Source organism: Anas platyrhynchos, chromosome 2, assembly GCF_047663525.1.
Source record: "Anas platyrhynchos isolate ZD024472 breed Pekin duck chromosome 2, IASCAAS_PekinDuck_T2T, whole genome shotgun sequence".
Lineage (NCBI taxonomy): Eukaryota > Metazoa > Chordata > Aves > Anseriformes > Anatidae > Anas > Anas platyrhynchos.
In genome coordinates this window covers 48261130-48333218 of record NC_092588.1, presented here as the reverse complement: position 1 = coordinate 48333218, position 72089 = coordinate 48261130, and positions in this window count along the sequence as shown.

Genomic DNA, 72089 nt, shown 5'->3' with positions numbered 1-72089 from the left:
TGCAGCCGCTCCAGCTCCTGTGGCCGTGTCAGAGAAACGAGCTGTAGCAGTGCAAGTTGACCCTGCAGAGGGTATTCCAATCCCTGTGGCAGACCCTGTAACAAAGTCAGAGAAACGAGCAGTAGCAGTGCAAGCTGCCCCTGTAGAGAAGGTGAAAATATGGTACAGAAATTCAAGTCGTTTAGAACGCAGAGAGTCTTCTGCCAATCCAGGTAAGGCTTCTGCCAAAACTAAGTATAGAGATGACGAAGATGATGACGACGCTGGGCCATCAAGGATTCAGGAGGAGGAAGATGAGGATGCCGAAAGAGCAACAGTAACTACGCGAAGCCTAAACGAGCGCGAGCTACGAGATGTGCGAAAAGATTTTGGTCGCTGTATAGGTGAGCAGCTTGTCACCTGGCTGCTCCGGTGCTGGGACTCTGGAGCCAATTGTGTGGAATTAGACGGCAGGGAAGCCAGACGGTTGGGATCCCTTGCTCGAGACGCCGGCATTGACAAAGCAATTGCAGATGGAGCACGACCCACCAGCCTCTGGAGGCGTCTCCTCTCAGCTGTGAGGGAAAGGTATCCCTTCAAGGAAGATATTTTATGTGTACCAGGCAAGTGGACCACTATGGAGAAGGGAATCCAGTACCTGAGGGAATTAGCCGTACGGGAAGTGATTTATGAGGATCCAGACCAGACACAAACATCCAAAGATCCAGATGGAGTCAAGTGTACACGACCCATGTGGCGGAAGTTTGTACGGAGTGCACCATCATCATATGCCAGCTCATTGGCAGTAATGGCCTGGAAAGAGGATGAGGAACCCACAGTGGATGAAGCGGCTAAACAACTCCGGCAGTACGAAGAAAGTCTCTCCTCTTCCTTACAGGCCTGCGTCTCAGCTGTGGAGAAACTGTCTGAAGAGGTCCACCAACTTAAAGAGAATCTATCTTCCCCCCAACCTGAACCAACCAGTGTCCAACGACCAAAAGAGAACACTTGGGAGAAACTTTCTGAAAAGGTTCACCAACTTGAAGAGAGATTATTCTCCTCTGTACCTGTACAAAGCAGTGTCTCAGCTGTCAGGGGTAGGCGTTCACCCACACAAGGAAGACGATATGGTGGGTACTCACCCCGTGCCACCCTGTGGTTTTACTTACGAGACCATGGAGAGGACATGAGAAAATGGGATGGAAAATCTACTGCGACCCTAGAGGCACGGGTACGTGAGTTGCAAAAGAAAACAATCAGGAAAAAGGGATTCTCTGAAAAGTTTGCTGCTCCAACTTCCAGCAGACAGTCCTTCAAACACAGAAACGAAGAAGATTCTGACCAGGATTAGGGGGGCCCTGCCTCCAGCCAGGGGGAGGAAAGGGACAATCGAGTTTATTGGACTGTGTGGATTCGATGGCCTGGCACGTCACACGCACAGAAGTATAAGGCTTTAGTAGACACTGGTGCACAATGTACTATAATGCCATCGAGCTATAAAGGACCAGAGCCCATCTATATTTGTGGAGTGACAGGGGGATCTCAGCAGTTGACTGTATTGGAGGCTGAAGTGAGTCTGACTGGGAATGAGTGGGAAAAGCACCGCATTGTGACTGGTCCGGATGCTCCATGTATCCTTGGCATAGACTATCTTAGAAGAGGATATTGCAAGGACCCAAAAGGGTTCCGGTGGGCTTTTGGTATAGCTGCCTTAGAGACAGAGGGCATTAAACAATTATCTACCTTGCCTGGTCTCTCAGAGGACCCCTCTGTTGTGGGGTTGCTGAGGGTCGAAGAACAGCAAGTGCCAATCGCTACCACAACTGTGCACCGGCGGCAATATCGCACTAACCGAGACTCCCTGATTCCCATCCATAAGCTAATTCGTCAATTGGAGAGCCAAGGAGTGATCAGCAAGACCCATTCACCTTTCAATAGCCCCATATGGCCAGTGCGAAAGTCTAATGGCGAGTGGAGACTAACAGTGGACTATCGTGGCCTGAACGAAGTCACGCCACCACTGAGTGCTGCAGTGCCGGACATGCTGGAACTTCAGTATGAACTTGAGTCAAAGGCAGCCAAGTGGTACGCCACAATTGATATCGCTAATGCATTTTTCTCCATCCCTCTAGCAGCAGAGTGCAGGCCACAATTTGCCTTCACTTGGAGGGGAGTTCAATATACTTGGAATCGGCTGCCCCAGGGGTGGAAACACAGCCCTACCATTTGCCATGGACTGATCCAATCTGCGCTAGAGCAGGGGGAAGCTCCTGAACACCTGCAGTACATCGATGACATTATTGTGTGGGGTGACACAGCAGAGGAAGTTTTCGAGAAAGGGAAGAAAATAGTCCAAATCCTTCTGAAAGCCGGTTTTGCCATAAAACAGAATAAAGTCAAAGGACCTGCACGAGAGATCCAGTTTTTAGGAATAAAATGGCAAGATGGACGTCGTCAAATCCCAATGGATGTGATCAACAAAATAACAGCTATGTCTCCACCAACTAACAAAAAAGAAACACAGACTTTCCTAGGTGTTGTGGGGTTTTGGAGAATGCACATCCCAAATTACAGTCTGATTGTAAACCCGCTCTACCAAGTAACCCGTAAGAAGAATGAGTTTGAATGGGGCCCTGAACAACGACAAGCCTTTGAACAAATCAAGCAGGAAATAGTCCATGCAGTAGCCCTTGGGCCAGTTCGAACAGGACCAGATGTAAAGAATGTGCTCTACACTGCAGCCGGGGAGAACGGCCCCACCTGGAGCCTCTGGCAGAAAGAACCTGGGGAAACTCGAGGTCGGCCCCTGGGGTTTTGGAGTCGGGGATACAGAGGATCTGAGGCCCGCTATACTCCAACTGAAAAGGAGATATTGGCAGCATATGAAGGAGTTCGATCTGCTTCGGAGGTGGTCGGTACTGAAGCGCAACTCCTCCTAGCACCCCGATTGCCAGTACTAGGCTGGATGTTCAAGGGAAGGGTCCCCTCTACGCATCATGCAACTGATGCTACATGGAGCAAGTGGGTTGCATTGATTACTCAGCGGGCTCGAATAGGAAACCCCAGTCGCCCAGGAATATTGGAAGTGATCATGGACTGGCCAGAAGGCAAATACTTTGGGATATCATCAGAGGAGGAGGTGGGTCGTGCTGAAGAAGCCCCGTTGTACAACCAGTTACCAGAGAATGAAAAGAAATATGCCCTGTTCACTGATGGGTCCTGTCGTATTGTGGGGAAGCATCGAAGATGGAAGGCTGCTGTATGGAGTCCTACGCGACGAGTTGCAGAAGCTGCTGAGGGAGAAGGTGAATCAAGTCAGTTTGCAGAAGTGAAAGCCATTCAGCTGGCTTTAGACATTGCTGAACGAGAAAAATGGCCAGTTCTCTATCTCTACACCGATTCATGGATGGTAGCAAATGCCCTGTGGGGATGGTTACAGCAATGGAAGCAAAACAACTGGCAGCGTAGGGGCAAACCCATCTGGGCTGCTGCATTGTGGCAAGATATTGCTGCTCGGGTAGAGAACCTGGCTGTGAAAGTACGCCACGTAGATGCTCATGTGCCCAAGAATCGGGCTACTGAAGAACATCAAAACAACCAGCAGGTAGATCAGGCTGCTAAGATTGAAGTAGCTCAGGTGGACCTGGATTGGCAGCATAAAGGTGAATTATTTATAGCCCGATGGGCCCATGACACCTCAGGCCATCAAGGTAGAGATGCAACATACAGATGGGCTCGTGATCGAGGGGTGGACTTGACCATGGACGCTATAGCACAGGTTATTCATGACTGTGAAACATGTGCTGCAATCAAGCAAGCCAAACGGTCAAAGCCTCTTTGGTATGGAGGACGGTGGCTGAAATATAAATATGGAGAGGCCTGGCAGATTGATTACATCACACTCCCTCAAACTCGTAATGGCAAGCGCCACGTACTTACAATGGTGGAAGCAACCACCGGATGGCTGGAAACATACCCGGTGCCTCATGCCACCGCCCGGAATACCATCCTGGGCCTTGAAAAGCAAGTCCTATGGCGACATGGCACCCCAGAAAGAATAGAGTCAGACAATGGGACTCACTTCCGAAACAACCTTATAGACACTTGGGCCAAAGAACATGGTATTGAATGGGTGTATCACATCCCCTATCATGCACCAGCCTCCGGGAAAGTTGAACGATACAATGGCCTGTTAAAGACTACATTGAAAGCAATGGGCGCTGGGACGTTCAAAAACTGGGATACGCATTTGGCAAAGGCCACCTGGTTAGTCAATACTAGGGGATCTACCAACCGAGCTGGACCTGCCCAATCAAACCTGTTACGTACTGTAGATGGGGATAAAGTTCCTGTAGTGCATGTAAAAAATATGCTAGGTAAAACAGTCTGGGCTACTCCTGCCTCAGGAAAAGGCAAACCTATTCGTGGAATTGTTTTCGCTCAGGGACCTGGATACACTTGGTGGGTGATGCAAAAGAACGGAGAGGTCCGGTGTGTACCTCAAGGAGATTTAATACTGGGTGAGAATAGCCCATGAACTGAATTGTACCATGTTAATTAGTATATTATACTGTATGTTATCACTACCATGATTACTATAGGTGACTAATTAGAATGTATGGAAAAGAGTGTAACCTGAGCATGACATAAATGGTATGGAATAAGGGGTGGATAGATGTCCTGGTTTCAGTTAGAACAGAATTAATTTTCTTCCTAGTAGCTGGTGGAATGCTGTGTTTTGGCTTAGGATGAGAAGAGTGCTGATAACACCCCGATGCTTTAATTGTTGCAGAGCAGTGCTTATACTAAGCCAAGGACATCTCAGCCTTTTGCTCTGTCCTGCCAACGGGCAGGCTGGGGGTGCAGTAAGAGCTGGGAGGGGACAGACCCAGGACAGGTGACCCAAACTAGCCAAAGGGGTATTCCATACCATCTGACGTCATGCTAAACAATATATAGGGGTGGCTAGCCGGGGGGAGGGGGCCGGACTGCTCGGGGTTAGGCTGGGCATCGGTCAGCGAGTGGTGAGCAATTGCATTGTGCATCACTTGTTTGTACATACTATTATTACTTTCCTATTATCATCATTGTATTATTATTGTTATTATTTTTATTATTATTTTGTTATTATTATTTTCCTGTCTTATTAAACTGTCTTTATCTCAACTCACGGGCTTCACTTTCCATTTCTCTCCCCCGTCCCGGAGAGGGAGGGGGGAGGGTGAGCGAACGGCTGCGTGGTGTTTAGCTGCCGGCCGGGTTAAACCACAACACCAAGCCAGGACTCATACCCCTGGGTCGGTATGAGTCCCAGATCAGGATTGCCATGGTCAATTACAGACCTGGCTTTGGGACATCAGGAGCTGTGGTTGCTGGGGGCCGAAGGCAGAGTCTCAACCAAAATCTCCCAGGGACTGGGACTGTCTCCTAACATACTTTGTATGCTGCTCACACAGAAATGCAGTTAATGTTCTTTGTGTGAACAAACATTCTTGCTCAAGGTGCTCATTCATTCCTGATTTTATGAATCAAGTTAAATGGAGAAGACACAACTAAATCTACTAGCAGCACATTTACACATCCTTTTACTACAGCTTTTGAGTGCTTGCCAGTTTTTGATTTATTCATCCTCACAATTAAATTTTGGAGGTAGGAATCACAGAATCACAGAACCAATACATGTTAATTGTATTATACTTCCTAAAAAAGACATGGAGAGATAATGAGGACTTAGGTACCTATACTTCATCCTTAGATACTTAAAGCCATGTTTTAGCTGCTGCCAACCCTGGAAATAACTATTTTTCTCAGGTATATAAAATATCACCTTACAGTATTTACATAGTCAACAAGAACCTATATTATCTGTTCCATGAAATAAACCATGTGGTTTAGTTATTTATTTATAATGAGTCATCTAAGCCTAGAAAAGGCCAAAATCCTAATATAATAGATGTAGCAAGTAATGGTATTACTGCTCCCTTCTGCATACCTCAAATGTGGATCTGATGTGGAAACAGATCTGAATCTACCCCTCCCATCTTCATAGACACAGATTTTTGTCTCTAAGCTCTGCAATAACTTGTGTATGAAATTACTGTTAATGGAAGGATTCTGACTATTGGTTATTCTTGTAATTTCCTTTCTGTATCCCAAGGAACTATTTTAGTTTACTATGTACTGAATTAACTTCAGAAAGAGAGAATACTTCCCTAAAGTGAAGGATCCCTGTGAGCAATAATTACAGATTCAAATCTAGTAAAAAAAAGTGAAACTTCTATATAGGTATTTGAAGGGGAGTGTGTGTATAAAATAAAACATTTCAACTACTAGTGGTTATTAAAATTACTTCCTTTTCTTACTGCCATGTCTCTCGTAAAGGGAAGGAATGAGTTGGTGGCAGAATCTGACTCCAGGAAAGGGCTTGTGGTTTTGAGTCACAGGTTCAGCGTGGTGCCCAAGTCTCCTTTCTCAGCTATGTTAAGTGCGTGCGTGTTTGTATGTTTGGGTGTTGTTTTGTTTGTTTGCTTGTTGTTTTTGTTTGTTTTTATTTGTTTGTTTCATGAAATCCAGTTCAGCAGTCCTTACCTTTACCACTGTTTTGTAGGAAGCTGATAGGGAGTTTTCCTACTTCTTAACATGTAGTTCAAATGCTGTTTTAGAACACAGACTCTCTCCATTTACTGTATAGGACGTGTGCGTAGACTAGCTTATTAAATTATCTGCCTAAATTTGTGAAGTAAATCACTTGTGCATCTAAATGACTTGAGAGGCATCAGGAAATTTGCTATAGACAGCAATGACTCATAGAAGTTGAATATTTACCCAGATAATATTAAAAAAAGTTTAGAAACTTCTACTCTAAAAATGATTTTAAAAATATGTATATTACATAGTTCAGGGATAAAGATAGCATATTTATTTAAATTTTGCACTTATGACTTTCTGTGATGAATTTCAGTGGGTCAATAAGATAGCAAAGCATGATGCTTCACAGGAAACAGAGACTGAACTCTGCTCAAATAGAGATACATGTATGAAACACTTGAACTCTAACACCCAATATGAAGTCTATTTGAAGCTCCCGTTTTCAGAACTGGATGCTTCTGTATGTGTGGGTGGTCATGGAGCCATGTAATTGTTCTTCTCATATAACTGAACCATATCACATGGTAAGGGAAGAGAGGAAAAAAAGAGGGAAGCCATCATGCAAGTAGCTGTTCTTGGTAAACATTGCCCTTGACAAAATCTCTCTGCTTCAGGTGGCTGTTTTAGCCACATGCTACTGTTTGTTTCATGAGTAAAACCTATTTTAATTTTGACTTTTGTCATCTGTTTTCCTTGGGTGTAATTTCTATCTCTAGCCTGAACTAAAAATCCCTCATTCCTACCTAAAAAAAAAAGTTGGTTTGCCACTCCAGGTACTTGACCTTTATTTGAGCTTTGTTCCTGCCAGGTCCAGGAAGCCCAGATCAGCCAAGCCCTAATTAGCTATTGAGAACAGAAGCCTTATTGAAAAAGTATTTAGCTCTGTGAAAAAACAGTTATGATATACTGAAGGTCTCTGAATCTCTAATGAGAATTAACAAATATGACTGGTATGTTTTTTGTTTTGTTTTGCTTTCCCTTCTCCTTAAATTGAGTAACCACATATTTTGAGATGCTATCTCTTCGGGAAAAGTTCCAGGCAAATTATCTATTTCTTGGAAGCAGGAAAGCACACAGAGGGAGAGTGCCATTGGCAGCATGCCTTCTCCTTGAAGTAACTGTATGGCAGCTTGGCCTGGCACAAATCTCAAAAAAGAAGGAAATGGTCAGACTTACATATCATTGTACACAAACACAAGTACTGAAAATGTGCTTTGTCAGTAGGTAGATAACTGTGGTTCAAATAATTCCTTACTAAACAAGAGCTGCTTGACTGCATCATTAGAGAGCAACAGAGTGAAATAGAGTGAAATTTCTTAGTTTGGAGACTAAAAGGGATCTTTTTTTTTTTTTTTTTTTTTTTTTTTTGTGTGTGTGTGTGTCTCAATTTAAAGTTTATATGTAAGTACTGAAAGGACATTTAAGTACTATTTTGTTTTCTTTTCTTTTTAATTTTGAGGATAAACAGTTTTGAATCTGGTCCCTTAGATTTCAGAATGAAATTGAAATATAAAAAAAAAAAATGTGTAAGGACGCAATTATATTTGTTTGTTTGTTTTTACAGAGGAAAACAATATAGACTTTGATGCAAAATACAGTCAACATGTATCTCAAGACTAATTTGAACCACAAGACACAGGTTGTTTTCTCTTCCAGTTCAGTCATGGAAAGAAGGCTTTGAATTCATACAGTTATAATTACTTTGGCAAGGATATAAATCTGCCTAAATGCTGTAGTTTAATACTGTGGCTTTACTTACTTCTCAGAGGATTAATTATACTACAAACATTTGCTTATAAAATATGTTATTAAGATGAAAATAGGGTGACAGCAATATTTTAAAATATAATAAAAATATGTTTTTTAATTTTCTTCTGTGGAAAACAGGTTACTTTTTTAAAGGTATTTAAAAAGCATAAAATATAATTCAAAACAAATACAATGAACCTGGATAAACAGTTACGCAGCAAAGGTACTTGTCTATCATTCATTTTCCAACCCTTCTATGGATATTTATTGGTGACTAAACCTATGAGTGTTTTTCTACATTTGCTGTCTTTAATATAGTCACCAGTTAATAAACAGAACTCTAAATAGGATCTTCTGAACAGGCCTTTTGTATGTAACTGATTTTGATTATGGAAATTTCTAAAACAATTTCTAAATACTATGATGAACTGTAGAAAAATATAGTGCCAGCAGCTTTGGTAGTGGTCTTTGCAGAATATGCTGTGTTGGCCACCAAAAGCAAGCTTAGGAACTGGGAAATGACAACCTTACTAGGTGAAATGAGTATTGCTGAAAAAGTAGAGATAAATACACTTACTTTATTCTTCCTTTTCTGTTTTAATGTAGCTTTTATTTTGCACATACACAGAGATGATAAGCAAGAGCATATGCTGAAAGAAACATACTTGTTTCACTGTGAGTAGGGAGGATGTGATGTTGCATATTTTTCTATAGGGAGTGAATGTTTGGATAGATTTAGCTAAGGTCAGCCTATCTTGTGGCCTTTATTTCAGTGGTTTTTTTAGCTTTCCAGCTTCTCTTCTTGTTCTATAACTTTTCTAATTTAGGACTTCTACTCATTTCTTTCTCATTTCTTATGCAGATGAATGTGGCTGCATATGTATCTGCACAAGAAATTTTACTATGTAAGAGACCAACTTTCTAGGAAGAGCCAAGTACCAAATCTGGCCCTAGAAATTTTGAGAAGAAGGTACAAAGAAGCCAAGAGCATCTTCTCTGTTTGGCACTCTTCAGCCCCTTATTTTTCTTGCTTTTCCTCTCTCTTCAGAAGCTGACTTGGAGCTACAGTAAAAAGTGAAGGGATTTAAGAACAATATACTTAAACCACAGCTGCCTCCTAAATTTTTTAGGATTTGTATTAACATCTTTCATTTCAAATTAGGAAATGAGGAGAAAAATAAAAACTAACAGAAAATAATGAACTAAGTTAATTCAAATTTTGATTTATTTTTTTTTTTTAGAAAAATTTCCCAGTAAATACAGTGTAAAACTAACTGTTTGAATACTGATATGTCAATTGAACAAATATTTAGAGAAATACAGAGAACATTCCTGTTATCAAATAATGGGGACCATGACCAAAAACCAAGGTTCTGAGTTAGATACTGCTCTCAGAGGCTCTCATTATCAAAAAAATTCTTCAGAGCTTATCTCTGTTTGCTCTACCTAGTCTGTGCAATGGACATGAATTGAGCATGAGTCTGTCATCACAATGTTATTCATAACAGGGGGGCATTGATATAATATGTAGTATACAAAAGTTTGTATGTGTATTTATAAGGGGTTCAATGACCTGTCCATTAATTTGCCTTCATTTAAATGTCTTTATTTTCTGCAAGGTATTCAAAGTTTAAATCCTACAGCAGCTGAGAAGTGGGTGACATGCAATGTCAAAAAACAATCAAAAGTAACACAGAGATCAGTGAGCCTAGATAATTAAAACTTGAAAGGATAAATGTTATTAGTATATTTATGATTTAAAGACAGATGGTGCAGATACGAGGTGAGAGAGATTGGAAAAACACAGTTGTCAAGAAATGTCTCTATTTTGGTTAATAAGACATTCAGAATGGCAAGTGCTATTGCAGAGCTCTGTTTAATTACACAAGAAATATAGAAGTTAGGTAAGGTTTAGTTTTTGCACACACGGGCCCTCAGCTCTCTCCACAGGGGTCTGGAGATAGATGCTTTCTCTTCCTTGGTGCAGTTGCTTGTCCAGTCTCTCCTCCTAATCTGCATCAGAATTTGAAACTAAAGAGTGATCCACTTGCATTCATTTGCTTAAAAGTAAGCTTTCCTCTCCAAACTGCATGCCCATGAAGGCATTTCTGGCAGTAATGGCAGGAAAAGGAAACTGCTGCTGACTGCTCTGGAGTGTTATTTTGGTCCTTGGATCACTTCATTTGGTTTCTGTTGTGTCTTAAAGCTGGTGCATTGCCTAGAATTGTCATTCCTTTTGTTCTAGACTCAAAGCTGTCATTTCTACAGTGCTGGGTGGTAGTACAAATACTTAAAATATCTCTATATTTGGATCTTTAAAAATATGTCCTTTTAACCTCATGATAGTACGGGAATCTAAGTAATGGGAGAGGTTCAGCTTTGCATGGTTCAGTAGGAATTTGGTCTTTAAGATTAAAGATAAAGGTTCCGTTCTGAATCTAAGTAGTAGATTATTTTTGATTATATTTCACTGTTACTGATCTTCAAAATCATTGTCATATTTATTTTCTTAGACAGCTGAGCAACTCTATCATTTCAACATCCAGTAGTCAAAACCCTTGGACTAGGTATGTGAGAGCTTTTAGCCAGCCTGATAAAATGTTGAAACTGTTTTTATATCCACAAATATTTATATTGTATTAAGTTTATTTGACTGGAATAAAACCAACTGTAGTCCAGAAACTTGATCACTAATATGAGAGACATATGAAAGCAGAGTAGCAGTGGGAAAATGCTGTTAGGAAGTACCTGATAATGTACATTATAATTAGATATATCATATGGAGAACCCCAGTTGGTTAGGAGGCTGGCAGCAGATAAAGTTATAGAATAATGTGTTTGTATTATTTGTGGCACACATATAATTAAGGATTATTAAAATTAAAGAAGGATTAACACTTTAATTGAGATTGTGACAGAGATTCAGGTTACCAAAGTCTATTGAAATTATATAGCTAAAACGTATTACATTTATTTTTCTGTTATTCAAAATTATTTTATAAGCAAATTGCATTTCATATTTGAGCAGCTTACTAGTACAGTAAAAATGTTTTATGATTTTATTGTTTTTGCATGTACATAGAAGTCAAATCTCAGAGCTCTACATGTATTTCTATGGCTAAATTATCCTGTATAGTATTAAATAATCCATATTCATAAGCAACAAAATGAAAATATTTTTATGAAAAATTAACAAAACTCTTTGCACAAAATCTTTGGCTGTTATGAATAGACTGTTCACATTTCTCCATATAATTCAATATTTAATTTACATTTTTAATGATTTTATCCTAAAGGAATGAACAAATTGTTATACGGGGCAGTATTTTCTGTTGAAAACCTGTGCTGTTTCAGGTAGTGTGCACAAATATGATGCTTATATACATATCATAGAATCACAGAATGGTTTAGGTTGGAAGGGACCCTAAAGATCATCTAATTCCAATCCTGCCATGGGTAGAGACACTAGATACACTAGACCATGTTGCTCAAATCCCCATCCAATCTGGTCTTGAACACTTCCAGGGATGGGGCATCCACAGCTTTTCAATATGACTATTCATAAGACATACCAATTAAAAAAAAAAAAAAAAAAGATGAAAAAAGATGAAAAAAAGATGAAAAATAAAAAAAAAGATCAGTGAACTCCGTTGAATAATCCATATCATAGTGAATAGGAAATAGTGAATTTGCAAATAGATCACATGTTAACTCACACCTGAGTGGTGTTTGTGCATATATAGAGGTTTTTAAATGCTTATTTAGAATGATCATTCTGTCCCATCTGGTTTGCTTGCCTATTGGTACATGAAATAAAAAGTGTCTGGATTCTTTGCAATGGCATCCCTAGAGGTTACTCAAAACGGCAAAACAATGTCAACAATAGTTAATAAATTAATGATAGTGCAATAGTAATTAGTCTTAATATTTTCCCCAAACACATCACTAAGAATGTCATGTGCACAGCTTGAATTAATTATGTTGTCTACTCAGATCTATGAGATGTTTTGATGCTCAACCAAGCTTTAGTCATGCTACACTCTCGCTACTAAACAATATACGTCTGCGATTTATTTCATTGTTGTCTGATTAATATAATATAACAAGTGAGAATGCTTGATCACATTCATGATATATATCAGGGCTGCATCTCCATATAGGCAAACAGCATTCCAGCAGTAATGTAAGGCATATACGAAATGCATGTGATCTATTATGTAATTCACTATCCTGCAAATATCAACAGACGTTGAGCTTTTTTTTTTTTTTATTTAATCCACCTAAACTATAAACAAATGATCTAATATTTAATATGATCACTGGCAGATTTGAATCTGAAACTTGCAATTAAAATTCCAAAATACACAGAAGAATCGTCCCAGACAAAACAAATAGGCATGCAATTCTTGTCAGTAGTTTGACTAGGAAAGTGGGTTTCATGTAATATATTTTTTTAATCAAAAGAGAATATCCCCAGCCCTCCTCCCCCTCCCCCCCAAGAAACAATCAAAAACCAAACAAAACTAAACAAAATTAAACTAACCAACCAAACAAGACTGTATTCAGAATTACTCAGACCATGTATTGGAAATGTCAGCCTGTCTTGTCTGGGTAGAGCAAGGACATTTCTACCACGTGTAGTCTCTGAAGTATATGCAGCAGTTGTGCACAAATTCAGTGGAAATAAAACAGTTTTTGTTTTGTCTAACAATTTGACATTTTCTGTAAATTTGCATCATTAATAACCTAATTAGACTGAGTAGAATACACTAGTTTATACACTTTGTAAACAGAATATTTAACCTAAGTACTATCCAAGGTTACAATTCATTAATGTCTTTTAGCTAAGGTTATTCATCTGCTTCACAAGACTATGAACTAAAGGCAAAAAGGAGGTAAAGATTCTCTCATCTTGACCTGGAACCCTAAATCTTTTCCATGCCTGGAGAAGACAATTTCTGTAAGTGTTAAAAATTTTCTGCAGACAATTCCCATGATTGCCCGTCTCTCTATTGCTTGACATGTATGGCACTGTTGAAATCTTGACAGAAAAGGGAAACTCCATAAACCTAATTAGCTGCGGGACTTGCAAATAGAATTATGTCTGAAGGAAACACATAGGCAAGTGATCTTGTGCTGCCTGTAGTGCAACTGGCCATGTTTACCAGCTGCTGTCCAGAAGCCATCTAGTCATTAACACAGCTCTGCTGAATCAAGATGTTTAGTTTGGGCACAAGGCCATACTAAAATGCATCTATAGCTTCCAGACCACAGCTGGCTTGTGTCTGTGAGCTCAGAGAGCTGGCAGAAGAACTCTCAAATGTCTTAGGCAAATGTGTGGGGTAGATTTATGTGTGTTTCTCTGGACCCTGCAGAGGAGACAGGCATCCTGTTAGATAAGCATATAATGCTTAACCCCAACTAAAACACAGTAGGGGAGAAAAATACAACCTCTTAGGTCAGTTCTGATCACTTTAAGGCCTAGTCTGAAATCCCTCAATTCCTTGGGTGATTCATATTCCTCACTCCAATTTAGAGGGCAAAGTTGTATGTGAACAGGGTCTCTTGGCTCTTTTGCTTGAATTCAATAAGGGTTCAACTTACGGGTGGGCTAATTGCAGAGAAAACCAAGCTCATTCAATTATGTAAAATTTAGAGTTGCTGGTGTAGTTTTTTAAGTGTTTCACACAAAGTGGGACAGCTTTACTTAGAGATAATTAATAGGTACTGATTTGGAATAGCTGTAGCGTTTAATAATCTGCAGCTTTCTTCATATAATGTGCAAGAGTTGCAGACAGGAATTTAATGGAAGATGGTAGAAATTTACCTGTAATCTGTCTATGTTAGTATACAGAATACCCAACCTTCCTTTAATTTTAATGAAACAAAATACTGTGTAAAATTTTAGGAGCAATATTAAGAAGAAGAAACATTCAGCCATTATTTATTTGCCTGCCATAGGTTTGTATAGCTGAGTAGTAAATCTGTTTCTTTTCATTATGCCAACTCTAGTTGAGTATCCAGGGTTAAATCCTGCAATAGATGTTTTAACCTATATTCAGCATTTGGCCCTAAGGCTCTCATGCAAATTTTCAGTATTTTGAGAACTGAAAGTTCAATGTGGCTTTTATTAAACAATTTAATAGCAAATACCTACAGGAATGTTTGCCTTAGAACACTTCAATAAAGAAAGCTCTCTAGCAGCCACTGTGACAGGCCCAATTCTACAAAGTCTTTAAACTGGTAACCATGCCATTCCTGTTGGCTTTCATAACATAAGGCCAGCACGACCAACTCTTTTGTGAAATTGTCCTTGAATATAAAGTACCTGACACTTCTGACGTGCAAACTGTTCTATGGAGCTTAATACCCTGCAGCACCACTTAAACCTTGAGAGCTGTTATTCTTCTAATGTCTTTCCCACCATCAGGAAACTGTCCTAAACATGACAGTGTGGCTGATTCCATAAATTTAAAATGCATTTGAAACACAGTAGTTTGGGCCAAAATATAATAGTGAATGCTGAATGTACATGGAGGAAAAAAATATATTTACTTTTGTTTAATTGTTAAAAAATGGAAAAAAAAGAAAAAAGAACCATAGCTTAACACAAAAATGATGTTGGGTGCTGTTTGGTCACAGACTCCAGGTGCTGTTGCAAAGTGATTTAAAGGTATTTCAGACAAAAGGGTATATTGGCATCTGGTTGCACATTTACACCTAAGAGAAAGGGAAGTGTTAGCAAAACAAAAATTGCTTAGCTTCACATTATGCAGCTTTACTAAAAAATATTTCACTGGCATGAATCCAAGCAGTCCTTTTCTTCTACGACATGCATTTTTAACTTTTTAGACATGGGGCAGTCATCTATTTATGCTAAGCAGACATGACACTGAGAGACCACCATCCTCTGTTTATAAAATGTATTGTTAATTAAGCATCTGTTAAAGCAGGAAATGTGCAGGAAGAAATTGAAGAGTTCTGGTTAGAAGAAAGTGATTTTTTCCTTTCTGTCATAGTGTGTGGTGGTTGTCTGCTCTTGATCAAGTAGATAAGGCCAGCAGGTTCCAATAAAACAGACATTTTAAAAAAATATTAATCCTGGAATCCTAAAAGACTAGATTCTAAAGTTTTTATTTCAAGACATGCAAAAGCTTGGGTAAAGTCTGCCTGTCAGGTTTAAGTGGTGGTGGTGGAGGAAAAATAGAATCTGGCTCAAGCTTTGTATCTGCAGCCCCGAGTAATGAGATTGGCAAAAGGGGTAGTCCAGCCACTAAAGAAAAAGAGTCCATGTTTCTTTATGTAAATTTGAGCTATGTCTTCTTGATGCAGGGTGTGAATAGACACCATGTGTCAGTGCTGCAGTTTATAGCTGACTTTTGTAAAAGTCTGTAGTTCAGGGGAAATGGACATTCATAACCCTGTGCATACAGGTGAAACTGTCCCAGAATCCCAAAATAGTGCAATTGGATTGTAAATCTACAAAGTAAAACTTTAACTGAATATTCAGGGTTAGAAGAATAATTTATGATACAAATAAAGTTAATAACTGAGTTTTTATTCATGGAAAAAAAAACATGTACTATATTGTAGGAAAAATAATATTTTACTATTTACTTATATGAAGTGTGAAGTTACATGCATATTTGGACAATTTTTTTATGAGCATACAATTTGGCTGCACAATTCTACAGGAAAGATAGGATTACTAAACTCTAGGAGGATAAGCACACTGTTTTTTCATACTGAAAGAAATTTCTGTCAAACGGTAAAGTGTAGCCTGGCTACAAAATTTGTATATAGAGAAATATATAATTGCAGATCCCTAGAGATAGATTAGTTTAATTGGCAAATTGGTTTAATTCACTCATAATACTTTTGATTTTCTGTTTCCTCGGGGAAACAAATTTGATAAGAGATATACCTGTCCATGGGGACAGGTGAACTTGGGACAAACAGCATATCCATAAATGAAATAAGCCAGTCCTTGGTGGGTTCAATAACTCAAATAATAATTCAAACAAAATGCTTGCTGGACTCATATTTAGAATTTTAGTTTCAGCTGAAAACTGTTATGCAACAGGGACTTAGTTAATATGTAATTTTTCCATAGTTTGGAGTTTAATAATGTGATTGCTCTTCAAGGTGCGAAATTTATTGATGTTTTCAGAATAGCTGAAGTTGGAAGGGACTTCTGTATATCATCTAGTCCAACCCATGATTCTTCACTAAGTGGTTATGGAAACAGCAGGCAAGCAGGAAGCAATGGTTTGTTATACAAATGCAATAGAAATATTAGTTCTATTTGAGAGTAGAAAATTGACAAATCACTTGAAGTATCAATTTGCAATAATCCTATTTCTTAAAAGTGATAAATGATAAGTAAGCAAAGTTTGAATGATAAAAAAGCACAGCTCTCTACAAGAGTAAAATCCATCTTCTAATAGAGGAAAAGGAAATAGGTAGCTTTAAGAGATTTTTGTGTCACAAGAGAAGTTGTAAATTGTAAGAGAGGAAAGGCTAATAGTCCAGATTAGCCAAGATCATGAGGCCCATCAGATAGCTGTGAATTGATAAGCATAGTCTAGAACTGTGTTTTCTTTTATTGGGCTTTTACAGGAAACAAATTTCTCTTACAGGAAATAACATCATTAGAACCAAACTCTTTTATATTGTATCCAGATGAATATTTAAAACATCTCAGTAACCTGACAACATGTAGTGTTATTCCCAGGGCAGTAGAGCAAGGTCAGCTCAAATTGATGAGAAAAATAAGCTTAAATTAACTTGGAAAAATTTGCCTGAAGAGATTACAGAGAGATCACACAATGCCTTCCAGCAATACATTGTATGTTGTAAAGGAGGGTTGGGACTTGGGGAAGAAGAGAGAAGCACCAAGCTTCTGTTGCTTTATCCAAGCAACACAATTGGACCTCAGAGAGGATGAGTCTACAATATGCTGGCTGTGTCTGTGTGTGGCACATCCAGCAACAGCTGTTACAGGTGCAACTACTGCCAGATGACACTATGGTCTAAGGAAATTAGATGAATCGGGTAGGGGAATTACTGCAGGAGGGAAGCAAAACCGAGCAGCAGGAGAGGAGCTGTTTCTATACCCTGTTCCAGGAATAAATATTGTTGTTAATGAGCTCATTCCTATGTCAGTATTCCAGGGAATTAAGTGCTAATCCACCAGCAATTGACCTTCAACTGCACAATATTTTTGTATATTTTTATTTTGAGAATTGTGATACATTCTCGGAGAGAGACAACTATGCCCGGTCTGAGTGCCATTCTCTGCCCCTCCCCATTGCCTGCTTCTGTGTGCTGAGCAGAGAGATTTTTACAAATTTGAGTGTGTAATGGATAGGCCAGTCAGGTAAAGATGGCCTAAATGGACCACTCCAAACCCTCACAGCCAGTGGCTCATTTACATGGGAACATGTAGATTAGCAGTGAATTTGTGTGTATTATTATGTACTTTTTCAGGTGCAATGGGGCTCACACAATGATAGACTCTGAAGAACATTCCGTGCCTGGAGTGCTGTAAATAACAACTCAGTTTGTACCCTTTATAGTTTATGCTGTAACTCCCTCCTGTGATTTTAAGAAAAGTCTGCAGATGAAATCTGGACCCTTATGAAATGCATGATCATTTGCCCATTGGCTGTGGTGAGGTCAGGTTTTCATCTCTGAAGTCTGAAAAATTAGTTGCAATAAAGGAAAAAAAAATAAAATTATTCTCATTGATTTTAAATCTAGATGTGAGTTTAATTATAACATTATTTTACAAATCTGTTTGTACAAGCATTCAATTATATATCTTTAATGTTACCACTCCTCTCTCTACTATAAAATAATTCAAAATTTAACTTTTTTTTTGGGGGGGGGGGGGGGGCTGGGGTGTGTGATGATCAGATTATATCTTGCAACAAAGTGTACTGAGAAGAGTTAGCAATATGAGAAAGAACACCTCCACTATATTAGATGTGGAATCAGTTTAGGAACTGAAATCTAGTTAACAATTAACCAAGGTAACTATTCCTTATGGTAGCAAAGGACTTTAACATAAGTAGTTTTCCTTAAATAAAAAGTATCTTTTCTCAGTTCAAATATGAATGCAGATAAGCTATTTCCTTTACTGCCCCCCACAAAATCTGGAAAGGAACTTATCTTTTATTTGATCAGTGGGGAGAAAATCTATACCTAAGAGAATGTACATTACAAGTTGTTCTTCAGGTTGCAGATAGCAAGAGAGTAGAATTTGCAATTCAGCTACATTCATCAAGATTTTTTCTTTCTTTTCTGGGTGTTATTGTTAAATACATTGATTAATGACTAGGAGCATAACATGCTGCTAGTTTGTTTTCACGTATTCTTTATATTCTGTCAGCTATAGCTTAAATTATTCAGATTCCCAAATGCTAACATTCTCATATATTTACTCCAAATCCCCAGAGAGAATAACCTTTTCTCTCTCTTTTTCTCTCTCTCTCTTTTTTTTTTTTTTTCCCTCTTTGAATAAAATCATGTTGTTCTTAATTTAGTTTACTAAAGACTGTAGTTTGAATGATTCAAGAAGCAAACTCCAGTGACTGGTGGAAAATTATGTATTTGATGAGAGGTTGTCATGTGAAGTTTACTGTCTGACTGAAAAAGAGGCCATAAGGAATACCATGATGTTCGCTTGGCAGGCCTGTTTTCAAAAGATTTCCTTTGTATCTTAACTGAATGAAATCTAACTTCCAATAACATGATTATTTTATTCAAAAGAGAAACAGAACTTAACCACTACTTGAAAGTGGGAGAAATCAAAAGTCTGCCTCTTCATACCTATTACTAAAACCAGTAAGTACTGATTTTCCAAGCAAAGTAATCATTAGAACGAAAAATTATAAATAAACATCTAGGGAAGCTCCTGGATTATTTGTTTGTGCAAAATCTGAATCCTTTGAGATGTTTATATAGAGAAGCTAAACTGACAATATTAAGCTTGTGCATGGATTTCAACACTAGTAGGCCTTAGAAGAGAATCAGTATTAAGGAACTTTATCAGCTTTACTGGGAAGCCTTTGGTAAACCATGGAGATGTTTTAGCACTTCTGACTAAAATCTGATGGGAAAGCAGCATCTGGTGTGAGTCGGCCTACAGCATAGAACCATCTGTAAGTAATTCTAAGGTAGAATCAGTAAAGCTCATAAAGATGGAAACTGCAGGGATAAATGAATATGTTTTTTGTTCTAAAATTTACAACAGTCAAAACTTTGGACCTGTGAATGGCAAGAATCAGGGTAACTAAAGGGGAATAGTTTAGAACTAAGTATAAGCAGATCTTTACTCTCAGTTTTCAGGCTGCAAATGTTTTTGCCAAGAACACTGCAAATTCAGCATAACATACATCTGAAGAAACTGGTTTTTTTTGTTGTTGTTGTTTTTTTCGTTTTTTTTTTTTTTTTTTTTCAGCAGAGATTAGTCACCTTGTGGCTTTAATTGTTCTCAATTTTATAAGTACCATACTTCGATTTATTACAGCAACATTACGGTTGTTTTACAGCATATTTTTCTATTTACTGTTTGACATTTAAGCCTTATACACCAGAAACCAAAGATATTATAAAACCTTTAATCACATTTCTGAGTTTTATTAATATTGCAAACATGGGTGATGATTTATCAAGGACTGGGGAAAGAAGACCCCAATATTTGTATTCAAATAGCAGCTTTAGAAGTTCCCTAGGTAGAGGGTTTCTGAAAAAAGCAATGAGGTGGAGAGAGTGTTTCTGAGTGGTGTGGACACATTCAAGATAAAATGGAAGTTACACTTTCATTTGGAAATGATTTATTCTCTCTGAATGTCACTTCAGTCAAATTCATCTCTGTGATTATCTTCAATACCTTGAAATAAATGCTCACAAGTCAGTTTTTCTTAGGTATGTGTGCCTGTGCTCCTACAGACCATTGAAACATGGTAAGTTCTAGAGCAAGCCCAACGCACACCTCAATGTGATTGCAAATCAGTTGTATAAATCCAATCCCTCCTCCATGTCAGTTCCATTACAAAAGTAGGGTACACCAACACAGCTTTAGTCAAACTTTTCAGCAGAACTTTGGCAGAACTTCCCCAAACATAACCATAGCCATTTTTCCTTGATGTCCACATATCCAGCAGATCCCTCAAAGCAGATTATTAGCGTCTCTAGCAAAACGTTATTGAAATTGGTGGGACTGACAGACACATTTCCAAGCTAATAATGCTGCATATTATAGGTTATATTTCACAGCTGACTTATCAGCTCTAGTAAATTTGAGGATTGCTACATTTTTGCCTGTCAGATGAGCCATACTGACTAACACAGCATTAGTTAGCCCATCCTTCACCCAAAAGTGTAGGTAAAATGTGCCAATCTGAGTGCAAGGTGACTCCATGCAACTTCCAACCTAGTGAGTTTTCTTTTCTTTTCCCATGGGCTACATATGTGTGCATAATTTAACATGCATTGGATAATGCACAGAGACATTCTTTGCCTTGGACTTGAAGCTGCTGTTGTCAAATTAAATATCTAGTGAGAATGCAAAAGCATAAATTTTAGAGTAGTTTGTTTGTTTGCTTGCAAGACAACAGTTTTCTAGTGCTAATTAATAATAAAACAGCTCCCTGATGTATTCGTTTACAGACTATATTTAGTTAATCTCATGGTTTTTAGCCAGTTAAAATGAGATATGTTCATATATACTAGTATTCAGGAATATACCTTGCAATACGCTTCTTCTTTCAGATATAACTATTTCAAACAAAAAGACAAGTCTTTTTTAGCATTTTGTTAAAATATGATCATTCTCTAATAGGAATGCTTTGAAGTCAAGCGTTTATGCTTAGTTAGATTTACAAATGTCTAACAAAAATACGTTACTTCCCAAGATGTATGTTATGCTTCAACAAAATGATTAGTTATGAAATTGTGCATTAATAAAAACAGTTGGTTCTCTTTGTAGCTCAACTCCCTTTGCCCTCATTCTATACACAATAATGTCAAATAGATCTCTGCAGTACTCTTGAAAGACTATAACTATGTTATAACCATAATATGTGAATTTATATTATGCATGAAAGGTCATAGCCTATGAGGAAGTCAGTTTCTTTTCATGCATGTTGTCCTTAAGAGTTAGCACTTACGGAAGTGGGGCAAAAGGAAAAAAAAATAGACACTGCAAGGAGTGTGATCTAAAACCTTTATCCCATAAAAAGTATGTGTATAATAGGACATTTGGTGAATAATGAAAAACATACATAAAAGATTCTCATAGATCAAGGAAAATGCGAATTCCAACACCAAATAGTGGCCTGGATCTCATAACCCCCCCCAGAAAAATAAAAAATGTGTCATACCTATAAGAGATTGCCCATGTCAGACATCAGAATTTATCTCTTTCTTTAGTAGAGTAAGAGGTGGAAACACTTAACTTTTCATCTCTTGTTCAAAATATGTTATCATTAGAACATCTTGGAACTTGGAGAGAAATAACAGACCCTGGTAGGACAGTAATTTAAATATTCTGGCATGTTGCATATGGTGTGATTTTAAGAGAAGTATTACTCCTTCTGATTTGATATGTCAGCTAAAAATTCTGTACCATGGACATTTCCAGTTTGGAAGTTATAACTGAATATGCTGGTTTTTGATAGTGTTGTCTGTTTAGTAGCAATTATTTTACAACTATTCTTAGTTTCCCCAAGCTCTGAATGAATAAAAAAAAATAATTAAAAAATGCAGAATTTCTGTCCACTGTCACAGGAATTCGGTTCAGGCAATTTTTCAGGGTCAGATCCCCAGAGGTAGTTCTTACTGCCTGTTACTTCCTAAAAGTATGCTTTACCCTTTGTTATTTACAAACTTTTGCAAAACAGCACAGAAGAAACCCTAGATTAATATGGCTCTTTCATTTACCTTTACTTTGGCAGTGACATGAGTCTGTGTTTGGAATGGGGTGTAGTGCTATTTAAAAATTATTTGAAGTTTTGTTTATAATTATTTTTAATTACAGGGCAGAAGTTACATTCTTATACAACTACAAGTACTCCTTATCCTACTGAATCTTAAAATAACTTCCTTCCCAGATACAGTTTAAAGACCTACAGGTTTTACAGATCTCATTGAATTACGTGCATGCTTTAATGTCATCCAGAAATGTCAACCAATGTGATTTTGTTGCAGAGAGGTTTTGTAGCAGCACAGCTGCTTCTTCACAGGCTGGGAAGAAACTTTGCCAGAGGACATCCAGAGATGTGATTTTTTTGAACAATGTTCAGCCTAGAGAAAATCTGTGCAGAAGCCTGGAGAAGCCTTCCTGGCAGAAGATATCCAGGTCAAAACATTCATGTAGGCACTAAAGTGTCAGGGCAGTTGCAACTCCTTGAAAGATTATTCAAGTCTCAATTGAACTATCTGAGTGATCAAGCCTATATGTTTCCAGTTATCTTGTAAGAAGAAGCCATACTGAGGTTCTAAGACTGCAGTAGGACTTGAAACCTTGTTTACAGTGTCTTGGAGAAGACTGGGTGATAATATCTATTACCCTTACCTGATGATGATTTGGTGTTTAACAGAGAAGAGCAGGTTGTTTGCTTTGGGCAGCTCTGCAAAATAGGAACTTACTGTGGTCTGTGGACTTGCCATAGTCTAGAAACCAACTAGAATGCAGGAGCCAGCCAGGAAGGAGCTGGTGAAAATGTTACTTCTAGAGCCCACCTGTGGTAAAGCTCAGGAGTAAGTGCTGGCATTTAGTGGAAGACATACACTGATTCAAGCAGCTTGATTAACCTTCCTCTAGTTTCTCTATAGATATCATCATACTGCTACAACTAGCAGTGACTCTCAGGCTCAACCTCATTTGCCCAAATACTGTTGCCCTGAAAATGAGGTTTCTTTCAATACATTATCTCCTCCCAATGGGGACTCTTATCTAGATCAGCAGACTTTTGAACTTCCACAGCTTCCCCTCACCTTCTGGAAATAACTGGTCTTCACTTTATGCTTGTAAATCAAGCCTTCCTATCAGTTCAGTTGATCTGTCATTTCCCTCAAATTTTTCGGGTATGCAAGTTGCCCCTTCCTTCTGATAGCTTCCTCAATAGAGTGGTGATACACATCTATTTATTTTATTATTTTATTTTATTTTATTTTATTTTATTTTATTTTATTTTATTTTATTTTATTTTATTTTATTTTATTTTATTTTATTTTATTTTATTTTATTTTATTTTATTTTATTTTATTTTATTTTATTTTATGTTCTCCCTGCTCTCTCTGCTTTTGTTCCTTACACAAAGGTTTCTTTCAATGGCTTGTGAATGTGAAGTTGACAACCTCATCAAACTTCCCCTGCATGGCAAACAGCAGATCTGAGAGGCTGTTAACCTCATTCCACTGACACATACATGCTTTTCTAAATTCCTTGCAAACATCAGCTATAAAAGGAAATGTGTTTTAAAGATGCAATGAGCACAGAATAAAAAGGGAAATAAAATTGAATCCTGAGAAGGAAAAGCCATCCATAGATTTGAAACAAACTAGCAAAATCCCCAGGCAGAAAATACATTAACACTTTCACAGAGTTAAATCATTTTCCACCTTTGTGCACACACCTCAGTCTTACACTCTTATTCTATAACTGTGCCAGTCAAACAATAGAAGAATTTGCAGCACTGTGTCCCAGGGTTCATTGAAGACTGAGAGAGACAGAAGGTGAAGGAGTCACTTTTCTGGAGATCCAAGGACACTTTTTTCTTGACTGACAGCAGAGCTTCAGAGTACAAAGGAAATACCATATTTCATTCTTGCTTCAGTGACTGTTAGGAAAATCCTACCCTACTGTGTTACTCAAATGGAGTATGTGATATGGTGAAGAGGCTAATGGGATTTGCATTATGGTAATAAAGATGAAGAGTTGGGTTTTGTCGGATAGAAGGAGTTTGGTAGGCTTCACTGAGGACAGGATTGAGAGGAACCAACTGTTGGGTAGGTATGTCCTCTACCAGTTCTGCCGCAGTTCAGTTCTTTCATTGCTTTCTTACCCCAGCCTCTTGCAAGCCCTCCCTTCTCCTCTGTGGCTTTCCTTTTTCACATCTGTCCCTGATTTTTACCCACTTTCTTCAGCTGGCCTTGCACTCTTTGAGGTGGTGGTGTCACTGTCCCTGCAGGTGTTTAAGGAAAGGTTGGACTTGGTGCTTAGGGACATGGTTTAGTGTGTGACATTGGTAGTAAGAGGATGGTTGAATCAGATGATCTTGAAGGTCTTTTCCAACCTTAATATTCTGTGATACTACCCATACTGAGAAAAAGCCTGCGTCAGCCAGCATTGGTGAGGAGTGCTGTTACTGAAAGACATCACTCCCTATAAGGGTGGCTTCTGCAATCTTGGAAGTAGCTTTGTGGGGTAGGAAGAGTCTGTTAGAGAGATCTGTGCTACCTAACAGCTGATTATGATCTTCCTGGGCATAGGCAGGGCAGCTTCCAGTCACTTGAGTACTGAAGTAAACAATGTTCTCTCTAATCCACATGATGCCTTCCTTCCTCTCTACACTGTGTTGGTGGGAGCTAGACTGCAGGGTCTCCACTGAACCTGGCAGAACCATCCCAGGTATCACCCTCTTGATACCACTAGAAGTAAATGCCCTGCTGCACAGGCAGCTACATATTTCATCTATGCCTACATCTAGTCCTGTTAGTTTTAGTCTTCAAAAACATTTCAATACTATGATTATGTACTTGTAACATTAAGAAACAATGAGCTTTGTGTTTTCTATTAAACAAAGACCTTATTTTAATTGACACTGGTGTTTTTTATTTAGCAATCTCAAAAGCGTATTGCATTTCATTTTCTAGAAATACAAATTATTTTGCAAATTACCAGGATAAGAATACATGCATTAAAGCTACAGAAAAGTCCTTTTCACATTATATAAAGATACATGACCTTTTGATATGTTGAATATCCAGGTCATGAAGTTTTCAATTCAAGCAATAAATTCCCTGGCACTTTCACTAATGTTTTAAGCAAAACCATTAAAGTCAGGAAATAAATAAATGAAGGAAGGAAGCAATCATATTTTTACAGGCAAATACACATAGGTGCCAATTCCACAAAAATTAACTAGCAGATTTTGGGTCTCACTGTGACTGGAAATGTGCCAGTTTGGCAGATAATGTGTAGGAGCAACACATCCTGCTAAGGAATAGGTAAGTGATAGTCATTGGTGAAGAAACAGAAAATTCAGCTTGTAGGTAGTGTAAAAACTTACAATAAAATGCATTTTTAAAATCATAGTTTAAAAAAAAAAAAAAGCATTGCAAAATCTCTAATGTGTATATGCATGTACATTTGTGTGCATGCATGGATAATTAATATTATTTTATAATATTATTATAGCTATCCAGTTATAGTTGCAAACTTTGCATTTCTGGTTAGAGAAGAAAACATGGCAATTTAAAATATTAAAAATAGTGTCTCAGAGAAACTTTAAATGTTCTTCCACTGAGAAGTTTAAGAAAAGTAACACAGAGAAATAACTGAATGATAGTGTTAACTAGATAATACATTTGCTGAACACAGTAGTTTTGTTGTTTTTTGTTTGTTTGTTTGCTAGCTTTTTTATTATTAAGCAACATGCACTTGGATATTATTAAGCAATATCATGGATATTATTCATGACCTCAGTTTCTTAAAGGATCCACAACAAATTATCCTTATAAATTTTACTAGAAAGAAGTATAATATTTATTTTTATTTACAAATAAGCATTGATAATGTATTCCATTGGAAAATCTAAGCAGATGCTCCTTAAATACTATATTCCTTAATCATCACATCATTTAAATTATCTCCTTAGCTCTCAACTACCATTTTCAGAAAATGATCATTTGTTTTCTTTTTCTTTGCTGTAATGAACATAATACTTTAACTTCCTCTTTACTGTTCTGATGAAATAGCTTCTCTTCTAAAAGACAAAAGTAATGATCGTTTCTTAAAATTTTATTTAAAATTTAGGTGAGACCTGTAGCTTCTTGGACCTTCCTTCTTATTCTTCAGTATAGATGTGATGTCTGCCTTTTCAGTTATCAGGAATGACTTCCAATTGTCCCGACCTCTCAAAGATGACAGAGTATGGTTTTACAGTGTCATCAGCCTGCTCCTCTAACTCCCTCAGATGTATGCTCATCTGGGGCTCATGGACATGTGTGTACTCAGGTAGGTCAAGCAATTACTTTCTTCCTGTACTGTGGGTACATTTAATTCCCACAGGGAGCTACGAAATTGGGCTTCTAGCATATAGTCATCAAGGTACTACATGTATAGTTATGCTGTTTTAACATAGATATTTTCTTTATTACGTGAGTGCATGTGATTTTATTTATTTATTTATTTATTGGATAGTTAGTTTAGAATTAAGAAAATTTAATAGGTGTGATTTGAAACTATGTAGAAAAATGACTACCATTTTTGAGGGACAGTATGCTGCGTGGTAAGCAGGTGAAAATAAATAGAAATGTGAGGGCAAACAAGCCTCAGTTCATGGACAGGAAGTTTGAGAAGAGAAGCTCATCATGCTTTCATGCTCGTATTTTCTCCCCTAATGACTTCATTGCTAGAAGGGAGACCACCACACACATACACTGTCATGGGTGACTGCAAGAAGGGTTAGCTCTTCAAATATATCCAAATGCCATATTGTGCTTAATTTTTCTTTTTGGGGAAAACAAAACAAGTCTCCTCCTCACCCCCCTCACCTTCCCCACCCCCCAAAATTAATAGTTTGGATATTGTCTAGTTTCTCAGTAGTATCTTGGTAGACCAGGAAGGTGAAATTTACATCATATTCTTAATGTCCAGCTAGTGTTTCAGTCTGAATGAGATATGTGGGTTGTTTAAACTACCTGAACACAGTATGTTATGTATCATTCAGAAGCTGGAACTGATATGCATATTGATGTGGGTTTTTTGGGCTTTTCCAAGCGTAGGATCTCTTCTTTCTTTTTTTTCACACAAATCGAATAATATGCAAAATGAATTATGACCCAAATGAGGATGGGTTATTTAGGAATGTATAAGGAAAAAGTACATTAAATTTAATTAAGTCCAGCAAAAGAAATTTTAATACTCAAGATCAAGAATTTAACCAAGCAGGAATACTTTTCTAAAGGAGGTTACACAACTTAAGAATATAGCAACTGCAGCATATTTCACTGAAGCTTAATTATTCTTCCATGGACACGTAATTTAATGAAAATGATAGCCCATAACAATATGAGCTAATCTGTGTAGTCTAAGTGCACTTTTTTTTTTCTGTGTATGATTTTCGCATATATGTGAATTTCAAGTTCACATATGACACAAGTTAAAACATATTTGCTATCATGCTAAAAAGAATTACTGATTTTGTCTCAATAAAATATTAATTTTACTTTCACACTACCTACAAACACTGTTCTCTTCTTTACAGGGTCAGAAGGGGGAGGAAGAGTAGAAATCCTTTCTTGGGGGGCTGAAATCTTTACTTAGGTCATATCAACCTACTTCTTCTTATTCCCTTAAGGAATGACTTGTCTAGCTTGATTAAAAACCATTACCCAAAAGTGTTTGTGCAACATAATGACAAGTATGGTAATGACAAGTTATGACTGACAAGTAATTAGTATGATTTGTTTACTTAGCTAATGTAGTTAAAACATCTTATGGTTACTTTATTTCTCCTTAATCATAGTAGTACTCTACTCCATCCAATCTCCACTTGCTCTGTTTATTCACTAAATTTTATCTTTAGACCACATGACTGCAAACACGTGGTATATGCCCGATCTTCAAGTTATCATTGTGCTTGGGCTTGTGTATTTTTCCACAGGAGTGGCTGAGAGAACTGGGGTTGTTTAGTCTAGAGAAGAGGAGTCTCAGGGGAGACCTTATTGCTCGCTACAACTACCTGAAAGGAAGTGGTGGGGAGCTGGGGGTCGGCCTCTTCTCAGACATAACTAGAGATAGGACTAGAAGGAATGGCCTCAAGTTGCACCAGTTTCAGGTTGGAAATCAGGAGACATTTATTTTCAGAAAGAGTAGTCTGGCATTGGAACAGGTTGCCCAGGGAGGTGGTGGAGTCACTGTCCTTGGGGATGTTTAAGGAAAGGTTGGATGTGGTGCATGGTTTAGTGGGTGACGTTGGTAGTAGGGTGATGGTTGGACCAGATGATCTTGAAGGTCTTTTCCAACTGTTATGATTCTATCTTCCACATATAAAATCTTTGCAATCCACTTCTAGGTACAAATTAACCCCCAGCTGTATTCCTGCAAGACTTTCTCCTCATCCATTCCTGGGCTAATTTACAAAATTCCTCTGGTTTGTCCGTGTATCAACTGCAAGTAACAAAATGCAAATACAGGTAGTCTTCCACTAATATCTCCACAACAGTCATAGGTATTATTTAGGTCTGTATGAAGACATGGAAGAAAATGCCTGTTCATGTAAACATGTCTTTGCTTTTAAAATGGAAATTCACTAATTGCAAACCTGAAATCCTCCTTCCCTTTCATGGTGGTGCCTTTTTTTCTTTCTTTTTTTTTTTTTATTTTTATATTTTATTTTATTTTATTTTTTCATTTTTATTTTTTCATTTTTATCCACAGAAAACAAGCCAGCTCCTCTGGCATCAATCCATATCAGGTATATGAAGTTTTGACTAAAACAAAGTTTCTAAGCCTGTTTCTGTTTATCCAAGTATGTTTGTCACCACAAGAAAACAGGCTGAACCCCAAAAATGCATAATTAAAAAAGGTTATCTGGATCTTCATAACAGATTTATTTATTTATTTATTTATTGTGTGAGAGAGAGTGGAAGAAAGATAAAATATGTGTATATGGCAAAGAGACAACAAATTTGCTACTTGTTAATAATACCAATTATACATACATATATATATATATATAAATATATATATATATTTTTTTTTCTAATCAGAGAAATTCTGTCATGGAGACAGATACTGACTCCAAACCCATGCAGCTACTTATTAGTAGCTCAAACTGAATTTAACATTAGGGAAGAGGAAGAGTGGATTTCACTGAACTGTAACAATTTGCATAAACAGTCAACTGCAATTAGATCAGTGTTACCTAATAGTGCCTGAAAGGCAAAGTATATAAATTTTGGTATGCAAAAAAAATATTATAGCAAATCAGTTTTGGACCATTTTTCTATTGACTTCAGTGGTTTTTGTTTGTTTGTTTTTTTGTTTATTTGTTTGTTTTTTAACTTAGAACAATAAGCAGCACTGAATCAGGATGAAGTGTCCAATTAAATTGGGAATGAAGAACTAAAATACCAGTAAAGTGGAGCTAGATTATAAGTTCGGACTATCTTTGACTTGTAGGAAATCTATCAAAAGCATATAACACTATATTTTCTCACAATTCTGGCATTTTTTCCTCCAATTTATATTAAAAAGAGAAAAAAAAAAAAAGATGCAACTTATACAATTTGAAAAAAATGTGAATTTGATTCTTTATAGAAATCTTAGTAATCTCATTAAAAAAAAACTTTGCTTAATTTTAATAATTGTTTTGTCATCATCTTCAGATTTATAAAATTTTTGAAAGTAGACTGACAATATTTATATGTCTGGAATCAGCAATGTTTTGCTACTTCTTTTTTTGCTACTAATTATTAGATTAAGTGAATTGTAATAGAATTAGTGAGGCTTCATCTTCCAGTCAGCTACTCTTTCCAGATCTGTCATACACAATAACTTTGAGATACAACCTGTGCTGTAATTCTTGGATCAATAATTCTTTTGATTCTTACAACTAAAAGAAAATATTTATCCATGCAAACCATCATTCAGGATCAAGATTTTAATTGTGATATGATATCTCTTATTTGAACCTTATCAAATAAGAATTAAACTTCTCATAACTGTTACTCATTTATGCGGTATTTCTTCCTAGAAGCAAGTACTTGTCAGAGTGATCTAATTTACCAGCAAGAATTTTATGCTTTTAGTTGTGCCCTGCATTTTGAATTAAGTACTCTATATAGCCCAGCTACAGTTGTATGGGATGCAGACTGAGGATGATGAAACATACATCACAAAGGACTTGATACACCTTTATAAGCTATCTCGACATTGCTTCAGTTTAGAGGGAAGTATTGTGCCTGGTAGGTCAGAATTCACACCTCTTCCATTCATATTTTCTTACAATAGACCACCTTCAAAAACTGAGGTAAATACTTAATAATAATAACAAAAAATATCATTATTTTTTTTTAGATGGCTTCTCTTTAGATTAACACACAAACAGAAACAACTGTTGACAAAAAAGATTACTTGCTGTTTTTCTTTCCATAAAGAAATTCCCTCCTCTGATATGGGGAGTAGAACAGATGTGATATATAACCAGCCAGAGACCATGATACTGATAAGTATGAGCTGTAAAATGAGGTGATCTCCCATCAGTTATGAATCATTTAGAATAATTAGAAAACGTGCATTTACAGAAATTATAACTGGTTTGCAAGAACTGGACACAGTCTTGAAACATTGCACTCAAAACAAACAAAAATTCACACATCTACATGTGCAACTACTTTTACAAAAAATGAGTAAAAAAATATAATAGTTTTCACATTTACTCTCTAGTTTCTCTGTTCAATTTCAGGATGTTAGGTAGGATAGTGTGTGATTATTATTTTATTTGGATGCTTAGGAACAGTAGGTCAAACTAACCTTGTGAACTATTCCAAAAGTTTATAGCAATGAAATAGAGAAAACTAGCAGTGAAAGACCAAAACTTATATCCTCTTTACAAAATACATTTGGCTAGCACCTCCACTAGTCAAACAATTCCTACAGCTTAGTGTCTCTTTTGAACTAGGTTCTGAATGACCTTCTCTTTCTCCATTATCTAGAGAGAAGCCTAATAAAATTCTCTCTCTCTCTCTCTCAAACTATTAAATCACAACTTGCCCTTGTGAATACCTCTTTAAATGAGTACAAGAAGAATTAGGCTTCCAAGGCATAAAGACCAGATCTATAGGAAAAACAAACAAACAAAACCAACCAAACAAACAAAAACTGTGCTTCCACCTTAAAGCGAAGTAAACACCATATAGTAAAAATCTATAACTGCATATAGGAAATGTAGAGGTGTCAATGGGATAGAAAATAAGCTTTACAGGCACAGACTACTAAATTCCCCACTGAGCAAGCAAAATTATAATTTATAACAAAGCGGCACTTGAATTGTTTGCAATGATGAAGTTATTGTTTGCTGCAAAATTCTCTGTCAATAAAGTCCTACTGTTATTTTCAGTCTTCAGTGACTTCTTAAATTTATTTTATATTCCTTTCTGACACTACATCCTCTGTGTTGTCATTCCTGTGTGTCAATGTGGTGTTTTCAAGCCTCATCCAACTCTCTAGTTTTTGAAACTATATAACTGAAACACTAGCAGCAACACAGTCTGGGGGAAAAAAAATAAATCTACCTTAATTTTTTTATGAGTTATCTTTTTCTTCCTTCATCATATTCCAATTCATTGTTCAGTAAGTTTTAGCTTCCAACTAGATGATATTTCAGATCTCTGAGTTGACATATTTCTTTGACTATATCTCTTTACTTAGAGCTGAGAATTAGTTCTCATGATTACTTAAATGACCTTTTGCTAAAAATTTTCTCACCTAGCATTTTAATCTTTCATCTCTCAGTAACTCAGCTCTTTCTCTCCAACTCTTCCAGCTATGAAGCCTTTTTGTATCTTTTCATTTGAGCTCCTACCATGAACTCATCACTGTTAACTTTATTTTTATTCTCTGACCTCCTTTACTAGCCTACTATTCACTTTTTTTCCATCAATACTAGCAGTCATATTCTCCTATAGTAAACCACTGCAACTGTTGATCTTACAAAACCATTACAAATTCACCTCTTGTGGCTATTTCTTTTCCTTGTTCTTAACTTTGTGGAAAACTCAAATTGGGTGACCTTGCTTGGTTTGTTTTTAAATGTATTGCCAAATTCCAAGCCCTCTTTGTCCATAATACACTTGATTCTTTCAGGACATGGAGGCAGGATAAAAGACAAATTTGAAGAATGAATGTGTTTCTATCTTTGAAGAAGACCTAACCAGCTTCTACCAAGAGAAAATTGACAACACTTGAGGTAGCTTTTGTCTTCCTCTTGGCTTGTGCTCTGTCTCCTCATCACAGATGCTAATCTGCCGTCCTAATCCAATCTCATGCCCTGCTGATCCCTCTACCTGATCTCTCTCATACTCATTATCTCACATATTCCCTTCTCACCCTTTCTTTCTCTCCCTTGTCTTAAACATGCATAAAAGCATGTTTAATCTCTTTGATGTTTTTATACAAAAAAAACACTGAGGTGCCTTACTGCAGATCCAACTACCAGTTCTTTTTTTTTCATTTCTAAACTCATAAAAAAACAATGTATAGAACACTCACCACAAATGTTAAATCCTCCAGATTCTCTGCAGTCTTCTTACTCCAACAAAACCACTCTAACCCAATGCCATCATTCTAATTAAGTGACAGACCCAGGACTCTTTCATCAGTAGTGTTTGACTTTAGATCGTGTTGAGTTTACCCTTGATATATTGGCCTCCCTTCTGCTTCCTTTTCTCCCCCTTCATTTTTTTATGGTCTCAGTCACCAGAAAACAGGAAAGTATAATACCTAAGAATAGAAGTAGTCCTGATAAATCATAAATATATGGAAAAAAAAAAAAGTCTTATTCTCAATTCATATAATACATTACTAAGCAGGATTGTTTGTTATGCATGTTTTGCTCTGCATATCTTGTGTTGATTAATAATGTCATTATTGGGTTAAATGTTACTTATTTTTGGTCTCCAAAATGAATGCCAAATTCTCAGAACATTGGTATATTTCTGTCAGAAAATTAGAAGGACATTTAATACCCAACTCTGTTTGAAAACTTTCTAAGAATCCATATCAGTCTACTTAGTTATATAATCCATATACTAAATTGCTCTTGGAAGAATCAAAAAATTATGTTAGCAAATAGATTTTTACATATTTTCATACATTTATTTAATATATTATGTGCATTACATATGTACAAAATTAGAGAAGTGTTCTCATGTGCATGTTGTGAGGCAACTATTATTTAAAATCTATCTCCTCCGCCCCTCTCAAGACTTATAACTGCTCTGTTTCCTTAGAAATGCTTCAAGCTGGGATGAAGCTTGTTAGCTTGCACTCATTTCCCCATCACTTTAACAAGGCATTCATGGGGAAAATCCACCGACATAATTAACAATCTTACATCACACTCACATCACAAAAGATGAAGCCAAATACTGACAAGGGATGGTGCCAGTGCTCATTAGTAGGTCCCTTGTATCTGTTTGTATCTCCTCCATTTTGTCTCATCTTGTCTTTTCCTTCCTTCCTTCCTTCTGCCTTTCTCTTTCTCTCTCTCCCTCTTTCTTTCTCTCTCTCCTTCTTTCTCTCTTTCATTCTTTCTTTCTCTATTTCTTTCCTTCTCTCTTTCTTTCTAGTAATTGTTCATATACTAATTTACTGCAAGCAGTAATGGAAAATAGAAAACTAGAGAAGTCTTGTAAACTAGCTAAACCTATCTCCATGTATACTCATTGGCAGGAAGGTTTTTACTATAAAATTATAATACTTTGTCCTATTTCTTTTAAAAGATGTGTGGAGAAGTATGTGGAGATATTATCTTCATCGTTTCACTATCTTGTGCTCAAATGAACAATAGCATACCTTCATAAAAAAGTTCCAAAAGAACTTTCAAGGGACTTTCAAGGGACAACCATACTGTTTACAGAAGAACTCTTTAGATGATAAGGTCAACTTCCAAACAAGTTTTGTTTGTTTGTTTGTTTGTTTGTTTTTTGTGACATGTATACTCATATACTGTTTTTGCAACTCATATGCTGTTTTTGATTTTTGATGGTGCAAACATCAGTAAAATATTTTAACCCTAGTTAACTTTTTGTTTGTTTGTTTGTTTGTTTTTTGTTTTGTTGTTGTTGTTTTGTTGTTGTTTTTGTGTGTTTGTTTTTCTTCAAAAAGGACCAAATTTCTAAAGTCTTTCTCATTACATGTGTAAGTATGCCGAGACCTGGGTAACTAATGCCACATATACATAAAAAAACCCTGCATTGATGAATAGAATCTGTCTTGTTCAATACTGCTGAAAATCTTTACAGGTCAGGCAGCCAGACAGTCCTCTTGTCTAGGGATCACAGACTTTCCTGAAGTCTTTTTACTGTAGTTCATTCAAACATAAAAGTTTTAGCTTAGGTTTCATTACATATAGTTTCCACTGCATGCTATATTCTAATTCTCCTTAGTTATCTACTTGCTGATCTAGTGGTCTTGTTTGTAAGTTTGCTATGGCTTACACTGCAGACAGATATTGTGGCCTTCTTTGCTGCACAGGATGCCTAGGTCCTTTTCTGCAAAGCTGCTTTCCCTCCGGTCAGCCCCCACACTGTACAGTGTCTAGGGTTATTCCTCCCCAGGTGCAGGAATTTGCAATCCCTTCTGTTGAACTTCCCAACATTCCTGTCAGCCTATTTCTTCAACTTGTTGAGTTTCTTCTGAATGGCAACACAACCATCTGGTCGGTCAGCCACTTCTCCCAGTTTTGTATATTCTGCAACCTTGATCCAGGTCATTAATGAAGGTGTTAAATAGTGTTGGGCCCAGTTTAAAGCCTTGTTGGACACTACTAATGCTTGGCTTCCAACTTGACTTTGTGCTGCTGATTACAACCCTTTCAAGCAACAGTTTTCAGTCCGCCTCACTATCCTCTTATGGGTTATGGGAAATTGTTGATAGACTTACTAAAGTTGAGATAAGCAGCAATTACTGCTTTCCTACCATACACCAAATCCCAAGTCAGCAGTCTTGTTTAAGAAGAGAGAAAGTGTTTTGGGACAACTGGTTGTGGGTGTACGACAGCAGATTAGAAATCATCAGGTAAGTATTTTGACTCCCTTTTGTGTTGTCTTTTTCAAAAATGTGTGTCAAGAAAAAAAGCTATTTGAAGAAATGTTCATTTATGTGATTTAACTGTGTGTATAACTCTGAATAATTAGAAAAAAAAATGTTTGCTGAATTCAGCAAAATAATGCAAATTATTCTGTTATTAAATTGGCTTTAAGTCTCCTTAGCAAGCTCTGGTTTTGTATTTTTAAGAGCTTTTTCTATTCACTGTTGATAAATAGGATATTGACTACTACTAGTCTTTTTCTTCAGAGCACACTTAGCAGTATTTATTCCAAAGACTTTATGCACGGAAAAAGAAGAGAAACTATAAGCTTCTGTTTTGTTTTGTTTTGTATTTTTCCCCCACAAGTGGCTTCTGATGCAGTAGCACAACATTTGCAGAGAAATTACATGACTCTGCAAAGTTTTGTTTCACGTGTTTGGAAACCACTCATTTAGAAAAGCACTTTTAGAATGTTTTCCTTCTGTGCTTGTCCACAGAGGTATTTTACAACCTTTCTAAGGAATGTATTTTTCCAAGAGGCAGGAAATTTGAATCTTGCAATGCTTATGGTGAAAAAAAAAATGATTCTATGGAAGTCATTGGCTGAAAATGATATGTCATTTGTTGGTTAAAATGGGATCACTTAGAAAAACATTAAAAGGAGATATGATGAGAAAAGTATAAAGGTAAATAATTAAATGAGTTAAAAACAAACAAACAAAAAGTGTTCAGAGATCTATCTGCATTAAAAATTCACATATCAAATTGGAGAATCAGATGCTAAAGGTTTTTATTTATCAATCACACCTAATGCTTGGCAATGACCCTGAGTAATGCTTAGAAGTGCTGCAAATACTCTCTTGCCCTGTTCTTTCTACACTCTTATTTACAGACTGGAATACAAAGATGAAGCTTTCAGAGCATCTGGTAATTTGATGGCTGACTTGTCCATGTGCATTCTCTGATTGAATATATATTGGCAGTCACAATCCAATCAGGAATGGATGAGCCATGGATGAGTATGTGTTGCTAAAAAGTGTCCCTGCCAAGCCATGTCCCTGCATAGCCATGCAGGCTTGGCTATTTTCATGAAGAACAGAGATCCTATTAAAAACCTGGTGTTAATAACTATCCTCCTTTCTGAATTTGTTTATTGCTGTGGATTCTGGAAATATGCTAAGGTCCAGAATGTTAGGCATAGTATTTTATTGAATTGGGTCAAATGTCCATTGGAACTGCGTACATAAAATTGCTTATTTCAAGATTCCAATAATATCCCAAAAGTTGCAGGAGAAATCTCTGCCTGCATAGAGACTTGCTGATGCCGTAATGTGGTGGTTTTACTCAGGTGGGCAGCTGAGCTCCACCATAGCTTCTCTCTCACTCCCCCTCCTGAAAAGGAAAAGGGGAGAAAACAGAATGAAAAGGACTCAAGGGCTGATATAAGGATGAGGAGATCACCACTCAACAATTATGATGGGCAAAACAGACTCAGAGTAGGGAGACAGTAAGATTTACTGCCCATTACTAACAAGATAGAGAAGTGAGAAACAAAGGAAAGAAACATAAAAACACCTTCCCCCCACCCACCTTATTCCACCTCCTCCCCCTGAGTGGTGCAGGGGAACAGGGGAACAGGGGAATGGGGGTTTTGGTCACTCTATAGCACTTCTTCATTGTTCCTTAGTCATTCTCTTCCCCTGCTCTAACATGGTCCTCCCATAGGATTCCGTCCTTCCCAAACTGATCCTGCATGGACTTCCCAAAGGCAGCAGTTCTTTAAGAACTGCTCCAGATATGGGTCTGTACCTTGGAGTCCATCTGTCAGGAGCACGCTGCTCCAACCTGGGTCCACCACAGGCAGCAGTTCCTGCCAGGTCACCTACTCCTGCATGGGCTCCTCTCCATGGGCCACAGGTCTGTCCTGGAATTTGTTCTGGCAGAAATTCTCCACAGGCCGCAGCCTCCTTCAGGGCACATCCACCTGCTCCGCCATGATCTCTTCCACAGGCTTCAGCATGGAGATCTGCTCCGTGGTGGTACACCATGGGCTGCAGGGGGACAATGCTGCTTCATCATGGTCCTCTCCACAGGCCACAGGGGAATTTCTGCCTTGGAGCCTGAAGCACCTCCTCCCCCCCCTTCTTCACTGACCTTGGTGTCTGAAAGGCTGCTTCTCACTCCTCTCTCAGCTGCTGTTCCCCAGCAGTTGTTCTTTTTTTTGTTTGTTTGTTTTGTTTTTGTTTTTGTTTTCCTTTCTTAAATATGCACTCATGGAGGTGCAAACAGCTTATTACCTTAGCTTTAGCCAGCAGCAGGCACATTAGCTAACATGGGGCAGCTTCTGGACTTTTTTCTCAGAAGCCATCCCTATTGCATCCTGCTACCCAAACTTTTCCATGTTAAACCCACTACATTCCACCCCTCGCCTCTCTGAAAAGCATATTTAAGCATATCACAATATAGTCTTACTTCACAACCATCACAGTCTTCACAAAGTTCACTTACATCAAAAAAGGAAAAGGAAAAGAGAAAGAAAAAGAGACAAAAAGAAAAAGAAAAAGAAAAAGAAAAAGAAAAAGAAAAAGAAAAAGAAAAGAGAATATGTGAGAGTTCCTTCCTTTACTAGTCAGATAGAAACTAAATAGTAGACGTTCATGAGTAATGAGGAAAGAAAAGACATGCAGGAAACATAAAGTTGTTAGCTAGAAAACTAATTAGGATAATACAACATTTATAATACCAAAAAGCAGATATATCTTTTTTTCTTGTGTTTAAAGCAGGATGAAGCTAAGGTTTCACTGACAGATATACCTAACAACTTGTCCTATTCTAATTGAGTTGATATAATTGTTTTTGCTTTTAGAATTAAGGAATTTTGCATTTTCTGCTGTCAGAGAAGAAATCAGATCATAAACCTTTAGATACTGAGCACCAAATTTTTTAACCCTCTTAAGGGCACCACAAGCCTCTCATGATACAGATTGTATTACTTAAACAGCAGGATACTAAAGATTGAAAGGTAACATAACTAAGTCACGTTGAGGAAATTCAACTTTTATTTTTAAAGAGGACCAATGCCTAGTTTTAAAATATACAACAAGTTTGGTAAATTAATTACATGATTGAGTAATTGTAGCCTGTATCTGCTGAGCTGTGCACTTCTGAAATTAAAAGTCAATTTCTTTACCTCTCTAACAGAGAAGGGAGACTTTCAGTTATGTTCAGTCCTTCCTCTTTGAATGTTCAAAGAAAAAGAAAAGAATTCCCCATACCAAAATAAACATATAATCACAACACTAACAAAGTGGACAATTAATATATATTACACCCCTCATCCCTTTACCACATTATTACAAAACATATTCTTCACAATTACTATTTTCTTGAATTCTTCACAACTGTTATATTCATAAAAAAACATCCAGTCCAGGTTTTCCCATTACTTCTCTCAAATATCATCTTTATCTCAAATTCCTCAAGCCCCATGTTTGACACCAAAAATCTGCAGAAGCATGGATTGTTTTAACGCTATTTGTACATGTGGTACAGGAATACATCTTTTTTATTTTCTTGAAAAGCTGGAGTTTTCTAATATTGCAACTTAGAATAAATTTTTCATATCTACCAACAGTTATATTACAGTTAGTTATTCTAATGTAAAAGTGCTTAATAAAAACTTTATAGATGAATATGTCTCAATTCTTCTGGCACATATTCATCTGAAAACCCAAAACGATTTTGGGTAAATATTAAGAAGATAGATCTGCAAATAATTTTGCAAAGTTAACAGTTATTTAATGTAAGGAAGAAAAAGTTCTGGGACGTTTAAATGTTAAGCTTAAAGATATGTAAATTCTGAATTTCTGTCAGCAGAATCACACCTTCAAAAGAAAAAAATATTTGTGATATTTGCTACCGGAACTGGGTTGCTCTTTTAGAGGAAAGATAAAGAACCTGATAGTCAACACTATGAAATAGTCAAAGAGTCACACCAAAGATTGGTCTTTATAGAAAACACAGCTAAGTAAAAGTTCATTTTCTATTAATGGACAACACAGCGGTAGAAAAAGGACAGATCATACAGACATAGAATACATGGAAAGGAAGTAGCAAAAACTTTAAAGAACAGAATAAAGAGGAAAGCCATTTAAAATATAATTTACACTACATTAGCATCTGGGAACACCAATTCTTACCTTGTGTACTTGGTATATATTTGCAATATATCCTTGGTATATATTTGCACTACAAGTACTTTGCAAATAATTGGGTTACCCAGCTAATATAAATTGTAAGTATAAAATATAAGGCTATACCTGGATCATGACTGATGGGAAATTCCATCAGCGATAGTGTTTTTCAGTGATGTTTGTAAATGTAATGGACAGTTGCTTTCATGTACAAAAGTGAAAAGCAAAAGTGAATATTTGGAACGGTGTTAACATTGTCAGTATAACTTTAAGATGGGTGGCCCCACCTTTTGATTAAACTGTTGGCATATACTTATCCAGGAGTAGGAAGGACTAAAATGTGGTTTGTGCCCCAAAAAAGTAATAAAGACATTTTTTCCAAATCCAAATCAAAAGCAAAAGCAAAACAAAAAAAAGAACAAAGAAAAAAACCTGATGCTTTGGTAATGTGTATTGAGATGTAATATTAAATCAAGAATATACTGTTACACCACTACACATTTGAAAAAGTATTACTTATAGCACAAGCTATAGAGCTATAGAATATAAGTTGTAAGAGGGATGGGAGGATAATATTCATATCTGTCCTTTAATTACAATGTGGTCATGTCTATGCCTGAGTATACATCCTGTGCATTTCAGTTGTTAATTCTCTGGGTTGTCCAGGAACTCCCCATCTAGTCATCACATAGATGAAATGCTAGACTGACTTAAGACAAGTTGATTGACTGAACTTCTAGCCACTTTCTCAAGAAATGTTTGACTAACTGCAATAGGAGCTCTCCAAGTAGGAATTTTGTGCAGAATTGAAGATTCCCTTAGACAGGAGAGATGTGGAGAGTCTCATAAAGTCCATCTGAAGACTAAGTTGTGACTATCCTTGAAAAAGAAGCTTTCCAAAACTGATCATTCACTATTTATTCATCTGCTGATGGTGATTCTCAAGGAATCAATGTGATTATAAAGGTAAAATATCCTTTGCTGTTGCTTGTGAAGTACCTGCCAAAACAGTGATATTTGACACATCCAGTTTTTAATCAAATCAGCACTTCCTCCAGTATTTACAAGCAGATATATTGTTCAAAGATCATGCAAAATAAATTAGCAATTACCTACACATTGCTGATTTGACTGCCAAAGCATTTATTTTTAGACACTGAATAAAGCTTCTCTGGCATTTACCACCTATAAGGACCTAAAGCAAGATTTATCTCATGGACAGCATAACTGAAAAGACTTCTCTCATCTGTTTGCAGTTTAGTTTCTTCCTTGACCCCTTTTTCTGAAAATAATTGAGTTTCCAGGTAGTAGCTGCTATTCCAATTTCCTGCTGCTGATGACATTGTAAGTTATCTTTACTGGTTTTCCTGGAGAACCTTGTTTCCTTGGAGAACCTTGAGAAAGCACCACAGGTTATTCAGGGTTCAAATTGTCTCTAATTTTCAATTAAATAGCTTCATTTTTTCATATGACCAAGTTATTTTACCTGCATATTATCTTTTCTATCTTCATTTCTCACTCTAACATAAGTGACTTTTCAATAACTTAAGGATTTCTTTTTCAATTCTTTGAACAAAACTAAGAAAGTGAAAGATGTGAAATAGCTTGCTGTCAGAGCAGTAAGAAATACTTAAAGATCTGTCATTTTTCACAATCTGAAAAACAGAACTACATAATTTTCCTGGTAATTACATTATTAAATACTCTTTAGTCCTAATATTGCTTTTCTTTGTAGACAAACCACTTCAGTATTAGTTCCAGTGGTCTGGATGAGGTGATTGAGAGCACCCTTTAGTAGGTTTGAAGATGACACCAAGTTAGGTGCAAGTGTTGATCTGCTCAAGGGGAGTAGGACTCTGCAGAAGGACCTGGACAGGCTGGACCAATGGGCAGGCACCATCTGTATGAAGTTCAATGAGGTTAAGTGCCGGGTCCTGAGCTTGGGATACAACCCCATGCAATGCTACAGGCTGGGGAAGAGTGGCTGGAAAGCTGCCAGTTGGGAAGGGGCCTGGGAGGTTTTGTGGATAGTTGGCTGAGTATGAGCCAGCAGTATGCCCAGGTGGTCAAGAAGGCCAACAGCATCCTGGCTTTCATCAGAAATACTGTGGTCAGAAGGACTAGTGAAGTCGTTTTCCCTCTGTACTCATCTCTCTAAGCTGAATGATTCCATTATTCTAATATAGGTTTCTTAAACTGATGATCTGTAAGCAATTTTCAGTCTTCAATAATCAGTCTGGCTAACTGTAAAAGAACTGAAACAAAAGCTCTGTGTATGTGCTGTTGCATGTACATCCTTGGAGAGTTGGCTAGTGTAGCAACAAACGCAGGCATAACCCTTTTATATGTTCATTACTACAGTATAGAAACATATTCATAGAAATCTAGCCAATATTTATAGACATGTTTTCAAGACTCAGCTGACATACAGATACTTCTAAGCCCTTTCTATTGCTTTCCTTACTGTCAGTTTTTATATTTTAATATTTTATAATATTTTATTTGCTGTTTTGAGAACTGGACTAATGCTTCTAAAGGACTGGTTGTGATGATTCCAAGGTCTTCTTTTCAGTAGTTACATGTCTAAGGAAGTTGCTCCATATCAGGTGGTATTGAGTCTATACTTGGGAAGTAGCATTTTTAGTTTTTTTTTTTTCTTTTCTTTTTCTCATATCTGTGAGAAACTGACAGTCTCTGTTACTCTTGTTTTACAAACCAGATCCTTTATCCTTTGACTTTAGTAGGGTTAAGTTTCTTAGAAAGACACAAAACAAAAGTAATTCAGATTAATATATACATGAAAATACTTTCATGTGAAGATAGGTGAAAGTGAACATTTTCAATAAAAGTATTGAACAGAAACTTATAAAAAGGCAACAGTTTAACAAATGACTAGTTTTCAAATTATAAGAACTCATATGAAAGCTAATAGTCCAGGAAATTATTTGAACTATTGTACCTTCTTGTTTTATCAATAAAATCATCCCCACACCCCCACACCCTCCAAAAATAGAATTGGTTGGGTACAAATCTACATTCTTCTTTATTTTTAGGGATGAAGTATATTTCTTATTACATTTTTACAGTTGCTATTGGAGCTCTGGCACTGAGAAATTTCAGAAGGCAGCAAGCTATAATTGTGCCTGCCTTTAGCTCAAACATACCTGGATTCTTCTGCATCCTCACTGCTAATGAAATGCTATTTCAGAGATTCATGGTGTATCTCTGTTTAAAGTTATCTTTCTATCTCATTGAGCAGAGTCCCTGTTTAGCATTGCCCAAGGCAGTGCAGTCATGTGAATACATTGATGAGAATGCATAATATATGTTAATTGATAGAGTAACTGTCAGTATATCGTGTGCCAAGGCCAGCCTTGTCAAAACCAACCCTAATTATGGCATTGATGATATAAGTATTAAAATAGCTAATGAATGCCGTAGGCTGCCCTGTTGGGATGTTTTCCATTTTGTAAATAAAATACAATAATAGGATGAGTGTCAAGTAAACTATTTATTTATTTATTTTTTGGCTGAACTAATAATTTGTCTTCAACAAAAACAACATGGTTTATATCAGAATGTTTAAACATTTATTTAGGCAGAGCATTAGCTTTTATGCAGACCTTCTCACCTGTTTATTCCTGATGCAGATTTGGGGAGTCTCAACCATTCTGAGGGGTTTTAGGACATCCTATATCACAGTAAAGTGAAATTAGTTGATGTGTGTGGGCATACATTATGAAGGCAGTGGCCACTACTTCAACAACTGGGGCTATGATCCTAGCCCTGCAGTTTGCAGATCTACTAAGCTTTTGATAAACTCACTTAACTCACTTGTAATATGCATTTCAGGTCAGATGCATCTTGTGGCAGAGTGGTGAAACTGTCCCTTCTTTCCTGCATGCTCTCTATGAAAGTAAGAGAAGATCCTAGATAAAGAGAACAGAGGTAATTTCACTCTATAGCACTAGCATAGAGAACTTTTTGATTATAGCCGCCGTTCTTAGGTTGAAAGTTTAAAGTATGGTGTGGCTATACATGCAAAGACTGTATCTCAGAGAAACACCTGCTTCTGGTAAGTCAATTCCTAATCTTTAATCTAGTTTCTGGAAACAGTCCAAATGTAGCTGTTTTCAGACAGATTTATGGAGCATATTTTCTCACATGATTAATGTTACCTTACTTGGGATGCTAGGATTGGAAGATGCTTCTTACACTTCTAGTATTGATAATAAATGGCTTATCCCAACTGTAGTTTTAGTGTCAGTGATCAAAGTGAAAGTTTGTAAATTCCAAATATGGAACTTACTTCTTCAGGCAACCAACTTTAACAAGTATTAGTGTATAGTTTAGATATTTCTCCATGTTCTGTGTTTTAACACCTCTAAGGTGCTGGGCTATCTTTCCAAGAATAATGTCTATATTAAGAGTAAGAAATTTAGTGTGAATGCTTAAGCTGAATGATAAAAAGGTTGACTTTTTTTTTTTTTTTTTTAATTTTATTTCCCCAGCTTGTTAACATCAAAAGATGCTTGAGTGGGCTTATAGCCTTGAATATCTCGTGCAATTGTGTTCAGAGTAAATAATTTAGTTTTTAGATGGTATATTCAAGTTAATAATAGAGATGCATGATTTACGCAGTGTCTTTATAAGACAGTAACTAAGCTTTAGAATTGCATCAGATTGTGTTATTGCTTCTTTAATTGTGATGAATATAAACAGTTTCTGAGGATAAGACAGAAAAGAGCCATATAATGTATACCACCTATAGTTTTTGTATGTATTGAAAATGTGAATATGTGTGGGTTTTTGTTTTGTTTTGTTTTTAACTATGTATTCATTATCTACCTGAGCTACTTATTAAGGAGAGAAGCTTTTCAAGCCAATTAAGTTTAATGACCTCTTGGATAAACTACAAAATTTTCTTTTGTTTAAATAAGTATTTTATGGGCTATTGACAATCTATACATACAGAGACTGATAAATGGGTAGAATTAAATTTACATGTTTTCTTCCAAAGGAGTAACTTTGTGTCTATAGTTGCCTTATACGATAATCATACTCTGTGGATATTTTCTGCAGTTTTGTAGTTATATATCTATAGTCATATGGTATTAAAGACTGTCCTTTAGTTTTAAAGGGCTACGCTTCTAAGTTTATATTAAAGGACTGTTTCAATAGATGTATACCATACATTTGTGTGAATAAGATACAAAATTTGCCACATATAGAGAAATCTGATCAGATTTATGAACAGAAACCATGAAAAAGGTTTCTCCAAGCCCTACAGAGCATCTCTAGATTCTTGTGAGCAGTTAAAAACTGTTTTCAACTGTTTAATAGAATTTTAAAGGAACAATGAGAAAATTCTCTCAGACAAATTGTTACATTTAATCCTTTTTGACTGACTATTTGTCTTAACACTATGAATTTTTACAGTACAGTATTGTTTCCAGAACTGTACTCATGAAAATCCTTTTGAAACTTCTCCAAACCAAAAATCCTGTGATTTAGCAAACTCTAATTGAAGATCTGCCCTTAATATCAAGCTTTATTCTTCTTTGTTGCAAATTTGGTAAATTATTGCTTGCCCTGTCCTTGGCAAGCATGGACAACAGTTGATCATTCTCCTCTGTAGAGAGATCTTTGTACACATTCGAAGATTGTGATCATGTCCCAGTTCAGCCTTTACTCTTCTAGACTAAACAAGCTCCATTATTTCAACCTTCCCTCATAGGTCATTTTCTGCACCTCTTATCATTTTTATTACTCTTCTCTGGACTCTATCCAGTTTGTTTACATCTTTTGTAATGACTCAAGCCTGGTCTATGTCCACTAACAGAACCACATTCTTCCTAATGTGGTTAAGACACAGTTTTAAAACAAACAATTAAGACTAAATGGTTTGATCACAAAGTGACTCAAGTGTAAAACATGTTTTTGTGAGATCTATCTCTTCCTTACTAGGTCTATGCAATTCTCATACAACATTGTTAGCCAAGCCAAAAAAAAAAAAAAAAAAAAAAAAAAAAAGAAAAGAAAAAAAAAAGAAAGAAAGAAAAAAAAGCTTGGTTAGTAAAATGTGGAAGTGCTTAAACTATTTTGCTATTTTGGTCAAGATCATGAGGATCATTCTGTCATTTCTGACTACTTCAGTCAGGCAGGAGATGTCTACAAAATTTTTCTTCTTTTGTGAAAAATGATATGCTTGACCAACTGCTTATGATATGCTGCTTAAATGCAGACAGAAGCATTCCTTTTTCCAAATGTTATAGCAGTCACTTTCTCCATAGTTGTTGAAAGTTATGCCTTGTTTTTAAATAAAATAAATATAACTTTTTTTTTTTAATATATATATAAAAAAAAAAAAAAAACAAACAACTATCAATCAATAGAATCAATTTAGAGTAAAACTTCAGAGTAAAATTGAAAGCTCCACTGCGTTGTAAACTTAAACATTGCCTTTGATCTTATATGATAAGCAAATGACCTGGATCTGTCATTCAGTGTCTGTTCAGAAAGAATAAATCACGAGATAAGGTAACTCATGGCTTGAATATCATATTGCTGGTTCTCAAGAATAAACAAGATTTTTGTTTTGTTTTTCTTTGAAATCAGGAGGTGCTCTTCAACTTCATGTGTTATATTGTCTATACTACTTTTAATTTTTTTCTCCTCCATCTCTTGCCTGAAATTCAGTTCTAGATGGAAATATATTTTTTATTCTTTTTTTCCCCCATTGGTGTTATCCATTTGGTTTATAGCTTCTTACAGAAGCAGAAGTAGACTTCAGAACTTTACTGGATTCTACTTGTGTGATAGTTAGGATTTAAATTGCCTTAAGCTTGTCTCAAACCAATACACTCATGATGCAGAACTCCAAATAATTCCAATGTTTCAGTTTAACAGAAGTGAGCATACTTGTGCAAGTATGCAGTAGGTATTGATGGGTACTGTATAGCATAACTATTTTTGAACAAGAAGCTACTTTCGTTTTGATGTGCTGCTATAATGTATGCAATTTTGTGTTGGTAATCAGAGCAGCTAATGGTTATAAATGTATTCGTCAACTTTCCCTTGTTGGTGGCTGCTTTTTAAGGGCTGCTTGTAACAGCTGATAACAGACAGTGAATTTCTATCCAGGAAGAGTTTGGATTAAGAAATTGCTATGTCATCTCTCCTTTAGCCCCAGATTCCCTGGTCCCTGACTCCTCTTTGTTCCTTTCTCCACACTGGAGTATCTATATACCCCTAATACTTTCACAAACTTGGCTATGTACTGAGTACTATTCAACTGCTATATGCTCACTCCCAAGCCCTTTCAAGATTCCCCCAAATGTCCTTTTTCTTCAGAAGGCCTTTGTGCACATGAAGGTGCAGAGTACATCTCCATACCCACAACCCTGAAGAGTTGATATAATGGATTGTCTTCTACAGGTTGTTCAGAATTACAGCCTGACTCTCTCCCAGGCATTGAATCAATCTGTGCAAGCTGGGTGGGTAGCTTAGGGGGTATCTACCCCTCGATTATCTGTCTCAAGAAGGTGCTTCTCTCCTTTTGGTTATATTAGAATATTCATTTCTGAAATGGCAATACAGGATCAATTTTCCATAGGACACAAAAGACATGTAGCAGACCCACTCAGAAGGGATAAATGATTAGCAGTACCAATAAAAATCATAGGGAAGGAAAGAAGGGAAGAGATCTGGGCATTGAAATGTGTTGTTTGTTTGTTTGTTTTTAATAATTACTTATTGGTTCTTGTTCAATAATGCTGGCCTTTATCATTTTGCAGATTCTTGAATCCGTGCCACTGCTTTTCATACAGATGCAAATATTTAACTTGCAGCTGCCTGCTAGCAATAAATATGAATAAGCTTTGAGATGCATATATATGTTTTTGGATTTTCTTCCTTAAGCAGTCATTTGAGAACTGGAAGGCATGGCTATGGCAGGAGGTCAAAGGGATATTTTACAAACACATCTCAATGTTTGTAAATATTTGAAAAAGGCTAGTTCTCCTCTTAGCTTCCAAGGCTCGGCTTTTGATCATGTGAGTCTGGTATTCCACTGAAAACTAGATTTAGGGTTTTACATCATCATCCCTACCTTACGTTCATACTTGCCTGTGCTAGATTTAATATGCAATTTCAACTGAATACAAATACTTCAGTAGCATGTCCTTTTTTTCTTTTTGATCACAGATCATACCCAACTCTGGTTCTGTATTTGTCTGGTGAATTTTTGCTGATCTTTAACCTCTGTGGCTGCAGAATGGGTACAGAACTAACAGTTACTTAACAAATAACACATATTTTTCTCTATGTCCAGTATAGCGTATGATAGTTACCTAGCTTTCCAGTGCTATAGAGATGTAGTCACTATCAGCGTGGTTGTAAACTGGGGCTGAATCTTAACCCTAGTTATATTCTAGTTTTGAATTTTTTCATCTGTAATTTCTGAGACTTTAATTAGCTTAAGAACAGCTTTCAAATTAATATTTTCACTAGAAAAAAACATTAAACTGATCGAGAAAACTTTGGAATTGCTTTGGAATTCAGATTAGGGATCCAGAGGTCAGATACCCAACCAAAACTTCCACCTCTCTCAAACTGATGAAATTAGAATAAGAAACTCCCGACAAGTTCTCAGAACACTTTGACTTTTCCCTCCTCGGTCAAATATTTAAAGGTAAGGGTTGTTTGGTTGGTTTTCGTGTTTGTTTTTTTGTTTGTTTGTTTGTTTCTTTGTTTTGTTTTCTGTTCTTTTGTAACATACAGCCTCCTTTCCCTTTCATGTACACATTTATTCTTTGCATTGCCTAGCAGCTTGGAATGGAGTATGCTATATTTTTACAACTTTAAAAACTAACAAGTGGCCTGAAACAGAGGGAATAGATTTGGTGACCCTGTGTACACAATGAAAAGACAGGAAAGGGACCTGAGAAGAAATGTTTTGTATAAAACTGTTGACCTCGGTTCCTGTGGAAAAAGGCTATATAGGTTTCATAAAGTTCAACTTTTCTGTTGGCTCATAACTCAGTTCTGCCTTGTTATTTGAAATAAAGCACAAGGTTTTCCTTGAATCTGTCACTCAGGAAAGATTTAAATAAAGTGTATAAGGGGATGTATTCAAATGTAGTCAGACAGCTTAATGATCAGACAGATTTTTTCCATTACTGTTAATCAGGAGGTAGTGATGAGGGCCAGTGATACAACCAGGCAAGCTCACATGTCTTGTAAGCATGCTTTTTAGTCATGCTCTAACCCTTAAAATAATCTTGAATCCTCTCCATTTTTAGCAAAGCAATGTGTGTGTGTGGGGGGGGAGTTGTGGGGGGTTGTGGTGGTGGTGGTGGTAGGGGAGTGTAGAAAAACCCTCATACTCTTCAAGATTTTTCTGTTCTTTCCCATTCATCTCTCAGAATTTTGGAAAGAGATCTACCACCTGCCTGCCAGGTAACATGTAGAGGGACCCTTATCATTTTTCTGTCTGCCTGACAGGAGCTGGGTTAACAGTCTTGTAAGACTGCCAGTAAGGTGCTGAACAACCAAAGGCATTCTCAGCCACCCTGGGCTCTGCACACTGCCTGCACACAGAGCTTAGTTCCTGTACATCATATATGTTTTACCTATGTATCTCTTTTCTCAAAAGCTTATCCTCTGCAATGCTTTTTATCCATAAATACATGACAGCTGTGTATATGACCTAGTCAGCTTTAAAAGAAGCAGGCACGCCGTGTACTCGTTTACTCAATGTGAGCAATATTTAGGTTAGGTACAAAGAGTCCTTTCGTAGTACTACCGGCAGTCCACCAGATGTCATGCTATCACAAAAATGGCGATTTATGTGTATCTGGAAAGTACTGCAGTTGTAACTCTCCAGAAACTGCACGATCTGTTCAGGCAGCTTCAGTGTAAGGTGCTCAGGCAAGCAGAAACATTGAGCAAAAATGTTCCTAGGTCTACTGTAAATATAAAAAAATGCACCCTCAAGCTTTAATCCCTAGTTCTACACAAGTTGCTGACTCTCAATGGAAGGGAAAGGAATTGCACCAGGTTGTTTGTCCATCAAAAAAAAAAAAAAAAAAGTCCTGTTGTGTATTTTTATCCTGTGATCAGCAAGACCAGATCATAAATGTATCAAAACCAGGAAAGCTTATTGCAACACTCAAACCTCTCACTTTATGCAATCAATACTCATCCAAATGCTTCTAGCAGTTGTTGTTCTTTTTAAATTAAAGTACTGCAGAAGTTACTCTTCAGAGAAGGTATCATCCTTCCTCTATTGTGTAGGGAAAGAGGGAGAAAATTTCAAAGTGGAGTTGCCAGATACTCAAGTTGTAGAAGTGCTAAATGAAGCAGGTTTTCCTCGTTAAATAGTAGATCTAAATGGACATGTAAAAAGAGACAAAAAAACTTGTGATGCTGTCAACACAATGCCCATAAACATATGTCTATACAAACACTCAAAGTCTGACTGCACTTCAGAAAATCTGATCTTCCAAACAGCAACAACTGTCATACACTAACACCAGAGGCTTTAGGTAAGATTCATGCCAGTTGCATGGAGTAGTCTGTGAGTGTGATGGCAAAGGAAATGAATGCAGGACCAATGGCATGAGACTATGAAAAGATGCCTGCTGGTATGTTTTGCCCCATACATACTAGTTTCATACTCATCAGTACTCAAGATGTACCATACCTGTACAGATCAGAGTAGGACAATCACTTCCCTCAACTGGTCTCACAGACTTTGCAAATTTTGTTATATTCTGTAGTTTCTTGTATCTATGCTCAGTGATTTTTTAAGGTTTAGAATGTAGAACATGATCATGAAATATGAAAGGAAATAAGTAGAATAAAATCTGAATTCTGTGTTGGGATAAGACACACTTTAAATTGGGTACCAACAAAAGAATATTTTAAGTGTTTGTTTTTGTTTGTTTTCCCTTATAGAGAAATTTTGAGTATTGTTGAGTTTGAATAAAACCAGATACCAAGTAAGAAAAGAAAGCATGCTTCAACATAACTCCTTCTTTCTTCTTTCTATTGGAAATTATTTTCACTGAAAAATTCCTTCTTTATCTGAAAACAGCAAGTACATCACCATCGCCAAGAGTTCAAGAACTGCCAATCAGTTTGACAATAGGCTAGAACCTAGTTGTGAAAACACGCAGCTGTTTTGGCATTTTTTGGAAAAAAAAAAATATATATGAATCAGGCATAGCTGAACTATGCTATTGGAGAGCTATTAGGATGAAGCAGGGAAGAGATCTGAATCTTCTTGTTTGACCAGAGGGAGAATAGTATGAGATAAGGCACAACAGGCACAGCAATAAATATGTATAGGCTCATCAAAAATTAATTTATCCTGAAAACAAGAAAGCACTAGTAGTTATCAAAGCAGTGAGGTTCCAAAACAATCTTCCCTTACAAGTAATGACAGAGATACACTGTTGTTTTTTTAAGAATAGGACTTAGTGAGTGTTGTGGTTTAACCCCAGCAGGCAGCTCAGCACCACACAGATGATCTCTTGCACCCCCGGAATGAGATGGGAGAAAGAATCAGGAAGGTACGAGAACTCATAGAGGTAAAGACAGTTTAATGCTAAAATAAAAGCTGCAGAAGTACACAAAGCAAAACAAGGAATCCATTCACTGCTTCACAATGGCAGACAGATGTTCAGCCATTTCTATGAAAGGAAGGTCCATCACCTGTAATGGTGTCTTGGGAAAACAAACACCATCATTCCAACAATCCCCTCGTCTTCCTCCTTTCCTCCCTCCTCCCCTCTCCCCCGCCTTTTTCCATCACATCTTTTATTACCGAGCATGATGTCATATGGCATGGGACATCCCTTTGATCATTTTGTGAGAGCTGTCTTGATTGTGTCCACTCCCAGATTCTTGTGCACCCCCAGCCTCTTCTCAGCACAAGAAGCTGAAAAGTCATTGACTCCATGAAAGCACTGCTCTGCAACAACTAAAACATTGCTGTATTATCACCACTAATCAAAATATCCAATATCCAAAACATAGCATCATAGGAGTCTCTATGAAGAAAATTAACACTATCCCAGACAAAATCAAGACAGTAAGGAGTATGGTAAATGTGAAGTAAGAAATCAATGCTAAAGGGATTTCTATAGGTATTGTAAACTTATCAGGACTGAGACAGAATGGCTCTGGAAGATTGAAGGGATTTCTATAGATATTGCGAACTAATCAGGACAGGACTGAGACAATGGAAATGATTTCCTGGAACTCATTGTAATAAAGATCACCCTTTCAGGAATATTTATAGAAAATCGCTTACCTGTGTAACCCCTTCTGTATAAATACAAGATGAACTACTATGGTGGGTGTGCATGATTGTGGTGGGACTACCCCTCGTGCTGCCCACCGCTGAATAAACATTCTACTTTACAACTTTACAGGTTGTGGAATCTGTTTTCCACAAGTCAATTGGCAGTAACTGTGAAGTCATTTTGGTGATCTGAAAGGTAACTTCTTTATTACAGTGTTTTTTAACAAAGGTAGTTGTGTTATTATGCATTCTTTTGAATCATGCAGACATATTAATGTATCTCTAAATTAATAGAATAGTTCACTTGGAAGAGACCTACAAAGATCATCTACTTCAACTGCCTGACTAACCTTCAACTTCAACTGCCAGGGCTAACCAAAAGTTAAAGCATTAACCAAGTTAAGGGCATTAACCAAATGTCTTGTACACTAACAGGCATGAGGCATCAATCACCTCTCTAGAAAGTCTGTTCCAGTGTTTGACCATCCTCACAGTAAAGACATTTTTCCTTATGCCCAGTCTCACCCTTCCCTGGTGCATAATTATGTTGTTCCCACATGTCTTATCATTGGTTCCCAGCGAGCAAAAACAGGCACCTCCCTCTCCATTTAGCCTCCTTGAGAAGCTGTAGAAAGCAATAAGGCCACATCTTGGCCTCCCTGTTTTCCAAACTAGACAACCCACGTGCCCTCAGCCTCTCTCCTCATTGGACATGCCTCCCAACCCTTTTACCACCTTTGTTGCTCTCCTCTGGATGCATTGAAGGATCTTAGGAGGTTTTGTTTGTTTGTTTGTTTGTTTTGTTTTGTTTTGTTTGTGTGTTTTGTTTGTTTGTTTCTGTTTTGTTTTTATTGTGGAGCCCAAGACTACTGTACACAATATTCAAAGTTAGGTCACACTGAAACTAAATATAATGGGAGACTAACCTCTTTTGACTGTATGGTTATGTTCTTATGATCTTAGTTTAAGTTTTTATGTATTTCAGACTCCTTAAGAAGTGTCCTGTACAGAAGACTAAGCAAAAGATTAACTGCGACATGCTTTTTCTCACAAGCAGAAAGACACAGCAGATATTGTGAATACCACAGTCATTTTAATTTCCCGTTTTAAAAAGAAAACAGTTTTTCTTTTTTCTTTTCATCATTTTCTACAGAGAACTGGCAATAAAAGGGAAATGGGTTGAAACACTGCTGAATTGCTTATGAACACTAGAAATTTGAAGAAAATTCAGACCAAAGGTTTGGAGCACAAAATCCATAAAAGATCTCATTAAATGAATGTTAAGTGGGAGTAATGGTGTATTATAAAGCATGTCTTTTTTATAAGAATTCACAGAATAAATTCCAGTTTTATATAATATTCTTTAATAATTCTGTATATTGTATTGTGGAAAAATTGACTGAGATCAGTCTATTTTTTATGTTTAAATAAAAGTTGCAGTGTTTGTTTTTTTTTGGGGGGGGGTCTACTTAGAGCTAAAATGACTAGATGTGTTACAGCAGTTGAACTTGACAACATTTGTAAGCAGTTCTTTCTTGCAGGTATTCAAGTCATAATGGATGACATCAACATGCATAACTTCCTTTGTGAAGGATCTCTTTTAACAGATATAGCTGTCTGCCACTCACCTGCATTTTGTGTACCTGCGTGAAGCTTTCACCTCCTCTGTGCTCAGTGATATGAAGCTCTTCTGTAACAAAAGACTGAAAACTTTTTTGCTGGAACATGAGTGAGTCAGAAATGTATGTGTAGAAGTTACTTTTTGCAGTAACTGCAAGGCATGCATCAGCTTTTCCTCTAATGCAGTAACTTATATCACATACACCAGGTTAAGTTAACCACCTGCTGAACTATTCTGAAGAGACTGACAGCTTTCTCTCCACATCCTTCCCCTGCTCCCCAATACTACTCTGTAGACCATCTGACTTTTGAACAGTCTTTTCAAGTGTTTAAAACATTCTGCTGCTCCTTGGCCCATCTGTTCCTTGCTGGTCTGATGGTCTGACCCCCCTCTGTTCACTCCATTGTCTATGGTTAAAATAATGCCCAAACTGGCAAAAACATGTTATTGTGGTCTCCTGTTTATCTTCCCCTTGTTTATCATTCTCTAAATTAGAAAGCAAAATCTTTGCTTTAGAGGCAGCCAAATCCATCACTGATCCTACTAATAATAGGAAAAAAAAAGTAATAAGGGTGGTATTTCAGTAAACATAGATTGTCATAGTGCTTTCCAAACCAATTTTGGAATCTCTTCAGCAGAAAGGTTTAGTTTTCCCAAGGGCTGATATCACAGTAGGCCAGAAGTATAATACACAATAATATAAATAAAACATGAAATTTCAAAGGCATATGAATGCTATCAACTCTTGCCTTTCTGGAATAAGATTACAGAAGGCACCCTCAAAATCTCCTGAAATAGTGGTAACATGAAGAGAGAATTCTTCTGACTAGTCCTGGGTTTTAATAGGAAGGATATACAAATACAACATTTTATTTTGGATTAGCTTTAGGTTTACATTTTTGAGTCAGTTTAAGGCTGAATTGACAAGATCCGTTTTGGCTTTGTCTGAGCCAAAAATCTCCTGAGCTCTTTTCAGTAGATTTTGGCCATCTTGAAAAGACAAAATGAAAAAGAGATTATTGTTTACCAGAAATAAATGTTGGCATTTGGGGCTTCAGCAGGACTTTGACAGCAGCATGGTGGCATGGCAGTTTTTTGTTTGTTTGCTTTATTCATGTCTTTCATCTATAATGGTTGAATACAATTTTAAGTGCACTAGGTTTGATAGCTAGTTAGGGAATGAGTATGACTTTAATTCTAAATATCAAAAAGTATTCATCACTGTTCCCTGATCTGTTGGACTGCTTACTGGATATCATATTTCGATGTCATTAACTTCTTAGTGACCTTAAGGAGAGTGAGTGGCTGAAGTGGCTGTTTAAATATTCTTCCTCCATTAGGAATTGTAATTTAATTTTATTTTTTTTTCCCTTCACCTGCTGGTGGTGAATTTCCACCATTTCCACCAAAACTGTTGCTTCTCACACTCAAGTTTCAGCTGTACCCTAAGATCAACAAGATACTAACTGCTGTAGTTTTCACTGTCAGGGAGGCGTTAGTCCTCTTGTACCACCCTTTAGAAAATAACAAGCTTTTTTCCTGAAAAATAATAGCAAGAGGTATTCCTCAGGCATATGGTGGATGGAAAGGGAAAAATCATCCCTTTGCCTGCTAAGGATCTTTTCCACTACTCAGCCAGTTAACATGTCAGAAGCAGAAGTAAAAACACCATTGTGTATATGGAAATAATAGATAAGAGAGTATTTATTTAAGTTAGGTGTTTTCAGATCACATGACCTGATGAGACGAATTTCAGTTTCAAATAGCAATGCCAGAAAAAGCCTGGGAAACATTAAAAATGTGGACTGGAATTTGAGAATTTGGGGGTATTTGGAAATAAATATTCAAAAATTTGAATAATGGTTAATTTTCAAGTCATTTCCTGGAAAAAAAACATGCTGAATAAAATAATTGTCAGGCACCTAGGAAACGAAAACATGAATTTGTCAGGAACAAGGTAAGTTAAACTAAGCTAGTTTCCCTCCAAAATGAAGTAATAGGTCTTTTGCATAGTGGAGAAGCAAACGTTACAGTACTTTAAGAAGCATTTCAATGCAGTTTCTGAATGCAGTCTCTTAAGGAATGAATACCTGATATAAATAAAAACTGACATTTATCATGCAAATACATAAAGTGGTAGGGAGAACACTTCTAAAATTACTCATTAAATTTGACTCTGAAAGGGTCTCTTCTGCTTCTAGTCAATGCTTGGAGACTGAGTTGAAAGCAGTATTTAATAAATATAAAGTTATCGTTACGTTAAGAGTTTAGGGTCCCTAAAAAATAACACTTATATTAACTCTCCAGTAGTAAACAGTACTTCTACCCCCAAAACTACAACTCATGTTAGTCAAATACGTGGAATCACATCCCTGTGACAACAATCAGTAGTCTCTATAAAGATTGCTGGCTGCATTTGGAGGCATGCAGGTTAAGAACAATGTTGATTGCTAGAGAAGGTTGAGAAGAGAAGCAAAAAGATCTTTCAGGGCCGTGTCAAAAGCCATGTGAGAGGGCCTGTTGCAGGAATCAAGATGGTTTATGTAATAAATGACTGAGTCCCAAATAAGATTGCAATTAAAGTTTACAATTTACTAAATGAATAGAGGCAAGCAAACAGCGCTGGGTGTGCCAGGAGTCTCCGCTCCACCAAGACGCACACAAGTTACATCAGGCAGCTGTTTTTTATGCTCCTAGGCTAATATATATTCATTACTACTTAGAAAAGGCAGGGTTATTATAATTAGTTCCCAGAGTCCAAAACCTCCCACTGGCACATGAGTATCAGTCTCCGGTGGTCTCTCTGGGGGTCTCTTGTGCTGAGGCTCGTAGTCTTCCTCCCAGGCTTTGTCCTTCAGTTGTCCTTCAGCTTATATCTCTCCTCATTTAGTAGTCTCTGGGCCAGATGTCAGAGACTTGTGCAGCATCTCGTGAAATAGTCAGCAGTTATCTCAAAACACTTCTTTCTCTTATCTCCTAGACCCAGATCTGGGCCTCAATGTTAACCCTTCAAATCCCCTACTGACATGAATTGCTGGACAATTCCTTTGCAAGATACAAGAACTACATACATTAATCACTCTGTTTTTCTTAGACTTGTTGTTATACAAGGGTATATTTCATCATATCATGCGGCCCTAGCATTGTTCCATATTGACACGAATCAGATGAACATATTTCACAATGCCCCATCTCCTTTTCCATGGTATTGATTCATGTTTTCCTTTCCAGTTGAGTCAATACTTGCTGAATTGGTATCAATTTTGGATCTTCTTTTGTTTTTATTATCATCAGGGAATGGGTTTTCTCTTTCTCTGGTTCTGGGTCAACAGGTACCGCAGATATTTGCATTCCTTGTATAACCGAGTGTATTAGTCTGGTTTTAAAGGTATTAAACATGGAATTATTAACAATCCTCCACATATCCCCAATACAACGATCCTTATTTTAGCAAACCAATCACTGCCCATAAAGCCCCTCCCATAATCCTCCTAGACCAATTTCATTTCAAGTTTGAACTGGGACATGTGCAATTTTCTTCATTTCTTTTACAAGTTCATTTACAGCTTTTCCTTCTGTTGTGGTTTAACCCGGCCAGCAGCTAAACACCACACAGCCGTTCTCTCACCCTCCCCGCTCCCTCTCTGGGATGGGGAGAGAAATGGGAAAGTGAAGCCTGTGAGTTGAGATAAAGACAGGTAAATAATAACAATAATAATAAAGACAATAATGATGATAATAGTACTACTACTAATAATGTGTATGAAACAAGTGATGCACAATGCAATTGCTCACCATCTGCTGACCAATGCCCAGCCTAACCCTGAGCAGTCTGGACCTCCTCCTTCTTGTGCTAGTAAATAATTCAAAGCTAAGCAATTTTGTTACAAAGCAGTTCTCATCTTGGTATTTTGCTTTGCAATTAATCCAAGTGCATCTCCGGTTTTATTTACTGCCATTTCTACTACAGCTTGTAACCTAATTAAGCATATATATTGGGGTCCTATAGCCCCAGGATCCATCTTCTGCCCACTTAGCTGGATCATAATAGGCAAACGCCTTCAATTAAGGGATTGTGCCTGCTTTCAGGGTCGATTTGGGCTTGTGTTACTGTTCAACCTGTCGGGGTGATCCAGCTCCTGGAAAACTAATCACAATTTTATATGGGTTTAAAAAAAAGTTCTTATATTATTTTCTCGGGACAACCTGACCTTAGTGCGGGAGAAGTCCGGTTGAGGCCCTCTCACTCGGCAGTCCCATACCCATATACCCATAGGGGTTGCCTCCCTTGGTAGACCATACACACTGCAGTGGAGGGTCCTGTCCTGGTCTTGCCTTCTCCCTTTCCTCCCTTCAGGCTTGTCCCCTTTATCTGGTGCCCTTAATTAATGCAAAGCCTCGTTGCCAGAATATTAGTCCCTCTTTAGCCTTAGTTTCAGTTCCCAAGGAGTGGGCTCAACCCTCCAAGCTTTGGTAGTTATTGGTCCCTTTACTCTGGATTCATGGGTCCAAACCCTTTCTGCTGTTCTCACAGTTGTTTCAGTAGTAAGTAGAACAAGGTACAGTCCCTCCCATCAGGGGTTCAATGATTTTTTCCCTCCAGATTTTTATTAAGACCTTGTCTCCTGGTTGTATCTTATGAATAGCCCCATGAAAACCCCAGTGGGGTGTTTTGTGCTAAAATTCCATTTTCCCTTAATTGTTGTAGTTGTTTCCCTGTCATGATCACATATTTCTGGCTTTCATAACTCTCTATCAAAGAATAATCCAATGAAATTCCTTGGGAATACAGTATTCCATGTAATATCTCATAAGGTGAGATACCTGTTTCACTATGGGGCATAGTCCTAATATTCAATAATGCCAATGGCAAACATTTTATCCAAGACATTTTCATAGACATATTTCACAGTTTATATTGGAGAAAACTGAGGTGAGATCTGCTAATGCCTTTAAAAACTAGAAGTTTCTAACAAAAAGAGAGAGAAGTATAAAATCTTCTCCATAGACACTGTGGAAAAGATGAAGAGGAGTCTTGAGCTTGAATTACACATGGAATGTTTAGATTAATAGGGAAGAGAAATCTTTCCAGTAGAGAGGAATATTAAACAGTGAAATAGACTCCTGTGGTCTCCAAACCATGTTCTGTCCGAAACCTCCTGTCGTTGATGCTGGCCTTCTTTGGAATAGCTCAACAGATACTTGCCAGGAGTAACATAAATGTATCTAGTTTTGCTAATACTTTGTGGAAAATCTGAATGGCTTCTTTAAAGTTCCTTCACTTTTGCCTCCATCATTCTCCTAAAAGTTTAATGAAATCCAGACTTAAGATATATTTTTATCATTTTTATTATTTTGAGTCTGGAGTTCAAGGTGGTTTTTTGCCCTCTTCTCCCAATTCTAGCCAGCACTACCACTGAGCAGCATGTGGCTTAATAGTTTTAATAAATATGGTTGGCTCTCCCTCTAGTGGCTTCCCTCAGTTGGGATTCATTTAGGGGCAAGAGATCAAGGACCAGTACACACAGATGGACAAATGTTCTGTAACCTTATATGATATTTCGGATTTCCTATCAAAATTACAATTGACCTTTATATCACTGCTGTGATCACAATTAGAGATATATCTGTGACTTCTGTTGGAAACAGGCAGTTGAGAGTTGGCTGCTTTATGCTTCAGGTTTCCTTAAGCTCACTTAGCCCTTGTAACAACAGATAGTATCTCATGTTTTCTGCCCCAGTCTTTTTAATTTTAAATAAGCCATAGACATTCAATAAATTTCTAAAAAGTAGGCACATTAGTTCAAGGCAAGGTAGGCTTTTAAAAGACTACAAAAAAAAAAAAGGGCAATGTTAGTCCAAAACAGTGGAAATTCCACATGGTCTCCAGATCCTGAAATTTAGTTTGCAAGTTGATATTCAGTATTAAAATGGTTTGGCAAACTACACTACTCAGCTCTCCAGCCACAATTTCTGTGGCCACCTCAGGTGCCTTGCCAGTTGCTGGCTCCTCCTGGCACCCCTGACCTTGGAGGGGAGTGATGGGCCTTGCTACACTGGGCAAGGGGACTCTAATGCCATGTGTACTGATGGAATTAGCTCACCATGCACACATATTCACCATAAAGACATATACACCTTTCTACTTCTTGGTTTGCTCATGAGAGGGAGAGAAGATATCTAATTGTCTTCTGTGTGGCTTTTATATCCTGTAATTCATCTTTCTAACCTACTCCTTTCCATGGGTTGTAAGAGCAACTAGCTTCATAGTTTGGCTCTCTTTTTGCTCACTAAAAGTGTAGCATTGTACTTTTAAAGGTTTACAATATTGTACACTAAAGGAATTGTATGCAGTACAGAGGCTTTGACCTGTATGCCCTGATCTGAAGACCCATGTTCATGCTTCTCTGGTGGTACTGATCTAGCATTTGTCTTGCTGTGGTTTACTTTGTACTTCTATTCAGACAGCTTCATACAGATTTCTAATTTTAAAGGTCCAGAACATAAGCACGTTCATGCATATTTTGTTTTTGGTAACAAATTATGGTGAAGAATATTACACCGAACTGTTTATTTTATGTGAGAATGTAGATTGTTACTTAAAATGTATTTATTACATTGCTCTAAAAGTGTAAAAAGTGTACTCTGAACAGCAATATTGTTTTATTTTCAATCAATTTTTCTGACTCTTTCTCTCTCTCTCTCTCTTTTGGCAACAGCAAGTAAAGTTAGTCTTGGAGAAAACAAAAACTTGAGAAGGAAGATTTAATAAAGTGAATAATTAAGTAGCTCAGATATTACAAAAAAAATATTGAGTTTCACAATGAAGTGGAATAATTTTATATTTTTAATTTTATAGGGCACTATTACTGTGCAAAGATTTCAAATAGAATGTATCATTGTTTACTAAGGTTTTGTGTTTTTACTGGAATAATGTTGAATATTAAAAACAGTTGAAATATATAATTTCTGAAGAGATATGAAGTGAAATTGTAACAGCCTACATGTAGTTTGATAGCCTATTAATATTATAAACTACTATTAAAAGTCCTTAATAAATAATGCTTAGAAGATGTTAAAAATATCTGTTATAGACTCAGATTTTTTTTAATACACGAAGCTTATTTCTGATTAAAGTAGTTGATAATTATAAATGATATTGCACATGAATGCTGAATGAGAGAAGAAGTAAAATGTTACTTTCTTGTGGTTGATTATATTATTCAGACTATAAATTACTGATGATTAATGTGTGCATGTTTTGAATAAAATACAGCAGCATTTTATGAACACTTGCTAAATCTATTAGAAATGTGGAAACATCCTTCTTCATTCTCAAAGTGTTCTTTTTATCACACTTTATTTCATTTTTAAAGCATTCCTAACTGTTTCACAATGATAGAATATCTTTCAGTAATTACAGTGAAATATACTTTAAAAATGAGGCTGAAATAACATTATCCGTATTTTTGCTGATGTACCAATTTATGGTGCTGGCAAACAGCAGTTTGATATGTGTTTCTTTATATTTTGTTTGAGTTATACATTTATCAAGGTGTTACACATTCAATGCAAAGTTCAGAACTATTGTAAAAGGGCAGAATGTCCATGGACTGTGTTTCAGGATTGTATGTACTCATAAGTGGGTAAAAAAGGTGTGATGGAATGTTATGTTTTGTCTATGTTTTGTTGTGTTTGTCTATGATTTAACCATGCTTTCCAATTTTTTATCTCTTGTTTAAAATTGAATTTTCAGCAATAGCAGAAAAGTCTATTATCAATTTCTATACTTCATGATTGCAGGAAGAAGTTTTAAATCATGACCTAATGGTTCAAAATATGAACAAAAGAAAGGCTGAGTTCTTCCTCTGTTCTTAAACTGTGGATTTTAGAAGAAGATGGGAATTCTTCTAACCTCAATTGTCTAAAAGTTGTGTGTCTAGGCTATATGTCATGTGCTTATGTTCTGTATTAGAAAATAAAGTGTTTATTTCCATAAATGTGACAATCTATATTATGATGGAGTAAAACAGACAGAAATCTAGTTTGAATTTATATTTCTAGTATACCCATAACTGAATTTAGATTCATGAATACAATACAGCTGGAAGTCCTTATGACATTTTCATTGTGATCCTCAGGTCATTTTGTTGAATGTAAGGAATCTTCCAGTGCCACTAGCAGTTACTGGAAGATGCTTCTGCTTGCTTTGTCCCTTGTGGTGCCAGTCTATCTTGTCTTTGCCTGGCTCAGGATAGCACGGTTAGATGGAATGGAATGCTCTCTGAGCAATTGTGTTGCAGGCCAGGGACTCACCATGGCCTTGGATGAAGGACAGGCTTTGTTTTCTAAATTGAAAAATAGCACTTTGTCCAAGTCAGCTTAAAAATAAGTTAATAAATTAATTAATTACAAAGTAAAAATGCACTTATTTGCAACAACTGGAAGAGGCAACACAGTAACAAATGTTTGTATCTTTGCAAGGTGGTGCAGGTGAAAACTATGTTTAATTTGCTTGTACCAGGTATAGTCTCATTTTCTCCCCCTCATCTGTCTCTTTCCCTCCTGGTTCAGTGTTGGTCTCAGTCTCTGCATTTCTCATTTTTCTTGGAGGATATCCTAGCATTGTAACTAGTCTCCCCTTATAAGTCTTCTAGAGGGTTGCTGCTGCTTCCTGCTGCTTGCATAGGAGGCAGGTGTTTCTCTTAGAGAGAGAGTCATCTTATAGACTAAGTGCACAGTCCAATCTCTTCTTAAATTCAGTCAGGCTCGGTGCAGTGACCACTTCCCTGGGGAGCCTGTTCCAGTGTGCAACCACTCTCTCTGTGAAGAACCCCCTCCTGATGTCCAGCCTAAACTTCCCCTGCCTCAGCTTAACTCCGTTCCCGCGGGTCCTGTCGCTGGTGTTAATGGAGAAAAGGTCTCCTGCCTCTCGACACCCCCTTACGAGGAAGTTGTAGACTGCGATGAGGTCTCCCCTCAGCCTCCTCTTCTCCAGGCTGAACAGGCCCAGTGCCCTCAGCCGTTCCTCGTACGTCTTCCCCTCCAGGCCTTTCACCATCTTCGTAGCCCTCCTCTGGACACTCTCCAACAGTTTCATGTCCTTTTTATACTGTGGTGCCCAGAACTGCACACAGTACTTGAGGTGAGGCCGCACCAGCGCAGAGTAGATGATTTTCTTGTCTTTGCTTTATTAGGTGACTATTTGGTTTTCTGAACTGAAGGGTGCATCTTTCATTGGCCCTTACATAATGTATCAGTGTGTATGTTAAAAATATACATGACAGGAATAGTTGGCTTATAGCTTGATGCTCCCTGCCCTTTCCTGGTTAGATATACTGTAATATAAAACCAGGAAGAAACTGCTATTTCCAGTGTTATCAAACCATATTCTTTACCAACAGGTCTAATTATTGAGGTTTGCTACCTTGCTTTTCTCTATTTTCAGCATATAAAACAGCAGTAGCTAACAAAGAGCATTTTCTAAAGACTTTTCATGTCTTTTTCATTTGTACTTTCTTATGTATAAAAGTTAAGCATATAAGGAAGCTATAGGAAAATATATATCTGCCTACTTTAGAAATCAAGGAAAAGACTCCAGAAAAAAATGAACTGACTTCAGTATAAAGCAAAATGAATGTTTTCCATCAATAAGAATAGAAATTTCATGTGTTGTATTAAAACTTCATTATTGTTAAGTTTAAAGATACTGTGAAAAATGTCCACAATAGATAATTTAAGATGTCTGATAAGTGTTGCTCCTAGCTCTTAATGGAGCCGGATATGCAAAACTGGTGAAAAACTGAGCTCTTAGGTTTTGCATATAGGCAAAAGCAAAATGTTTGCATGAAAAGCAACATCATGTACTCAAAGTGAACTACCTGTGCAAGGATGAAAAAATGGCTTGTAATCTTCCTAGTATGCTTCCTACAGGGTATAAATTCAACTATAAAAGATTACTTAATTTTTAATTTACTATTCTCAGGGCTGAGAGTCTATCTGTAAAGAGTGCATCTGAAACTGTTCAGATAAACTACATTCAGAAGAAAAAAAAAAAAAAAAAGTGTTCTATTGCAAGGCAAACAAAGAAAAATGAAAACAAAACAAAACTGAGCTGTGCAAAAGGAGTTTCCTGGAAAAAAAAAATAATCTTGAGCTGATGTCAGGATTATGTTATGAGAATCCTGATGGGGAATTTTGTTGCTGAGGCATAATTTGAGTAAATCTAAGATGCAAATCATCCACATGATGGAAACATTTCTTCTGTTGTAAATTCACTTCAGAAGAAAACTTGAACTTTAACATCATCTCAAGTATTACACTAAACTTTAATGCTTACTTCATAGAGTAAGTTAGTGATCTACACAAGGTGTAACAGAAAATCAAAGATAAAATTAGACAAAAAACATTTAACAAATATGTTATATTTTCATTTCTTTTACATTAAACAATAAGGATGTGAAATATTTTCTCCTCACACATACCATTCCTTTAATATTATTTATAAATGGTGTTTAAGTACAAAAAATGCCAAGAAACTCCTGACAAAAAAAAAAAAAAAAAAAAAGTTACAATCCAATTAAAAAAAAAAAAGTAAAAAGCTATGTGTTTGCAGCTACAAATGAATATTGGATTTTCTCCCTAAATCAAAATCAAAACTCATCAAAATCAAAATTATACTCAAAATTAAACTCAGTTCTTGTGGCTTCCTTCCATCCAAGCTGTTTCTGACATCAATGGAAATATTTCTATATTGATTTTCAAGGATCAAGCACAGTCTACACAAATGACAGTCTACCTAGAAAAGGTTTGATCTAGCAAGATATACATACACTTAAGTACTTTCCATCAAGTTACTACATCAACTTATTACAATGCATAATTTCCAACAATAGCACATTACACTAATTTCTTAGCCAAGGAAATACCAATTGGCAGAGTATGTTGAAGGCCTGATAACAGTTCATAGAAACATTGATGATTGCTCAGACAGGGCTGTTTATGTTTAATGTTTAATCTTAGTTTCTCCTTTCTCATTATTAATAGTCTCCATATAAAGAATGCATTCATTGTGCTTCCTGTGGTGCTTGTATTCCCACCCATACTTTGATTTATTATCATGAAAGCACTTAGGTCACACACATACAATTATGATTTCGAAAAGGAATACTTGACCTCAATAACCAAATTAAAAAACAAATTCCAGCTGGCATTTCTAAAACTTTGGTTAAATGTAAACATCCAAATTATTTAAATCACTTCCAGCTACATTGAATAATATTTTAGTATATCTCAAAATGAAGAAATTGTCAGAGTGCTTTGCACAGCATAACTTTTTAAATTGTTTTAGAGATTGGTTGCCTGTTTTAGAGATTGGTTTCCTACTATGGAAGCACACTGTTGCTTGAATGCAGGAAGCTAGGACAGCTAATATAAAATTATAGGACTGTTCAGAAATTATTCAATATTTAGCAGCTTTGGGGGTTCCAGTTAATTACCTTCACTGCTTAAAGAGACTGGACCACAACTCAAGTAGCATAGTTTGATCTTTCTTTTGTATTTCCCTTGCTTGCTATAAATGCATGTGTATGAATGGAAGAGCTTCCAAATTCTGCAGATCTTTCTTCATTTGTATTTTGTCCTACTCAGACGTAGTTTTGTGGCTAGCATGTGACATAGAGGAGAGACATAGGTTTCAGGCTTTTTCCACATGTATTATTATCTTGATGTTGAAAAAGAGTCTGGAGTGTGGTCATCAATGTACTCATTTGGAAGAAGACATTTCAAATCTTCTCAGGCTGAACAGGCAATTGAATCTTGGTTTCACCTGGTTTTAAATGTGCTGTTAAGTCATTTTGGAGTGATTCAGATTACAAGTACTTGTCACTGTAAAAAAAATGTTATCATAAAAAAAAAAAAAAGATGGTGAATAAATATAAGCTTTTTTTTTTTTTTTTTCCTCAGGGGAGTAAGAAGATGTTGAGAGAGAGCAGGATTAGAATTTGATATTCCATGATCATTCCTGTAAGAGAAACCATCACCTTCCCACCTGTATATTTACTGCAAGTGGGATATGAAGACCAGAAAAACGAATGATAGCTTTTTAGGAGCTGTTAGAATACAAAAATAACCCTCACTCTGAAACTATTACTTTAACTCCCTTCCATTTTCCAGATGAGTTGTTTTCTGTAGTTCTGCCTGTTTTTCTCTTGCATTATAATCATTACTGTATATATGATGTCTCTTCATACAGTTGATCATAAACAACTATTAAATTTAAACTGTAGTTTCAATTTCTTTTACTGTGCAAGTCTTTAAGGAGTATTTTGTTTGAAGTAAGCCTAAGTAATAATATTTAATGGAGATTGACTTGTCTATGAGAGTTATGATTAACCTTCACTTTTGTATAACTCCAATAGATTTCCATTCCAATTAAAATACCTTTAATTTGCTTCTGAAAAAGATCTTTGTCTTGTCCAGAATCTAAAGCAAATTGGGGCAGGAAAAAGTCTTTAAAATTAGTCTTTCTTTTTTTTTTTTTTTTTTTTTTTTTTTTTAATTTGAGAATTTATCTCTAAGAAAATACTATCCTTGTCATGGGAGATCCTTATTTGTACACCAGCTGGGAAACTTTTGAATTTGTAGAACCTACTAATGGTAGTTCTGTTATTAACTTGTAACTGTAAGCAATTGCCAGGCAATTCAAATATCTAATCATAACCTGATATGCTGAAATAACTTGTAACCCACATATTACAGAGAGCACAAGGATACAGTTAGGTGAAAAGAAACATATTTCTAATGTTGGTCTGTTGAAGTCCTCAAAAACACATGATTCAAAACATTATTCTAGACCACAATTTTCTTTGCATCTTCAACCTGCATGCCAGCTCTACCAGTGTTTGATTCCAACTCCAAGGATGATGATAGGAGTCAAGTGCCTCACTGTTTATTATAGCTGGCCCACTAGCACTGCAGAAATTTGTTAGAAGGCCTAAGGCAATAGTGTCCGGAGAAAAAAGAGCTTACAATGTCCTATGTAATGGCACTCTCTAGTGACACTGGTGTCTAACTAAATATATTATGAACATTCAAAGAGGAAGGACTGAACATAACTGAAAGTCTCCCTTCTCTGTTAGAGAGGTAAAGAAATTGACTTTTAATTTCAGAAGTGCGCAGCTCAGCAGATACAGGCTACAATTACTCAATCATGTAATTAATTTACCAAACTTGTTGCATATTTTAAAACTAGGCATTGGTCCTCTTTAAAAATAAAAGTTGAATTTCCTCAATGTGACTTAGTTATGTTACCTTTCTTAAACATCATTTTGCTGTTTAAGTAATACAATCTGTATCATGAGAGGCTTGTGGTGCCCTTAAGAGGGTTAAAAAATTTGGTGCTCAGTATCTAAAGGTTTATGATCTGATTTCTTCTCTGACAGCGGAAAATGCAAAATTCCTTAATTCTAAAAGCAAAAACAATTATATCAACTCAATTAGAATAGGACAAGTTGTTAGATGAAAGTTGTCAGTGAAACCTTAGCTTCATCCTGCTTTAAACACAAGAAAAAAAAAAAATCCGCTTTTTGGTATTATAAATGTTGTATTATCCTGATTAGTTTTCTAGCTAACAATTTTATGTTTCCTGCATGTCTTTTTTTTCCTCATTACTCATGAATGTCTAGTATTTAGTTTCTATCTGACTAGTAAAGGAAGGAATTCTCACATATTCTCTTTCCTTTTTCTTTTTCTTTTTCTTTTTCTTTTTCTTTTTCTTTTTCTTTTTCTTTTTCTTTTTCTTTTTCTTTTTCTTTTTCTTTTTCTTTTTCTTTTTCTTTTTCTTTTTCTTTTTCTTTTTCTTTTTCTTTTTCTTTTTCTTTTTCTTTGTGTCATTTTCTATCCATGTTATTCATAAGAATTTATTAAATATTTTAAGAAATCCTTCAGGAAAGTTGTTGGAGCTTTTTGTGGTATACTGTTGTTCATAAGATTAACTTAGGCTGTATTAAATTGATATAGACATGTCATATTTTTAAGAGCAGGAAAGTCCTGCTCTTTCCTCCTGATGGGTGACCAGGACCCAGCAGGAAGGAGGAGAACAGGTTGGGGGTGGTTTTTGGATCAAGGCTTTGGGTATTTTGAGCTGGGACAGGCCTTTGAGAAGCTGGGCATGTGCGCTGCTGACAGCTCAGCAAGTGAGGCACAAGCATATTGGGGAGCAAGCTCTCTGGACTTATTATAATTTTTTGAGTACTGTGTCCAGTTCTGGGCTCCCCAGTACAAAACAGACAGGGATCTCCTGGAAAGAGTCCAGTGGACAGCCACAAAGATGATACAGGGCCTGGAGCATCATCTCTATGAGGAAAAGCTAAGAGACCTGGGTCTGTTCAGCCTTGTGAAGATAAGACTGAGAGGGCTTAGACTGTATTAATGTTTACAAATACCTTAAGCATGGGAGAGAGGGGGACTTGGCCAACCTCTTTTCAGTGGTTTGTAGGGACAGGACAAGGGGCAATGGCCACAAAATGGGTCACAAGAAGTTCCACACCAACATGCGAAAGAACTTCTTCATGGTGAGGGTGACAGAGCACTGGAACAGGCTGCCCAGGGAGGTTGTAGAGTCTCCTTCTCTGGAGATATTTAAGGCCTGTCTGGATGTCTACCTGGGCAACCTGCTGTAGGGAACCTACTTTGGCAGAGGGGTTGGATTCGATGATCTCTTGAGGTCGCTTCCAACCCCTACAATTCTGTGATTCTGTAATTCTGTGAAAACTGCTAACTATATTCAACTCTTTTGTTCTGCTCCAAGTTTCTTCCAGGCACAGTGATCCTTAAATTGAAAGCAATAATTTGTATACAAGAGGAGAACAAATTAAAATGTGATTCTCAAAATCACACTATAAGATACTTGTCAAAATTTTTCCGTCTCTCAATCTAAAATCAGGATCCTCAGAGTACTTTATCATTAAATAAAATTAAGGAATTCTGTGTGATATTTCAATGAGCTAAACCAATCAGAATTACAGGCAAGAGAAGAATGTATATCTCTGAGAAGAAGATCTGCATCTTTGCAGTTCTTCTGTAAGCAACTCAGATAAACATGCCACAAATTAGAACAGCAAAAAGGCTAAGAGCTCCACAGATTCTCCAGGCAAGCAAAAATTTTTCAGCACAATAGTGGCATAAAGTTATGCTTTCCTTACTGTGTTAAATCTATTTTGTGTTGAAGAAGTTGCCTTGTTTCAAAGTGCAGTAGAGCAAAGTAACAGAATGGTGTTTCCTGTGGTTCTTTTGTTGTCTGATAATATCTGAATTCTATGTCTTCCTGAAGTTGGAGATTATGCAACCATGAGGGGGAAGGCATGGCCAATGGCATATCTCATGTCCTCATTTTCCTGTCTACTTCATGGTCTCTCATGGGCACAGGCTGTTTGAACCCCTCTGACCGGAAAGTTGAGGTAATAGCCTCTCCATTTCAAACTACCAGTGGAAACCCCAGCCTTTCAGGAGAGAGAGTGAAGGTCATATTTGAAAAGGTTAATTCCAAATGTGTACTTAGAAGAGGAGGAGGTGGCTGATGTTTCTCCCATCTACATGTTGGAATAGGTCTGGTCAGACAGCAAGCTGATCTCAGTGCTGTCGTCAGATGGGGAAGTGAAGGAATAAATCCCTCCTCTCTCCTTGTAAAGCATAATAATTAGAGATTGTGAAGAAGGTTGTGTGTTAATTTTAGGTACAAGAAATAAAACATTTTATCTCCTCTAGTAAATTTTATTTTCATTTTAATAGTTTTTATGGGTAAAATTGATTTTTAAATGTCTAATTAATTTTTCTAATTAATATTTTGGAGAGTTATGTAAATGAAATTGAAGAATCTGAAAATCTTGTCATTTATTTGACCTTTCCATTAAGTATATGGAATATTGACAGCTACCCCCCTTCCAAAAAAAAATAAAAAAAAGAACGTACCTGCAAGAAAGGGAAGAAATTATATAAGGTTAATGCTGCTAAAATGTCCTGTGGTGTTTCAATTTGGATATTCAATAATGTGTGCTTGATTCCAATTTCAGCATGTTCAGTTGTAAAGAGCAAACTCTGGGTTGCTATTTTGAAATCAGCGGAGTCAATGTCTAAATCCATTCGATTATCAGCAGTTCTATTTTCTGCTCTTTATTGGGTAATATACCATCAGCAAAGATGTGGATTTATGCCATTGTACTTCTGCTTTCTTCTCTCTTCAGGGTGACTACCTGACACTTGCTGGTTTTGATCTCTGACACTTTGATTCCTGGGCAATACCTAAAAGACTTTGCAGTGGAAGCACTTGTTCTGTGGCCCCAGGGTGCCTTTTGTAAGTCCATGCAGTTTGTTAAAGTATTTTAATTTATTTAGTTTTTAAGTGATGGGAAAGAATGATCATATTTCTTTCCTCACTTATGAAACATGCTTTCCTTTGTGGTTTTTGAGAAGCAGTTCTGAAGTAGCCTTAACAGGCTGGAGAATCTGATCCACAATTTTGATGTTTTGTTTTGCATAGCTTAGCATAGGTAGTGAGGGTAAGAATCCAATTTGCTGCTGACAAAGGCCATTTCCTCCCAATATAGCATTTCACTTCCTTCTTTCTCCGACTCCCACAAAAGCTTAGACATTTCAGAAGCTGTCAGTTGCTTTCACAGAAATGTTCTAGTTCACCGCAATAAAAGTTCTATGTGAACATCAGAGAACAGAAATAATAAAGAAATCAGAACTGTTGGTTATCTCACAGTTTTAAAGTCTGTTTTTTTTTTTGTTTTTTTGTTTTGATTTGTTTTGTTTTGGTTTGTTTTTGTTTGTTTGTTTGTTTGTTTGTTTGTTTCTGTTTGTTTGTTTCTTTCTTTGTTTTTCTAAACAAATTTAAGTTATTTTAATGACATTTTTATATATGGCCTTTATGTTCAGTGGATCTGCTTTTGAATTCAAAAGTTGCTTAATTGTTACAGCTTGCATTCATCTTCTCATGCACATGCACCTGAGTTGCACAGTATTATTAGTAATGATTGATTGTAAAAACCTTGTAAAAATAGCAGTACATGTACAGGCTGCCTACTACACCAAAAGAGTTCAGACTAATTCAGTTTCAATAGGTATATACTGTGCATTAAAAAAAAGGGGGGGGGGGGTTAAATGCTAATCTCCATCATACTGATAATTATTCCTTTCTTCCATGTCTTTTCTAAAAGCAAAATCCACAATTGATTTACATTTATTCTTGTTTCCTCATTTTTATCTTTCACTACTGCATGAGCATGCTCTAACTACATTACAATGCTTGCTCCTGTTCTTTCTCACTCTCATTTCACTCACCTAGGACTGCTTGGCATTTTCTGTTCATTTATTTTTGCAGCTGTGGCCACTGTTACTTTTAAGTGTCCCTCAGGTAACTTCTTAGTACAGATTTTCATTTAAAATTCCACTGTCTTTTATTCAGTGACTTCTAACACCCTCATTAGGTGGTTATTATTATATTGTGCTCATTATACAGTTATGGCCTGTCATTCCTGTTTTTATTTATCATTTCAGGATAGTCACTGCATGTGACACAGGGTAATCACAGTGATATATGCCAACACTAATACCCATGGTATAAATCTGCAGAGACCTGGGAATTTTGGTTGGTGAAGGTTGTAAGAGTAATCAGACTACTTCCTTTCTGCCAATAGTGTGCGTAAGTCTTACTCTGTCAGTAATTCCTAGTAGCATTACTCAGAAAGTTGAGTTTTTCTCCCCACAATTATTTCCACTGAGTGTTATGTTAGCGATCATTTGGTCATGGCCAGAGCTATGCCAGGACTTCAATCATTCTACACAAGATGATTTTTGAATGAGGTCTGTGGAAGCAAACACAGAGTACATCATCACCATCGATGCAAAACTCTTCATGCAAATATTCTAAAAGGCAGATAGATGCTTTGGCTGTTATATAAAAGAATATTTCCTAATTTCTGACTTCCTTTCATTTTATTGTTATGCCAAGTCTTTTCCAAACTTCCCGAGTGCATGTATCATAGTAAATTCATTGACCAACTCTGGGTCAATAGATACACAGACCCACTCAGATCCTGGTGTCCAGACTTCCAAAATGTTCCTCTCATTCCCTGATATCTTGATCTCCCGTTATAAAAAACCTCCAAAACAAAGTGTAGGAAGTTTGACCACTTTCCTCCTGGTTGCTTGTGAGTGTGCGTACTTGGCAGAACAGAACAGTGTTGCGTAACTGTTCCTCACATTAATTTGGCCCCCACAGTTTTAACTAGTCTCCCATTAGTATATTTTAGTAGTCTCATCATTAGTATATTTTAATATAGTATATTTTAAGTAGTCTCATCATTAGTATATTTTACTTTATATAATACTTTACTGCCTGGTAGGAAATTAGAAGACTTTAGATTAAAAGACATTTTAGTTTTTGGTATTTCTCAGCTGAAACTTTATATATTTATATGTTACCTAACAGAGTGATTGAGGTGTATATGGTAAGGTGTGTTTGTAGGATAGTCTAT